This window comes from Engraulis encrasicolus, chromosome 4 (assembly GCF_034702125.1).
Source record: "Engraulis encrasicolus isolate BLACKSEA-1 chromosome 4, IST_EnEncr_1.0, whole genome shotgun sequence".
Lineage (NCBI taxonomy): Eukaryota > Metazoa > Chordata > Actinopteri > Clupeiformes > Engraulidae > Engraulis > Engraulis encrasicolus.
In genome coordinates, this window is record NC_085860.1 from 13040995 (window position 1) to 13113083 (window position 72089).

Here is a 72089-nt window from a genome sequence, read left to right on the forward strand (position 1 = left end):
TGTGTGTGTGTGTGTGTGTGTGTGTGTGTGTGTGTGTGTGTGTGTGTGTGTGTGTGTGTGTGTGTGTGTGTGTGTGTGTGTGTGTGTGTGTGTGTGTGCGCATGTGTGTGGTGTGTGTGTGTGTGTGTGTGTGTGTGTGTGTGTGTGTGTGTGTGTGTGTGTGTGTGTGTGTGTGTGTGTGTGTGTGTGTGTGTCTGTAAGGGGGTGGTTCGTAGTGATGGCAGTGTAAAAGAAAGTGTGTGCGTGTGTGTGTGTGTGTGTGTTAGGGGGGAGGTAAAGACATCCAACTGTTGCTACTGTGCTTTGAGTAGAAAGCCCCTTGGCTGGCATAAAGACGCTGCAATCACGGCTAAACGGCTGGGCCCCCTGCGCGCCTCCGGGTGGTTGACTTTTAAGTGCATCCTAAACAGAATCACTCTGAGGGGGGTTCGGCTAATGCTTTCCCCTTGTGAGAATGTGTAATGGTGTCTGTGATATATCCCTTGACCTCTAATTAAATAAATGTACAGCTGGCAGGCTGCTCCATGGCCATTGACGCGGGCCAGGCTCCATTTATACTGTGCCCAGCCCAACCAAGCCCAGACAGGCCCGGCCTGGCCCGGCTCAACCCAACCCAACACAACACAACACAACCCAACACAACACAACACAACACAACACAACACAACACAACACAACTATAGCACAACACAGAGGATCAGCCCTGTACAACACAGCAACAGAGCAACAACTCAGCCCACGAGTCATTAACATTTTTTAGTAGTCAGGTGGTATAACCACAGCTGTGCCACAGCTCGTATTGATTAAATGAAATAATTAATAATTGTAAATCTTAGATAAAGTATTTAAAAAATGTGTTTTTAGCTGTGGGTGCACTACCCTGACATCTGCTTGCAACAATGTCAACCCAGGCTACAACACAGCAAAGAACAGCACAACACACAGCACAACACAACACAGCACAGCACAGCACAACACAGCACAACACAGCACAGCACAGCACAGCACAGTGCTGCGCAGCGCAGCATAGCGCAGCGCAGCACAGCTCTGTAGTGCAACAACACAGCACAACTCTACAACACATCACAGCACAACTCTGTACAGCACAGCACCCCTTACAAAAACCTACCATGTTTTTATGTAGTAACCATGGTTCTACCATGTTATGTCATGGTTACTCTAAGTACTCTGAACCAACTATAGTATTACTATGGCTTATCCATTGTTTTTTGGGTATGAAAACCGTGGTTCCTGGCTGATTTAACATCTTTTTACCATGAAAACTAAACATGGATCATGGTTTTGATGGGTTTTTTAGAATGGTTTGTGATGGTTTAACCATGAAAACGTGAAACCATTAATAACTACCTATGGGCAGCCAAGGTGTAATGGTTAGGGAATTGGCCTGAAGATCACAGAGTTGCAGGTTCAGATCCCACCCTCACCTCTCCCTACACCTCCATCCATGGCGGAAGCGCCCTTGAGCAAGGCTCCCAACCCAAAATTGCTTCAAGGACTTTCACCAGTACCTGCTTTGGATAAAAAAAAGGCTCAGCTAACTGTCATTTAACGAATAACTATAAACCCTAGTTAAAAAAAACATGGTTAATTTTCGGAATGGTTAAACTATAGTCAAACAATGATTGAACCATAGTCACAAACCATGCTAAAAAAAAACATGAAAACCATGATTTACCGTGGATAATTTCCGTAAAGGACAACACAACACTCCACCATCACTACAGAGTAGCAGCAGGTATACACATGCCTGACTGCGTGAGGTAAAAGACAAATGGAGAGCAAAGGAGAGAGAGAGAGAGAGAGAGAGAGAGAGAGAGAGAGAGAGAGAGAGAGAGAGAGAGAGAGAGAGAGAGAGAGAGAGAGAGAGAGAGAGAGAGAGAGCCTCAGACTGGGCTCTTGGCACATGACAGTTCAGCCCACTTGTCAGAGGAGCCTCCATGGTTCATACACACCATCACACCATCCTATTAGCCTGGCTGCTGTGCTGGAGGAAAACGATGAGTCACCCTACACAATCTTTCTCTCTCTCTCTCTCTCTCTCTCTCTCTCTCTCTCTCTCTCTCTCTCTCTCTCTCTCTCTCTCTCTCTCTCCATTCAACATCTTCCACTCTTCCATTCTAACTCTCTTACTCTCTTTCTAGTCATACACCATCTTTCTCTCTCTCTCTCTTCCACTCTTACTGCCCCCCCCCTCTCTCAGCCTCTCTCCCCTTGTTCTATCTGTCTCCATCCAGCTATCTCTGACAGTCTCTCTCTCTCTCTCTCTCTCTCTCTCTCTCTCTCTCTCTCTCTCTCTCTCTCTCTTTCTCTCTCTCTCTCTCTCTCCCTCTCTGCCCGCTCTCTCCCTCCCTGGCAAGAGCACTCTGTGTCGGGGTGGTGTGATGGCAGTGGATCAGGCGGGGACCACGAGGGAGGAAGGCAGACATCATATATGTATTAGCTCCGGCTTTTCCCAGCAGTCAGAGAGCAGAGTGCAAGCGGCCGCACTGATGGCTAGTGACAGCTGCCCACTCCAGCTCCTCAGGAGAAGGCCCCCACCACCACCACCCCCCATCAGCACCACAACCACCACCCCCTCCTCCCATCAGCACCGGTGGCACGCTCTCAACCCCAACCACCACCTTCACCTCCCATCCACACCCATCAGCACCGGCACGCTCTCAACACCCCCCCCCCCACACACACACACACACATCAGTACCAAACCCCCCCCCCCGCCCCCATGAAGAACCATCAACACAGGCTCTCTGTCCCCTCCTCCTCGCCACCACCACCACCACCATCAGTACCGGCTCTCTGGCTGCTCTCTGGCTCCTTAACCCCCCCCCATCACCACAGGCTCTCTGCCACCCATAACACCCACCACCTCAACACTTCCTTAATCTCACCTCACCCCACCCCAACACTTCTGTAACCTCACCTCTCCTCTCCCCTCCCCCCCAACACTTCCATAACCCCACCTCGGCCCCCGCCGCCCAACACTTACGTAACTCCCCACCTCTTTATCTCTGCCATGCCATGTGAACACACGCCCCCCCTCGTCCTCTTCGGGATGTACATCAGATTGAAGTCAAGAGATGTGCCCACACGCCCCCCTCGCCCCCTTCACCCCCTTCGCCATGCACATCAGATGGATGTCAGGGGACGCGCCGCAGCCTTTTTCCAGGAAAAGGCCACAAGTCACGCTAACACAACACATCACAACACAACACATCACAACATAGCGGTTTACACTGTGAGATAGCCTAACACAACACAAGATAGCCTACCGATAGCTGTGGGTGTTCTTCACCTCAGGACACCTTGGGTTTCTGTTGAGGTAGCTTCAAAGCAACTCTTGAGATAAGATGACTCATATGATCCCTGAATACACAACACAGAGGAATTGGGAAGACCAGCCATACTATACTATACTACATACAGTAGCCTATAGGCTATATACATTCTGGACAGCATGCATTTGTACTGTGCTGTCAACAGCTGTTTGGTATGCCTTCCGTGTTCATGCGCAAACAACCAGTACAGCCGGCAACAGCAAAACAATATTAAAAGCACAACCTACACACACACACACACACACATACATTAGACACACACACGATGCACGCACGCACACACACACACACACTTACATTACACACACACACACACACACACACACACTTACATTACACACACACACACACACACACACACGCACGAGGGAGGTCGTTAACAAGGCAGGTTGTTCCGCCTCACTGTTCCGTCTTTGGTGCATGTAGTGCTGTATGTAAGCTATAGAACTACCAGGGATATATCACTCCTGCCTCTCTGTACACTGTATGTACGGCATGACGGCTGTCCTGATTAACAAGCACCCTGTGAAGGCTTGTGCCTGTGGAAAGACAAAGGTGATCTGGCACACTAAGGAGGTCCTATAGATTAAATATATAATTTATTTAATTATATATTTATATACTAATAACTAATATATAATAATTTATTTATTTCCTTCCACAAGGGCTTGAAATGTCACTGGAATAAAAACATATATAGGTAATATAATTAAATATTATATAAATTGTGTATACATTATATAAATATAATAAATATTAATGGGAGCTTCTCAAGATCTTTCTACGGTCTAAACCTGTTTATGATTCTGCACCCAGTTTTCACACTTGGATGTGCATGGTTGAACTGTATGTCGCGTGACTTTTTGAGGATTAGGAGAGGATTAGTCCAGTGACATGCTGCCCTTCTCGTGCCATCCGTGCCAGGCCTGACAAAAAGGGGAGCGTGAGTGGAGGACAGCCAGGGCCGCCCAGATTGCAGAGCTGCCTGTGGAGAGTAGAGAGTGGAGAGTGGAGAGAGGAGAGAGGGCTGGACTGGCCATCTGGCATAGCGGGCATTTCCCGGTGGGCCCCGCACCCTCATGGGCCCCTATTTTCTTTTTTTCTTTTTTTTACATTTCTGAAAATAGGGTGCGGGGCCCACCGGGTAATGCCCACTATGCCAGATGGCCAGTAGCGGGCATCTGGCATTTTTTTTACTTTTTATTTTTTTACATTTCTGAAAATAGGGGCCCATGAGGGTGCAGGGCCCACCAGTGAGACAGTTCTGCGCCGCTAATTACAATGAGGGGGCCCTTTGCCGAAAGTGCACGGCCCCTATTTCTCCCCCAGTCCAGGCCTGAGTAGAGCCAGGGAGGCTTCCGATCCTATTCATCACCCCGCGTGTTAGAGCCCATTCACTTCACTTAAGCGCCCTGCCCTTCCCTCTCTCTCTCTCTCTCTCTCTCTCTCTCTCTCTCTCTCTCTCTCTCTCTCTCTCTCTCTTTCTCTCTCTCCCTTTGCCGGCAAAATGAAGTCATCCCTTTCCTCCTCCTCCTCCTCCTCCTCTCCTCCACCTCTCCTCGGCGGACTACCACTACTACTTCTCTTCCAATTAAACCTGTCAGAGTGTAGCAGCCATGTTCATCTGTAGAGCACATGCTCAGTGTAGGAGTACAGGGCTGCAGCTGCACATGCTCACTGTAGGAGAACAGGGCTGCTGTTGCTGCATTTTCGTTCCGTTTCGTGTGATGTGTCCTTCAGGAGAGAAGAGGGCTTGGGAGGAAAGGGGAGGAGAGGGGTGGAGATAGGAGGCGAAGGGTGGCGAGGAGTGAAGAGGGGAGGAGATGGGAGAGGAGAGGAGGGCTTGGGCAGGGGTGCAGAATGGTTGAAGGTGGAGAAGGAGATGGAGTGCTTGGGAGGAAAGAGGAGGAGAGGGGAGGAGAAGGGAGGAGTGGGGAGGAGAGAGAAGGGCTTGGGCAGGGGTGCACAATGGTTGAAGGTGAAGAAGGAGATGGAGGGCTTGGAAGGAGATGGGAGGAGAGGGGAGGAGAGGAGAGGAGAGGGGAGGAGAGGGGTGGAGAGGGGAGGAGAGGAGAGGGGAGGAGAGGGGAGGAGAGGAGAGGGGAGGAGAGGGGAGGTGAGGGGAGGGGAGGGGAGGCGAGGGATGGAGAGGAGATAGAAGGAGAGGAGAGGAGATGGAAGGACATGCAGAATGGTTGAAGGTGGAGGTGGGGGGTATGCGTTCAGTGGTGGTGTGGTGGAAGGGTGCTGCCAGAGAGAATAGAGAGAGATTCCATTGGCCCATTGTTTCCGGGTTCTACAATTGCAAGGGGGAGGGGGTGGGGGGAATCCCCCTTTAGGCAGACGGAGACGGAAACAAGTTTTTTTTATTATTAGGTTATGTTGGCCTTACCTGATTCTTACCATCTGATATGCTCTCGTTGGCCACCTACAAAAATAATTATTTGGTTAATCCACAAACTACTTATATACCTCTTTTGCAATAACAGGACCGACTCAAGGCAACTGCAAGCAAACCTAGAACTACTACCGGTAATAGGCCTATGCCTCATTTGCACGAGACTTTCTGGACTCAACTGCAACCTTCTTGTAAAGATCTTGTCCAGATAAAGTTGCATCGGTTGCAGGGTAGGCATATTATGCAATATGCTGATAGATAGTACATTGCATTTGACCAAATATGGACACGTTGGCCACCTACAAAAATAGGCTACTGTAATAATTTTGCTTAATTCACAAACTGCTTCTAATAGGCCTACGCCTCGTTTGCAATAACGGGACCTTGACTCAAAGCAACCATGAGACAATTTCCAAACTTAGAGCGCTGATGCGTCTAATATGCCAGCAATAAAGGACCTTCTGGACACAAAGCAACTGCGAGCTTCTTGTAAAGATCTTAGAAGTTGCATCGGTCTAGGCGGGTATGCAATTTTTTATTATTAGGTTACATGTTACAAAAATAATCATTAAGGTTAATTCACGATTCAAGGCAACTGAATCTTACTTGAATGTGTTGTTAAAATAACTTAAAGGTCAATTAGTTAATTTGATGTGTAGCCTACTACATCAACTGAAAACACGGCTGAATCTCAAATGGTGCACTTGTGCACTTCAGTGTTCATGTTTCAGTGCGTCTGCCCGTAGGTAGGTAGTTAGGTCGGTAGGTAGGTAGCATTGAAACATAGTGCATGAAGTGCACAAGTGCGCCATTTGTTTTTCTGCACCGTGGGGCAGCTGTCACTCTGAATGACGTAAGGCGCAAGTGCAGCCCTCTCTGGGCGACACGGCGTCAAACTAGTGAGTCCCCCCAGGCAGACCTAGGCAGACCTGGGACCGTTCCATTGAAATGAATGGGACATTTTCGTTTGCCCATGAAATCGGTCATTGTAGGCCAGGGGTGTCAAACTCTAGCCTGGTTCACACCAGACGGTGTGTGTGTAGCTTTGGCGCCCCCTGGCGGAGCAGAGCTACACACACACTACCGTCTGGTACACAGCCATAGAGCACGCTCCGTCTCCAACCAGAAAATAGGCTGAGAATTTATTTCTTAAATATAAACGGTAACTCACATTGAGGAGTCATAAAACAGATTAGAGACTATATTGACAGGAAGGTTTAACAGGAAGGTTTTTGAAGGAGTTGGTTGGTGAGGAGGCCATGCAGAAGCAATAAATTCTCAGCCTATTTTCTGGTTGGAGACGGAGCGTGCTCTATGGCTGTGTACCAGACGGTAGTGTGTGTAGCTCTGCTCCGCCAGGGGGCGTCAAAGCTACACACACACACCGTCTGGTGTGAACCAGGCTAGTCAAACTCAGGCCCGGGGGGCAAATTTGGCCCGCGGAGCCCTTTTATTCGGCCCGCGAGATCATTTCAAAGTTGTCACACATACACCATTAATGTATAGAGTAACAAAATTTGAACATGAAATTTGCTGTGTCACAGTATGTGCAGACACATTTGAACTGACAAATATGATGGGAAAGAATGTGAAATTTAACTATGAGTATGAGGTGCATCCATGCACAATTTTAGTCCATTTTTTAAAATTAACTGTTGAGTTTGGCCCGCGACTTCGTTCCAGATTTTGATTTTGGCCCTCAGTCAATTTGAGTTTGACACCCCTGTTGTAGGCTAACTTTCTGAGGTTGTTGAGGGTCTGGACAAAGTTAAATCTATGACCAAGAGCCCAATGTTATAACTTATGGGCTAGCCTAGGCCTACTGTTTGAAATTTGAAGGCAAAAAAATAAATAAATAAATAAATAAATAAATAAATAAATAAATAAATAAATAAAAATTCAGGTCAAGGAGCACTCATCTAGGCCTACAGCGCTTAATATTGAAACAGAGTTATGCGCTCCCGTTCAGTGCGACAGTGCTGCGTGGTAGCCTAAATCACAACTGCCAATAGCATACAAGCTGTTGTTAATGTTACATTTCGCTTGTGACAAAAGATGTGAAATAAAAACAATGTTTCTGAATCAGAGATTCTATTGTTTTCTTTTTTGTATCAACTGTGATTTTATGCTTTTTATTTTTCTTTACTAATTCTCTAACATTTATTGTTCTAACCTACTTTGCTATTGTTAATATTATTATTATTATTATTACTTCTGTAATTTTTTATTTGCAAGGACTATCTTTATGACCTGTGAAGCACATTGAGTTGCCTTGTTGTATGAAATGGGCTATACAAATAAACTGCCTTGCCTTGCCTTAAGTAGGCCTATATAGATATGCCAACATAATAGCAGGGGGTGTTCACTCACGGAACTAGCTAGCCACAACTGGCTAACCCTAATCCTACCTAAGTGCAAAATGAATAGGTGTCAATGGAGTTTTCTACCATTATATGTGATTTTTTTTTATCATTTTTTGTCCTGAAATATTAATATTGAGTTCGAAGCTAGAAATAATAAGACCCCATTTGAGTAGCGTTTCGATTATTTTGCGCCATTAGATTATTATATACTGGGTCACAAAGCTCAATTTTTATGGGGCCAAACCCATAAACATTAGCGGGATGCTAGCGAGTAGGCCAACAGGTTGAAATCTTCTAACCTGCTGTAAAACTACACACCTGAACGATTTATCAATACAGCCTATTGTGAAACAACAGTCATAGTGCTTACCAGGAATGTTTTGTTGATGATATTTTTGACTGGAAATCGCAGTAGCAGTGTATTTAGCATATGGGTTCCCCTTTCCATTCCATACATTTTCCCACATGACGGACTTACCAATGCTCGCCAACTAGTGGACACTCCATAGTTACTGCAGTAGGCCTATGCATGCAAAGCTAACTGGCTACAATGGGAACCAATCAGTGTGAACGTTCTCCCTGTTAGAGATTCTCTGATAATATGTTGCTACAGTGGGTGTTCACTCACGGAACTAGCTACTAGACACAACTGGCTAACCCTAATCCTACCTAAGTGCAAAATGAATGGGTGTCAATGGAGTTTTCTACCATGATCATTTTTGTGATTTTTTATTTGTTTTTGTCCTGAAATATTAATAGGTAGGGTGGGGTAAAACGCCCCCACGGGGCAATATGCCCCCCACCTGTTTTCCCTAAATAACCACTAGAGGGCTTAAATATACATTTTCACTGTTTCTATGCATTACGTTGACAACGGGGATATACAAATTATCCAGAGAAAACGGCTGAAACAAAGTATGTTTTGAAGGGAAACGATTTACATGGTATTGATATAATTTTCAGATGTGAGTAAACACGTGTTTATAAAAATGTAGTTAAGCATTATATTGCAGTATTATATGATAGAAGAAGAGTGAAGTCTGTAGTTTCAGAGCATATAGGCTGTTTATAATGAATACAATTATATTTTAATATTTGACCTTTTTTTGAAAAAACAGCTTGTGGGGTAAAACGCCCCCTATGCAGAGGGGCAAAACGCCCCCAGGGGACTATCACAATATTAGGCTATAATAACATTATTATAAACATTACTTTGTAAAAAAACATGTTTTATATTTCATGGTTTAAACAGATGTTAAAGTCTGAATATTTGAACAAAACCTAAAATATTTAGGCTAAGTTACCTAAGCTATTTAAATATGCTAGCAGAGTTAGCACAGTTAGCTAAGGGGGGCATTTTACCCCATCTCAGGGGGCGTTTTGCCCCACTGGTGGGGTAAAACGCCCCCCTCACACCCAGTTTTGTTTTTGTTAAAATATGAATAAACTATTAATTTGTAACAATTTCCGTGATGGATTATTAATCATTGCCACCAAAAACTGTGACAAAAACTAAATCATCTGGCTTACTTCTGCTTAGAGAAAAGTTACACTTTCCTTAAGGGGGGCGTTTTACCCCACCCTACCCCCTAGTAAGTTCGAAGCTAGAAATAATAAGACCCCATTTGAGTAGCGTTTCGATTATTTTGTGTCATTAGATTATTATATACTGGGTCACAAAGCTCAATTTTTATGGGGCCAAACCCATAAACATTAGTGGGATGCTAGCGAGTACATGTTGAAATCTTCTAACCTGCTGTAAAAAAAAAAACTACACACCTGAACGATTTGTCAATACAGCCTATTGTTAAACAACAGTGATAGTGCTTGCCAGGAATGTTTTGTTGATAATATTTGTGACTGGAAATCGCAGTAGCAATGTATTTAGCATATGGGTTCCCTTTCCATTCCATACATTTTCCCACATGAAGGACTGACCTACGCTCGCCAACTAGTGGACACTCCATAGTTACTGCAGTATGCATGCAAAGCTAACTGGCTACAATGGGAACCAATCAGACTGAACGTTCTCCCTGTTAGAGATTCTCTGGTTGCTATGGGCACCTAACATGACCAGGTTCCGGTCTGCCTAAAGGGGCGTGCCATAATACTCCTAGCATTGTCCTTAGGTCTGCCTAAAGGGGGATTCCCCCTCTCCCCCTTGCAATAATAGAACCCGGAAACAATGGGCCAACTGAACCTCTCTCTCTACTGCTGTGTGTGCATGCTGTGGAATGTTAAAAGAATTCAAAGTTGTTCTACTCCAACTGACAAATTAGCGATCTATGACTATTTCGCCGTAGCGTTATTTTTGTTGCACCTAGGTACACAATAATGCCAAAACTTTGTTCTGCATTTGGATGCAACAACAGGCAAACGCCTTCGAAGTCCATTTTCAAATTCCCAAAAGACCCTGATAGGTAAGTGTAAACGTGTCCGGTTTACTAAAGAGAAAATACCGAGTGGATCATCGATCCATGTTAAATGAATGACCAACGCAACGTCCGATAGGCTATGTTATCGGCTTCATTGTAACATGACACCCCATAGCTTGATAGTCTGTATGCTGTTGCCCTACTGTCGTCTTTTGAGCCGCTCCGGTGTGCACATTGAGAGTAAATAGAACTAGTTCTATTTACTCTCAATGGGTGTGCAGCTATTCTGGACTTTACGGTCCCATTCACTTCAATTCATTTTTTTGGAGTTTTACAGATTTCGGACCGTGCCGACGCCGCTGTTGTCGTGCGAGGAAAACAAACATAGTCTCGGGTGCTAAACATGGTCATGGAACGGCTTGCTTAACAAGAATGATATGTGTTGTGTCATTTCGAGGATAATTAAAGAAAGTCTTATTCAATGGGATTTCTCATAGGCATGGTTTTGCATGTCTCTTATCTCTTTTCATGTTGACTGTGCATCACCGTTACAAGTTTACAAGGTGCACAGCGCACAGATGTAGGGCTATGCATACAAAAAGGAAGAATATTCACTGTGTAATTTTGAAAATAATTCACTTCACAGTTAAGTGTTATTACATAGGCACCATGGTCATCAATATGTGTGTAAGAACAAGTGAAACAACAAATCGGTCAGTTTGTCAAAGAGGAGACGGTAGATAGGCCTATGCACCATAATACACAGTATTCATCGAAATATGCTCCTGAATGATGCTGAAGAAATACTGTAGGCACAAATATCTACCGTGTTTACTGAATTAGCCTAACCATGGCCTATCAGAAGTGAGGTAACATAAAAAGTTGTAAAAGTTGTCCATTGAGAGGCTTTGATTCCACAACCTGTGGAATGGCAGGCATGACTCCATCCACTAAGCTACCACAGTTTCAGTCAAATTTGTTTGACTAGAAAACTTGTTGTGCACATTATCACAGCATTATAAATCATATAGGCCTACAATCATTGCTTTATCATACTTCAGACAATGAGGTAATGGTGCAGGGGTAATATATTTTATATGATTTATTGTGTTACAATGCACAACGACCACATATTTGTCTGGTCGTAACAATTCTTATGAAACTGTGGTAGCTTAGTGGATGAAGTCATGCCGTCCATACCATAGGTTGTGGGTTCAAGGCCACTCAGCATTCAACTTTTACTCACGTGTATGTTACCTCACTCCTGATATAGGCCTACATTATAAGGCTTATTGGGTAAATAAATATTTGTGCCTTCAGTATGTCTTCAGCATATCATTCAGGAGCATATTGCGACACATACTGTGTATTATGCTACATATCATCCACAGTGTCTGCTTTGAGAAATTAATCATTTTCCATTTGCTCTACTTATTACATGTGTGGTATGATCTGTTAACTTCAGAGTTACTTATTTTCAGAATTACAGAAAGTTCTGATCATTCTGCACATTGTAAAGATGAAATGGTGATGACGCAGTGAACATGCAAAGAGATTGGAGACCTGTCCAATTATGCAAATGACATCCCACTGTAATAAGATATTATTCAATTTTCTTCAAAACAACACAACACATTGCAGAAATTCTTGTAGCCATCATGTAGGCCTATAGGATGTAATGAAAGCATTTTCACATCGTCAGCAGCGCAAGCACCCTTTTCTCACAGACCCTTGTTGTGCTCTACAGACAGACTTGAAGCATATGGGCACCTGTAAAACATGCAGTACAATGTTAAGATTTTGTTTGTCAATTCTTAACCTACAAACATGAAAAAGACAGATGAGATGGAAGACATTGGAAACTTCTTGAATGTAGCAATCCCATTACAATAGCCAATTAATGACTATATGTGGTAACCTAGCCTATAATGCAATTTGTTATCAAGACAAGTTGTCAAGTCAAGTTGGTTTTATTGTCAATTTCTTTACATGCACTGGTCATACAAAGAATTTGAAATTACGTTTCTTGCTTTCCCATGCAGACATAGACTAATCTAGGTAAGGACATAGACAGTATAGACATAGACAGTACTCATACATGGACATAAGACGGTATGGACATAGACAGTGCTCATACAGACATTTAAAGTGCAAGACTGGACAACAGAAGACTTGTAGAGAACATACATTAAGAGGAGGTATTTGTTGTGCTTTTTCTAAAAGTCCTTTATAGCGTTCTGACATAGTAATAGTAGCATTTTGAAGAAAAATAAATATTAAAATAGGTCTATCAAGTACACCAGCAGCTCTGTGTGTGTGTGTGTGTGTGTGTGTGTGTGTGTGTGTGTGTGTGTGTGTGTGTGTGTGTGTGTGTGTGTGTGTGTGTGTGTGTGTGTGTGTGTGTGTGTGTTTAGTGCAGGTAGAAAGTGCGGTGTGTGTGTGTGTGTTGTGTGTTGTGTGTCAGTGTGTGTATGTTTGGGTTTAGTGCAGAAAGTGCAGTGTGTGTGTGTGTGTGTGTGTGTGTGTGTGTGTGTGTGTGTGTGTGTGTGTGTGTGTGTGTGTGTGTGTGTGTGTGTGTGTGTGTGTGCATGTTTTGAGTTAGTGCAGGTTGAAAGTTCAGTCACAAATATAGTAGTGCAGGTGGAATGTTCAGTCGCAGATATGGTGGTGGGGATGGGGGGGGGGGTTGTCAGTGGCCTAGCTGGCTAGAGGCTGACAGTGGAGGGAGAGACTCAGTATCTCAACAGTGGGTTGAGTGTTCAGTATTTTGATTGCTTGGTGCATGGAGCTGCTTGCAAGCCTGGTGGTACGGGAACGGAGGCGCCTGTACCTCTTTCCAGAGGGCAGGAGGCTGAACAGTTTGTGTGCAGGGTGGCTTGTGTCTTTGATGATCATCAGTGCTTTCCGGGTGAGGCGTGTGGTGTAAATGTCCTGCAGGGAGGGGAGTGGTACTCCAATGATCTTCTTCGCTGTGTTCACAACACGCTGGAGTGTCTTCCTGTTTTTCTCCGTGCAGCTTCCTCCCCACACTGTGATGCAGCTGGACACGACGCTCTCTATGGTTCCTCTGTAGAATGTTGTCATGATGGAGGGTGTAGCACTTGCCTTCTTTAGTTTGCGCAAGAAGTAGAGACGATGATGGGCCTTCTTCGCCAGTGATGTAGTGTTGGATGTAGTGTCCAAGGAACTTGGTGCTGCTCACTCTCTCCACAGCATCACCGTCGATGGTCAGTGGTGGCAGTTGTTTTTGGACCCTCTGAAAGTTGACAACAATCTCCTTGGTCTTGTTGACATAAAGCAGGAGGCTGTTGTCTTTGCACCATCTGACCAGCAGGTCTACTTCTTCTCTGTAGCCCACCAGTGTTGCATCATCCGCAAACTTCACTAGATGGTTAGTGCTGTGGGTCGTTGTGCAGTCATGTGTCAGCAGCGTGAACAGCAGGGGGCTGAGAACACAACCTTGCGGAGCCCCCGTGCTCAGGGTCAGGGTGCTTGAGGTGCTATTCCCTACCCGTACTGCTTGTGGTCTCTGCATCAGGAAGTCCAGCAGCGAGTTGCAGAGGGAGGTGGTGAAACCTAGTTTGTCCAGTTTGCTGATGAGTTGTTGTGGTATTATGGTATTGAATGCTGAACTGAAGTCAATGAACAGCATTCTCACATATGTATCTCACATATCTCACATATTCTCACTTTATTGTCCAAGTGGGTTAGGGGTGGATGGAGGGCAGAGCAAATTGCATCCTCCGTGGATCGCTTGGCTCAGTATGCGAACTGGTAGGGGTCCAGGGTGGGGGGTAGGGTGGCTTTGATGTGTGACAGGACTAGCCGTTCGAAGCACTTCATGATTATGATTATGGGTGGGAGACGTGACGCCTTGTTTTTTCGTAACATTGGTTAAAAACCTACAAAACTGTTACTTTTCCTTTAAAAAACAAATGTCAATGAAAGAAGATGTGGTACATTATGTTTCATATTAGTCTTAGATGAGAAGAAACATTTTTGTTAAGATTTATGTAAAGGTTTATATGTCAAATATCCTGCGGTGTGACTGTAACATTAATGAAACCTGGAATATAATATATATATAAATTAACCAACAACATTTTGAATAATGTATGAAGCATTTGGCATGATTGCATAAATATTAACTTTATATTAAGATATGTGAATGTGAAAAAAACTCAAGACAGTAATATTAAATACAAGTTCAATTTCATAACACAAATTGCGTCCTGTGGGGTGACATGTATGTCAATGTTTGTGAATGAGCAGCTGCAAGGCCAACTACAAGGGTCTTAAAGACTGGCTCCTAACCAGTCAGTGCCTCAGTTATTGGAGAGTGCTGTGGAAGTTTAAGGTGACTCTTAACCTCTTAATATGTCTTCATATTGCAATCTTTCTGTCACGCAATGCTTAGGTTCATTTTATGGTGTCCTGTGGTGTGACTGCTGCTCTTATAGGAGGAAAAAAAGTTTTTTTATGAATGAAGACACATATTAAGATTAAACACAATATCATTATCAATTTAGCATGAGCTCAGATGTCAGTCATGTATACAAAAGTATTAAAATGGCCATAATGCAGTGAATTCCCTGTGGTGTGACTCCATTTTCCCGCGGTGTGACATGCCTATGCAATGTGTTGATGCAGGACACATTTTCCCAAAAATGCCAACAATAAGGTGAAATTCCATAGACCACTAAGTGCTTTATTTTTTTCTATTATTTTCCAATTTTTATCCATCATTTTTTTCAGGAATTTGAAAAACTTTTTTTTTTTTGCGTTACACCCTTAAACGTCAACCACCCTTATATAGCCTAATAGTGGGTTAAATTGAATCAGAATGTCCCAGCGTGCCCTACAATGTCACCCCCTGTGGCCACATTAGCTAATAAAGATAATGTTGCTTGAGTGATATGTGGCATGCGCATTATTGAGGAAAGAGACGAAGGCTATGTGCCGTCCGTATTTTCCCTTCATATCATTCAGAAGCATGGTGTGATGCATACTTTGCACTATGGTGCGCATATCTACCATCTCCTCTTTCACACACTGACCGATTTGTTGTTTCACTTGTTCTTACACACATATTGATGACCATGGTGCCGATGTAATAACACTTCACTTTGAAGTGAATAATTTTCAGAATTACACCGTGAAATGTATTCTTCCTTTTTGTATGCATACATCTGTGCGCTGTGCACCTTGTAAACTTGTAACGGTGATAGCACAGTCAACATGAAAAGAGATAAGAGACATGCAAAACCATGCCTATGAGAAATCCCATTGTAATAAGATTTTCTTTAATTATCTTCGAAATGACACAACATATCATTCTTGTTTAGCAAGCCGTTCCATGACCATGTTTAGCACCCGAGACAATTGTTGTTTTCCTCGCACGACGACAGCGGCGTCGGCACGGTCCGAAATCTGTAAAACTCAAAAAAAAATGAATTGAAGTGAATGGGACCGTAAAGTCCAGAATAACTGCACACCGGAGCGACTCAAAAGACGGCAGTTGTTGCCCTTGAATACTACCTTGTCTTGTTTTAATATGGCTCACTGTACACTTACAGAAGGAAGACATGGCTAAGCAACATCAACAGGGATGATCTGAACTCTAAGATGCCAGATCAATTGCTGTCTGGGGGATATGGAGTTTGTGAGGACCATTTTGCTGCCCACATGATTATTCAAATGGTAGGCTATGTCAACATTCCCTAACGACGTGTAGTGACTTGATTAGGTGTGCAATTTGGGTTTGGAGATGACTCACTTCAGCCATGCTAAAAACACAGAACCATCCTCACTGGTGCAGGATGTGAACCTGACCCCAAATAACATCAACCACTTGAAATCAGAGAAGCCAAAACCTTCCTTTCGGCTGAAAACAATATTTAAATATTTCAGACATTTCAATGCTGTTTAAGTACCGGTATTGATTCTTCTAACACCACAAACCCAAAGTACAATGACTACAAATAATCTTGTGCCATCTCTGAACAGAATAAGAGAAAACGGCCTACCGCTGAAGCAGTGCCATATCACTACAATGACACAAACATGTGTGCAACACCTGTGGGTGGGTTTCATGTTTTATTACAATAGTATTTTTTAATAATAGCAGTAACAACACAGGCAATTAAGTGAAGTACGAAAATGATGACTGAAGCTGTGTTGTATTTCAAGGAGGAGGACCATCTGTGGCTCCGCCAGTGGTGACAAGAGCAGGAGTAGATGGAGAGGACACCAAGGTAGGCCTACTCCCACTGAAGGGTCTGCAAAAAACCCAAACAAACAAGCAAACAAGCAAACACAACAACACCAGTTAAAAACATGAATATAAACTGTGTACATGAACTTTCACATTTATTAAACACTGACCATAACAAAAAAAAAAAAAAAAAACATGCAGTCTGGCTGAGGTGCAGTGGTCAGGGTGTGATCATACAAGCCTAGTTCTGTAGTAGGCCTACATGGAATTAATTAAGACCAGTTAACTGACCTTGACTGCATGTGCTGTTCAATGTTTTCAGAGGTTGCAAATGCTAGAAGAACAACTCCAGCTGAAAGAAAATCAAAAGAATGTCTCGCTTTGCAACTCAGGAATATGGTGCTTGAGAATAGGCGCCTCAGTAAGAGGATCAAAAGCCTATGTCAAGCACGGACCCGTGTACGGCAAAGACATCTGAAAAATATAAGGGTCCTTAAAACAAAGTAAGCAATGAGTCATAGGGGAGAGTGGGGTAAAACACACACACACACACACACACACACACACACACACACAATATTATTAGCCCCTCATCCTGAACTCAAACAAGTCTCGCATGTCACTGTTGTGTGGCTCAGTGACATTCCTACCCTGAAACACCTGTGAATAAGTCTCAAATATAAATATTATATAAATTTATAATTTATATTTATTCAAATATAAATAATTTCTTATAGTGTTCAAACGTGATCATTATAAGCAGATTCCACTGTATAAGAGAAACAAATGAGAGAAAACGCATTTTCATCTATTTCAATCTGCCCAAGGTACATTATGCTTACATGTAATTGCATGTGGTTTGTCGCCACCTGCTGACCCAAAATTGACCTGAATTGACCTATATACTTAGAGAATCTCTGGTGCTGCTCTGGAGATGGAGGTATGAGTTTGATGGTGGTGGGGGGTGAGGGGTGAGGGGCGCGATGCTCTAGAGATGGAGGTATCAGTTTGATGGTGGTGGTGGTGTTGAGGGGTGCTGCTCTGCTCTACTGTTTCTCTTCACTGCTGGGTATTCTCTAAGACACTGAAATACGCAAGTCTGTTTGCTACTCACATCATGCACATTTATCCGACCATTTACAATACCCTTAAGTCCAACTGTTTTTTTTTCCCAATAAAGCGCTTTTGCGAGGAGAGGAGTGTAGGAGAGAGACAGTGAGAGAGTGAGAGTGAGAGTGAGAGAGAGAGAGAGAGAGAGAGAGAGAGAGAGAGAGAGAGAGAGAGAGTCAGAGTGAAAGAGAGAGAGAGATGGGGCGTGCGTGCGGGAATGAAGGTTGTGGGTTGCTTGGAGAGGTGTGATTGGCTTGGTAGGAGGATGTTTGTTTCTGAAGACATCATTAAAATGTTCCCTCAGACCACATGCATTAATTACAGACTTTCCCATGCCCTCGCAGACAGCCGTCCGCGCTCTGACATAATGAAGTAGAAAAGCAATTATGGCAGGTTGCACGGCACTGAACCTGAGCACTATTCCTCCCTCCCCGCTCTGTCTGTCTCTGACTTGTGCAGGGCTGGCCTGGCCCTCTGGCATACCGAGCATTTCCCGGTGGGCCGTGCACCCTTGTAGGCCCCTATTTTCAGAAATGTTTTTTTTTTTTAATCTAAAAATAGAGGCCCACGAGGGTGCAGGGCCCATCGGTGGGCCAGTTCTGCACCGTTAATTATAAGGGGGCCCTTTAAGACAAAAGTGCCCGGGCCCCATTTCTCGTCCAGTCCGGCCCTGGTGAGCAGTATTCCTCCATCTCTGTCTGTCTCTGAGCTGTGCGTGCCTCAGCAGCCGCGAGTATCTCTCCACCAATATGCATTTGTTTTGCATGAAATTATACAACCATAGAGTGTCTCTTTTCTCAATTCATTGCGCACAAATGTAAAACAGTCACAAAAATAATAAAAAATTGTCTTGTTTGCAATTCCACTGAATTTGTCAGGGGCGTAAGTGAAATTAGAGCCAGTAGCAATAACTTGCAGATTATCGGAGTGGAAACTCTTCTCCCTGCATGCATGAGGTAGCTCATGGAGTAGTTGGATGGCAGGTCAATCTTTCCTAATGTGATGAGAGTTTTTTTTCCTTCCCTGAAGTGCTAGTCTTGTCAACTAACCAGGGCTATCTGTTATTGTACAGGCTGCGTTTTGTGATAAATCCACAAACTGCTCATGCTCAAAATAGAGTATACTGGAGGTATCTTGGGAAGTAAGATTAATACACAGTGGCAGAACAACTGCACACAGAGCCCCATGGTAAAACACAGGGATAGGGACCCCCATGGCCTCCTGAGGTCATAAGAGGTCCCCGGGGCAAATAATTGCGTTCAGACTGGTTGACTGCAGGACAATGCAGCTGTGATGTCACCATGCTAAGCAACCACTCACAGATTCAATTTTCAATTCAATTTTGCTACACAGATAGAGCATTGTAATTGGAGGGCAGCTTTCATGATCTATCACTAATTTTCCCTAAAGTCAGGCATAGATTTGCTGTGCTGTTAGGTGGTATTGGGCTCTCTTTTCCACTGCACGTTTTCTACCGGGTGCAGCAGGACTCGGCCGCCACTTTTTGCTTTTCGATTGAGCACGACACAGCTCAACTCGCGAAAACCTTCCGGCTGGCTAAAGTAAGCTGCAGTTCGTCCTCACCGGTGAGTCAAAAAATCATCATGGTGGCCAACAGATCAACTGTCTTGGAATGCTCTTTAGTTAGCCACTATATTACTGTGATATGAAAATCAAAGGTAAAAATCAACATTGTAGTATCCAAATATGCTGCTGAAACTATTTATAGCCTACTTTAATAGCGGAGATATCAGCCTTACGTTTAGTAAACTAAAGTAATGCTACCTGACAACACCAAAAACGTCCAAAAAAAGTCCAAAAAAAGTCCAACCATACTCCGGGTAACACGGTTTGTAATGGAAACACAAACCGGACTGGTTTGACAGCACCACTCAGCTCGACACGACACGGCACTGCACAGCCGGGTTGCATGTGGAAAACGCCTTTTGTTTCCTGCAGTGGTTTTCAAAGTGGGGGCGGGAAGGACACGCTAGGGGGCCGCGGCAGGTTAAGTACAGCACTACAAAAATACATAATATAAATATAAATAAACTAAATAACAGTTAAAAAAGTAAACCAAAAAAAATGTTAAACAATATTCCCAATAGCATTATAATAACCTATTGTATCAGTGAACATTATACTATTATCATTTTTATTTCCTATACAGTGGGATACAGAAAAAAATAGTGTGGCTCGGTCCTTGTAAGGAGGGCTATAGTATAGGTGTTTATCTATCTGGACCCAATTAATGTGCCAATTAACCAATGAAGCCCCACTGAAAGTGGCTCCTTTTTACTTCCATCATGATTTTCTGGTTAACCAGCATTGATGAAGTTCTCAAAGATCATCTTCAAATGAACACTTCTGTTTAAGTCTCCTGCTTCTTTTTGATGGGCGTGTGTGCAGGGGCGCCGCCAGAAATTTTGGGCCTCATGAAAGATTCGAATTTTGGGGCCCTTTATGGGCCCCTGTCAGTGCTGTCAGTGCTTGGGCCCTTAGAATCTGTAACACCTTTCCCTGCCTAGCGGCACCCATGGGTGTGGAATCAAAGCATACATTAATCAAGCCAAAATCCCCTGGGAGAATTAGAGAACGTTTAACTTACCACATTTTTGGTGAAATACAATGGGGTTTCATTTATATGGGGTCTGTGTCATCCCTGACTCCGTTAGAAAAAAATATATGATTCAGTGGATGATCACGGAATATAATTGAAACAGGAAGAGCTATTATATCTGAGCTGCAATAAAATTATTCTTTGGGAATTGGGACTGTATGACTAAAAGAAACGGAGCGATAGAGAATGTCAAATCTCAAGTGAAGTACCTCATTCGCTCCCCTTAAAAACGAAAAAGCACACATCTTAAGGACTCCCAAAAATACTTCCCTTTCAGCTGCAGAGGGCCAGCACTAATGTGAACTTAAACATTGATATGAAAGTTTTGGATTATTTTTACATGTCCAGTGTGACTAATAACCCACATTAACATTAGCTTTTTACATAGTGAAGAGAACCATCTTGCAGGCTAAATTAGGGCTTCTCTTGCACAATGTCGAACAAGGTCAGCACACCATATCCTGTCCATTTGACAATATTATAATATTTTTTCTTCTCCTTTTCCTTCTCTTCCCTATTTTGTTTCTTCTATGTGTTGTTCTCCACTGGTAAGAGTCACTGTTGAAAGTTGGGCTGACTGCCTTTCATATGTGCATGATGGGTGATGCCTGCGGACTCACATAGTTCTGGAAGAAATGACCTGAGGACAGGGCCGCTGACAGCTTTGGCCGGGCCCAGGACAAAGTCATCTGAAAGGGCCCCGCAACCTAAGACATAGGCCTACAATGTGATGAGAAACCAATTATGGGGCCCCTCTCCCTGGGCCCGGGACAACTGTCCCCTTTATCCTCCCCCTGTTGGCACCCCTGCCTGAGGAAGAGACTCAGACGGGCTTCCTGCCCCAGCATCCATCCAGTGTTATCATACCCACATCGATAGCAACAGTGGCAGCCGTAGCATTGGCAGAGGATGGGTGGTGTTGTGATGGGGTCATGGGGATGGGAAGAGGAAGGGGAGGCGGGGAGGGGGTTGGGGGAGAGGAAGAGGCAGGCTGCGGGGGAGGGGGGGAACAAGATGACAGGGCAGAAGGGAGGATTAGAGAGGGAGGTTGGGAACGAGAGAATTATCAGGAGAGAGAGAGGAGACAGCGAATGAGGAGAAGTAAGGAAGAATGGAAGGAAGCAAGAAGAGGCGGAGGAGGAGGGGGAAGAGGAGGAGGAGGGGAAAGAAATCAGTTTAATGTGATGAAGATAACATCTTGGGTGTCAGGCCAGACACGCAGACAAAATTGTTTTTTGAAGGGCACGGCACAGCGCCACTCATGTTGTGCAGAAAAACTGTGCTGTCGTTCGGGAGGAGAAGCAAAGGGAACAGGGGATGAGGGGAGATATACGACGTGTCTTCTTGCCCGCGAGGAAGAAGGTGCTAAATCATTTGTAGGCCTCGCCTCGCCGCCAAACTCTCCCACAAGCAGGCTGGCTATGTGGAAGAAACAGCTCAGCCTTGACATACACAGCACCAAAATAAGGAAGGGAGAGAGAGAGAGAGACAGACAGAGAGAGAGAGAGAGAGAGATGCTGAAGTATTTATTTCTTTGGGTTGTGTGTTGTGGTGGTTTATGTTCTGTACAAATAACCTGTTAAAGAGGAACAGCGGCGAGCCAGAGGCAAATGTGACAGACAAACCTTCATCAACATCCAAACTGCCGCAAGTGCATTATTTCATAAAGCTGAGACGTTACGGCCAACCTGAAGCGATTCTGCTCAGTGCTCAGCACACCATTCAATTACGGCTTTGCCTTTTTTTCCTGATTTAAAGTCCTTCCGTGTGATGCGATTCCGCTGCTCGCCGCCAGCTGTTCTCGGAAAACACACCGCTCATTTGGCGGCACACAAACTCATTCACTTCCTGTTTCTCACTTCATTCATGTACTGTACAGGGAAGCCGACAAGGGGGTGGGGCAAAGAGGTCAGTTGTCCCGGGCTCAGGGAAAGAGAGGGCCCAAAATTTAGTCCACGTTACATTGTATGTATTGGTTAGGGGGCCCTTTCAAATGACTTTGTCCTAGGCCTGGTAAAAGCTGTCAGCGGCCCTGTTCATGTATGCGCTGTAGGTGTTCTGTTTTTTTTTTGTAATATGGACCTGACCTTCAAACAATGGATCCTGATGGCGTGATTCCCTTTCTCTCGCTATAGTCACACCGTGTGTGCGTGTTTTTTTTTCTGCAAAAGAGAGAGAGAGAGAGGTCTCGCCATTAAAAGATCCGTGTCAACCACCAGGGAAACAAACAGGCTTGGCTTCCAGGTACACACGCCAAGCACACGACGGGTCAAGGCAGCTCTATTCCACGATCCTGACCTTCTTAACCTACTGCACACATACAAATAACACACACAAACACAGGAGCAAAAAGTGGAACATTGCATGCACACACACACACACATTATTCATTCTCTCAGTCAGACACACACACACACACACACACACACACACACACACACACACACACACACACACACACACACACACACACACACACACATATACACGCAAGGACAAATGGAAAATGGAAAATAAAATATGACATGCACATACACGAACACGTACAGTCTATGACTTCCGCATGTACTCACATACACATTTTGTGCTGAAAAGGACAGGAAATGGGGTCAGGGACAGACAACAAAAGTGTGTGTGTGTGTGTGTGTGTGTGTGTGTGTGTGTGTGTGTGTGTGTGTGTGTGTGTGTGTGTGTGTGTGTGTGTGTGTGTGTGTGTGTGTGTGTGTGTGTGTGTGTGTGTGCAGCACACTAAGGCGAAGAAAAAAAAGCCTTCCATACTGTTAACCATTCCGGACAGGGCCAGGCCAGTGCTACTCAGTAGCTCCTAGTTTTAAATTCCCACAGACACGCGTAGGTGTACCAAATAAAGACAAAGGCCTGCTTCACACAAATGTCTTGTGTCAGTTCCACAGTGGACAGGACACCACCACCTGCCCACCCCCACCTCTCTCCTCTCTCCTCCTAATGAAAGGCCCTCCTGCAGGGCGGGACTGGAGGAGAGATAGGGCCCGGGCACTTTTGGCTTAAAGGGGCCCCTCATAATTAGCCGCGCAGAACTGACTCACCGGTGGGCCCCGCACCCTCGTGGACCCCTATTTTCAGAAATGTAAAATATATATTGTATATATATAATATATATACTGTATTTTACATTTCTGAAAATAGGGGCCCACGAGGGTGCAGGGCCCACCTGGAAATGCCCGTTTTGCCAGATGGCCAGTCCAGCCCTGTCCATAAGGGTCCATGTGGGTGCAGGTCCCACCTGGAAATGCCCGTTATGCCAGATGGCCAGTCCAGCCCTGTGCCTCCTGAAGCATCAAGCAGCTCAATCTTCAAAGCCATAGCCGGGCCAGTGCACCTCGCTCTCGCTACGGGAGACATGATGTCACACACACACAACGCCCACCACCATGCTTGACCTATGTGTGTGACCTGTGTAAAACATTAACTTGGTGTGATGTAACACCACCCTGACAGACCATCAGTAGCCTTGATCTCATTAGCCGCGCTTCAGCTGCCGGCCCCGGGCCATTTTTTGCCTGATCGGACTCATAGCCGACCCCAGGCACATTCAGGTACACGCCTTGTTTGTGAAACGTCAGTCGGGCACAGCCCACTTTCGCCCCAAATCACAGAAGGACAACAACAGAACAACGACAAAGAAGGAGAAGAAAATGGAGCAAACTCTGCTGGAGCAGGTCGCCGTTTGGCTCGTAGCCTACGGACAAAGACGACAAGAACTGCAAAGAAAATGGCTTGCCTTTCAAGAACAGTTTTATTACATGGCAAAGTTGTCGATTCAGAAGCTGTATGGGACGCAGCGCATGTTAAGAAGACAAAGACGCATGAAAATACGAGCAGCTCGACAACTGAGAGAGTGAACAGAAGGAGACGTGCGAACATGCCCAGTTAATCCCCCCAATAGCGCACAGAAGCATGAGCCCCGGACATAGCGAGACATGAATGTGCAGGTAATTGAATAAGTTACCATGTGAAAGGAGACCAAATCCCAGAGACATAGCACCTTCATCAGTTGCTATAGAAAATTATGAGCCCCGGACATAGCGACACACCCCCTCGTTGCGGCGTGCCACCTGTCTATTCATGGTGAATGTGCAGGTAATTGAATAAGTTACCATGTGAAAAGAGACCAAATCCCGGAGACATAGCATCTTCATCAGCTGCTATAGAAAATGATGAGCCAGGGGAATAGCGACTATTTATTAAAGTAGCCACGGAAGTAGCGTAGCCTACAAGTCGTTCAATCTGCATAACATCGGTGTGTGTCCTGCAGGGAATTCTAAGTGTGCGCACTATGGCACATGTCTGCAAAACGTATGCCTATGGTTTAGTATGTCTGCAAAACATGAGACACTAGGGCAGCAGAGTGAGGATGATTTTAAATAGGCCTAAGTCAATAACAGCTGTGCTTTACTGTGTAATAATGTGGCTGCATGGGGGACTTATCGCTAAATTCTGGGCAAATTATTAGTTTGGGGTGTTTGGCTTTCTTATGGCATAATTTCATAAGATGCAACTTTGGCACTTCTGTTTGTGTTTTTAAAGTTATTTAGCCAACATAACTTTTTTGTTGTTATCAGGGCATCATGGGCACCACTACACTTAAACTTGGGATGTCATAGCTAAGTCATGTCGGCTTTTTTCTGCTTTTAGCCGCCAACTCTTGTGCCATTATCGTGATTTGGCATGCTTTCCACTGGACACCAATAAAAAGTGTCTCACAAATACTCACACATGACATTTATGTTGGCTTATTTAGCTTTTGCGCTATTATCGCCGAAGGTCTGGTAGGCTATATCGCACGTGGGCTATATCGCCCGAGGTTGACCCCGCCTCCGAGCCTCGGCGGTGCTTGCTGGCTCATCGAATTCGACGGGCCAGGGAAAGCGGCCCTTAGCCCCACAACCTGGCCCGGCGGCCATCTTTAGCACCTAGCCCCCTTTTGATGAGATCACCGTCAGCCCCCTTTTGTCCGGGCCAGCCCGGGGCTGGCCCTGCAGTGAGACTAAGGCTAGTGTGTGTGTGTGTGTGTGTTTGTGTTTTGTGAAAAGGGGGAGGGCTTGATGCTCACCCGTATTTTTCCAACAGCTTTAAAACAATGTGCAGGGAGAAAATCAGCCTAGCAAGTGCAGAAAAACAACCCAGAAACCACTTTCCACAGTGAATCTGCAGTGTCCACATACAGGTACATCTGCCATTCAGGAGTGAAGTCTGGAGCGAGCGATTTAAGTATGCGTGCATGTTGCCCCCTGAGAAGTGCCAAGAGAGCCATAAGAGGCGATTTGAGCGATTTGAGAATTACCACGTCACTCTGTAACATGACTACTCCTCTACTCTTCTTCAAATGCTCTTAGCGTGAGTGTCCGTTCCTATACACCCATTACCTTGCCACCAGCCTCTGATGCCTTGAAGCAGTGGTTCCCAACCAGGGGTACGTGTACCACTAGGGGTACGTGAGCACACTGCAAGGGGTGCATGGAAAAACGCAATAATAACAAATGTATGACCATAGTAACATTAGGATAGAGGAAAAGTTCAAGAGCATGAGTGACTGGGGTTCTTGCGGTATGACAAAAAGGCTTTGGGGGGTACGCAATACAAAAAAGTTGGGAAACACTGCCTTAAACTACTGTTTCTAAACGGGGGTGCTACAGCCCCCCAAGGGGCATTGGGGATCCCTAAGGGGGCGTTGTGAAGGATACAGCTGAGAGAGGGGGCTGTGCTTAGTTGTCATTGGGGGGCATTAGTATATTTTATTTTTTAATACTATGGGGGGTGTCGGAAGATGAGGTCCAGAGGACATTGGGAAGCTTATGATAAGGCCCAGGGGGCGTTTAATCAAAAAAGGTTGAGAACCACTGCCTTAAATGCATCAAGAAGCGGTAGGAGCACAAACTTCTCGCTCTCGTGGACAAAAGGTACTGCACATGGCTGCCATTGCTCAGACATCTAAAGCCCTCACAGCAAACCGGTAATTTGAGTATTTTGCTTGTGGCTTTTTCTTGAAGGGTTTTAAGTGGCACACTGGATAATGTGTTGCTGCTGCTGCTGATGCTGATGATGCTGCTGCTGTTGCTGATGCTGCTGCTGTGGCATTTCATTTAAATTTTCCTCCCCATTTCAGCAGAGCAGCCTCCACAGCTTTTAGTCCCAATGCTTTAAGAAGACGCCCACTATACTATACATACTGTAGTATATGGGCCACTCAGTAAAACGCAATATGTTGCGGCTCAATCTCCTGTCATACATCACTGAAAGCACAGCTGGGCCAATCTGGCATGAGCCTGCTAAAGTCTCGCATGAAACTGGCGCATGATTGATTAAGGCACTCAAACCGTTTTTTCCCCCCACCCCCAACTCTCGCTGTCATACAGTTCACATCATCAGGGTTAGGAAAGGCCTGTATCAAAACATTGCCATCATTCACCTGTCGACTAGAATATTACACCACATATTAGTTTTTCAATTAGATGACATGTTCAGTGAGGGATTGCCTACTGAGATATTGATTGGAAGCCGTGCAGGCATGTGTCTTGTTTGTCATTTTTTCCAGAGATATAAATGGCTAGCCATTCAACATAAAGCATGAGTGATAGAAAGGGTTAATTTCCTGGTGGTGGTGTGTATGTGGGTGGTGGTGGTGGGAAGGGGCATACTTGAAGCAGCATCAGTATCCAGCTGTGTGGCACGTATGAGATGCTCCGCATGGCTTCATCACAGCTCCCTCTCAATCACTGCTTCTCTGGCTCCACCTAACCACAAGAGGGCACCAAAGTGCAAATTAGAACAAACAACAAAATAAGCAGCACACACATTATTAACAACGCATTACAAAAACTAGGAATTTTAACGAACAAATAAATGAAGAAAGAAAGAAAACAATGCATAAAATATACGTATTCTGCTATAAGTAAACCACTGCTGCTAAATTAGTGTAGTACCATGGTGCTCCAAATCACCATTTTTGTATAGGCCTACAGGAAATTATAACTACTAATGATTATTAATACAATTTTAATGATGAATTATAAAAAAGCCTATATATACATATATATGCTAATACACATTGGAGATTAAAGGCAATGGACCTCTATTTTAGGTGAACAGAGCCAAATAGAGCAGATGAAATGTGTTAGATGTGGTTATGACATCAGCTGCAATTGATCATGATAGAATCTAGTAGTGACTCATGTGTGGAGAAGGGATGCAGAGACGGGGTTAGTGTGCATTTGACTGACTGCTAAATTATAGTGTGGCTTTAATCCAACAGTTCCCATATGCAATATACCTCAGTTCAGTTCAGTTCAGTTTACTTTATTGGTACTCGTAGGCAAACTGGTTTTGCAGTTTAAAAGAAAGATGGGTGTCTTACATATAAGGACAAGGACAAGCAACATACTTTATATCAAGAAACAGAACCGCAGTGGAGTGACCATGATGCTTCGTGCAGTTATTGTAGAGCTATGGCAGAAGTGACATTACATTCTTGATGCAATGAAAGTGCAAGAACATTCTTAGTCTTACAAATAAATAAGTTCATTAATTAATGAATAACCCTCAAACACCTATAAGGTAAGATCTGCCACGTTTCTCTAGCAGAGGCCTTGTGGGTCGCTCTCCATAGAGGCATCCGTGGGTCATGGCTTTACATTGCAGTTTGTTTTGCTCTCATTACGTGTTTGTTTCCCTCGGTTGCCACTTAAGGAAGTGGTGTAGCAGTTGCAACTTCTACCTATGGTGTCTGTAGGTAGCCAACACAACACAACACAGCACAACATCCCACAGAGACAGGGGGAGGATGCTGCTTAAGTCAGTGTATACAAGCTATTCTCAGTCCAGGTAATCACCACCAAAGACCAACCCCCTGCTGTTACTCACGCTGTGTGTAAGAAAAAGGTAAAAGCAGTGTCTGTGGATCCTTGGTGTGGAAATAATGGGTTCATTAAACCAACTCAGCACTGTATTCTGCACTGAGACAAAGGATGGTTGGGTATACTGAAAACTTCTGCATCACGTGTGATTCCACAAATACCTGTCACAGGCTGGAACACAGCTTTCAATTATACACATGCTGTTAAACATATTTAGGCCTACTGACTTTCTTTAACTTATGAATGTTCTGTAGTAATAGTAGTTGTGCAGTGAGAAAAACTACGGAATACATTGTGCCTTATATGATAACCTATTTTTTACAGTGTGATGTGAATGGATTTCTTTATAATTGGTGACCTCTAGGGGACAAGAGATTCTAGCCATAAATTCCTCGCCCCTGTAGAATCTTAGCCTGAGGCCGTATTTATTAACATTCTAGAACTCTGGCTGTGAAAACCAATGGCAACCAATCTCAAATAAATACAATGATAACAACACCCAGATAACAGACAGTATGTCCATACAGCAGAAAGCATTCTGCTTTATAAAAAGTCTGTTTGTTTTGAACAGTATGGACAAGGTGGGTGCCAAGATGCTTAAATGCCAAAATGCTTAAGATGGATTTTTTTTCTTTCTTTATACCTGACATCATTCTGTTAATATGTGTTTTTTACATGATTGTGTGGCCAAATATAGGCTATATATGCCAATATGGTTAAGATGGGATTTTTTTCTTCATACCTAACCTGACATAATTCTGTTAATATGTGTTTTTTACAGGATTGTGTGGCGCCTGATGGTCACAACAGAAATGGACAACCTGAAAGTGTCACTGGCAGCTGGGAGGATGGAAAACAGTGCTCCGGCAATGAGTATCTTGAGACTGAGAGGAATACAGACCAGCTGCTCAAAGTAATGGCTGCTGTTATGGCCTTTTCTAGACACATCTTTTAAATTGCTCATCAAGCTTGACTGCCTATCAGCGTCTACTCTGTGATATAAAACCATTTCCATTCAATCTTGACAATCACTAAAACAACTGAAAGGTACCTCAGGTGTTTTTGCTTACTTGAGCGCATCATTTTAATTTTTTTTTATTTTTTTTTAAGGAAACAGTGAGCAGATGGGTCAATGTTTTAAAATATCCTGCACATTTAGCCAAAAGTGTGTCAAAGCGTTGACATCAATACTACTTTTAAACACAGCATATCACACTGATCATGATTCCTTCAAGATGAATAGCCATAGACTTTTAATTTTGAATCTTACAGACTGTAAAGAGTAAAGAGGCAAGAACTCCCAACTTAATTGCCATAACTCCTGCCATTCCCCAGGTTTCCCCAGCTCTCCAACCGCCTCCAACAAATGCTGCAGTGAATACTTCAGAGCTCCCTGTCCCGGCTGAACAAGCATGCCAGCAGCTCGAGAGGAAAAGGCGGAGGAAGATGACAACCCCTCGCAAGGTGTGCACTCAGGAGGAACTTGATGAGGGTGACCTGAACATTTTTCAAAGACCCCTGTTCCCATGTTTGAAGCCTCCAGCTTCACACAAGCGCACCGCACCCTCCAGGAGGATCAAGAAGGCCAGGCTCTCCGCTGTGTGCCATGGGCAAACCACCTCTTCCAAAAGAAAGGATAAAATATTAGGTTGTTTGGAGACCAAACAAGTGACACCCAGCTCTGTGCAGGCAACGCCAAAGAATCATACTCCCATCATCCCTCAGCCACAATCCTCCAAGAAACATCATCCTACGGTACAGTTATTTTACATTTATAATGTTTCAATTAGCAAATTCAATAAATGCTTAACAAATCATGAATTCTGCCAGCACATTAATACACGGGGTAGCCCCTTAATGCACGGCATATCTCCAGTGGCATGCTGTAATAATCACTGAACAGTTAAGTACCATAGTACTACACTACTATGGAATAACACAGGGCCTTTAGTAATGCACTATGACTTGGCCATTGCCATTCTGGTAACAGCAAATTCATAACGCTATGTCTCAACGGGTTAAAAGAATATGAGTTGAAGTGTGAAACAAACAGGTAGGGCAATAATTTTGCACTTGTTTCCCCTTTTGTCCAGATTTTATGGAGAAAGAAGAGTGGAAGTACACCACTGCTGAGAGATGATAGATCCAGCAAGATCACAGCCGCCGCTCACCTCCCATCAGGACCAGCTCACTTCCAAGCCTCCTCTCCTCAGAGTACCCGAGGCCCCAGCACAGCAGAGCGGCCAGCGGACACCTCCGAGTCCCCCCTCAGGATGCACGGCCTCAGTGTGGAGGACTACAGGAGAGTTTATCACTCTGTGGTGGACCCCATGCTCTGCACGGCGTCCGGCAACCCGCAGAGGCCCAACCTGGAGCTGGGTCGGGTCATCAAGCAGCGCCTGTGGGAGCGGCTCTTCTGCCCCCAGCTGCACGAGGAAGTGGGGCCTGACGGCAGGGTCACGATAACGGAGACCTTCAACCACCCGCCGTACTACACGCACGCGCCTCATGTGGAGCTGGATATGTCTACATACCCGAATACACAGACAGGAGGCGAAAAGGAAAAGCACACAAAACAAGAGACTAGTGATTGAATGGATACCATGTCTGATGAGGATTCATTTTGTTAATACATATGAAAAATACATTTTACATGATTATGAACAAGCTTTTTTGATATAAATAAATAAACTGTGTGAAATCAAATACAGAAATTACATTTTATCCATTCTCCTTTTTTTTTATTATTTAAATGCTAAATTGGAACACACACACACACACACACACACACACACACACACACACACCTTTACATGGGTTTGCTTTAGCTGGAGCTGAACCAAGGAGCATAGAGATTTTTTTGAAGCATGTGGAAATTGATAGGCCTACAGCGGCGATTTCACAGTAATATACCACCTTACCAGATATTTGGTTACACTTTTTTGTTCTTGAAAATTCACTGGGATTTCGTCTAAAGCTAAATTATTCGGATTTTGACCGTTCTTCCTTTACATTTCACACGTAACACAGTGCCCAAAATGTATTTTTATCAGAGAAAGTGATTGGCTACGCATTTTGATTTCATCCAATGCCATGCTGAAACGACATAGTTGCGACGGAAGTTTATCTTTTGAGCTCCGCCCACAGCGTGGAAGGAACCGAACAGACTTCCCCACGTGAATGCCAGCATGGTTATGTGTCTTTAGTAAGGTAATCAACAATGTTCACAAGTTATCTACTGTATCAAACAGACCCTAACAGCAATACGGAAGCTTTTACACTGTGCAGTAATGTATTAGTCTACCAACAACAATGATTGCTACTGATAGCGACTGAATTTATGTTGCTCAACACAAGTGGCTGGGTTATGTTGATGTCCTGTCTGTGAATGAATGAACTAGCTGATACTCGGAAACGTTTGCTCATACAATTTTCTGAAAACGTTTTACAGATACTGGTACAGAGTAAGATCGAATGCAGTAAGAGTTAAGTCATCATGGCCACGTTTCGGAAAAAGGTGGATAATCGCATCCGAGTCCAGATTGAAAATGGAGTTCTCGAAAAGCATCGTACCATGTTTGTCATTGTTGGCGATCATGGCAGAGACCAGGTAAATACAAGTTATTGTTGATATATAGCCACAATGCGCATTCTATGTCGTCCAGTACTACCCCAGTGCAAGATGAGTGCAATGTAACATCCCCATGTCATCTGCATCTAGGTTGTCATTCTGCATCACATGTTGTCAAAAGCCACTGTGCGAGCAAGACCTTCGGTGTTGTGGTGTTACAAGAAAGAACTTGGATTCAGCAGGTGAGTTGTTGAATTTTAATGTTGTCACTCTTGACATTGGCATTTCAGATCACATTTATGGCAATGGGACTGACTTGTGGCGTTGTGTGGCATGTGCATTACTTGGTCAGACATTCTTGTGTGCAAAGGAGTAAGGTTAGCTTTGCCTTGGAAAGTGGTGGGGACATCACCATGGTAAATTGTCTGGGTGTGTTATTTTTGCATTATATTTGTGAAAAAGATGTCGGGACATAGTAGGTTAATCTCAAAAGTGGTATAGACATGTCCCCACCATCCACACCTAATTACACCTATGCTTGTGTGTGATGATTTCAGTAACCGGAAGAAGCGTATGAGACAGTTGCAGAAGAAGATCAAAACAGGGACACTGAACCTGAACCAGGACGACCCATTTGAGCTTTTTGTTGCGGCAACCAACATCCGGTATTGCTACTACAACGAGACGCACAAGATTTTGGGAAACACCTACGGCATGTGTGTCCTGCAGGTGACTATTTGTTTCTATAAAGGCTATTCAGTATGCCACCATGTGACAGTTCACCATGGTGTCATGTGTGTGGTTTGTGCATCGTCTCCACACACATTTGTTATTGTTTGGGAAAATCAGAATCAGAAAAGTGTCTCTATTATACAACTTTGTACCACTACTCCTTTCCTCACAGGACTTTGAGGCCCTTACACCTAATCTGTTGGCACGGACCATTGAGACAGTGGAGGGTGGTGGCATCGTGGTCATTCTACTCAGGACGATGAACTCTCTGAAGCAGCTGTACACCATGACGATGGATGTCCACTCTCGCTACAGGACGGAGGCCCATCAGGATGTGGTCGGGAGATTCAATGAGAGGTAGGTGCCATGCTGTTGCACTCTGAGCTTTATCCGAGGTGTTGTCATAGCCTAGACTACATTTGATATTTTTTTGGTAACACTTAACTTGACACTTGGCATCATAGGTATGACATGAGTGTCATAAGAGTGTCGTAATGCAGTCATGGATGTGTGTGTGTGTCCATGGCATGAACATTTTATAACTGTTGCCATTAAGTTACATTCGGTTGTGGTAAACTCAACCCCTAACAATGTCATCTTTTCATGTCCATAAACATTTCTGACATTGATATAAAGTGTATGACTCGTCCATGACTGTGTTTTGACGCTATTATGACACTGTTATGTCATGCCTATGACCCCGACGTCCAGTAAAATATCGTTATAACTTTGTCTATCTAATTATTCAACATCCTCATTAGTTTGCATTTGGAAAAACAGTGTTATTGAGCAGGCAAAGGAAAAGGGAAAATGCTTGTGTCTGACAGTGCTGTAGGCCTAAAAGAAAAACAACTTGTTGACTCAAGCTGACTTCAGTGTTTCAAAAATATTTGTATGTGGTGATGTCTCATTCATATTCTCCATGCAGGTTTATATTGTCACTGTCATCGTGTAAGACGTGTGTGGCCATTGATGACCAACTCAACATCTTGCCCATCTCCAGCCACATTGCCAACATTAAAGCAGTCCCTCCAAAGACACAGGTGAGCTCACACTAGACTTAAGCAATATGTGCGGTCCAAACAGCATTTTGTAAATCTGTACTACGTATACCCTGAGCTTAACTCACTGGATGCAGACATTGTGATAGGAGGTCTTTGATGTGTTGGGCAGTAATGCATTGCAAAATAAATGAATTACTGCGTTGCATTACTTTTTGCTGTAATGCAGTAATGCAAGTGTAATTCAGTGTGGTGGGTCAGAAAGAAGCTAATCCCAAACATGGTAGTTTTTAGTCTGCATGCTGCCAAAAACACCTCCTGGATGGAGGTGAAAAAGTCATGACTCATGAGCTTGATTTACACTGTAATACATTGCCAGGTCCATATTTAGGCTTACAGTTCTTTTGGCGAAAGTAACTAAAGTAATGCAACAGTAGTGTAATGCCTTACATTTTAAATATAGTAATATTGTAGTGTAAGGGATTATTTTGAAAAGGCAGTAACATGTAATCAGTAATGCATTACAGTTTTTGAGTAACTTGCCCAACACTGTTAATGACATGGGCCTATTCTACATGTTGTGCTTGACTACACGGTTGCCGTGATTAAGTGCCATCTCAGAGATTGTTTGCGCTCTAATTGTGATTACAATGAGCATGTCTCATTGCCATGGCAGTCACTATGCGCATCATATCCCTCAGAGATCCAAGTTTGAAGCTTATCTCATCTACATTAAGCCCCAAGTCATTAGTTTTCTTTTTGTATAAGTATGCACATCCCACCTCTTTGAGGCCAGGTGCAGGACAAAGACGTAGAAAGAGTAGAAGTCCACACACTGCAGCTCCGCTTTGAAGGTTTATTCAAGTCATACGCAACCGTTGTCCTATCAGCGGTCATTCTCAGCATTGACAAGGTATGAATCCGGACATTTAGGGCGAAAGAATCATCCTCGCAGATCAATTGTGGACGCTTCAAAACTATTGAATGGTATATAATAGAAGCACGCTGTCCATGTACATACGTCAGTGCTTCAGCCAAGGAGGTAATGTTTTCAGTTGCGTTGGTTTGTCTGTCTGTCTGTCTGTCTGTTTGTCTGTCTGTCTGTTTGTCAGCAGGATAACTCAAAAACTTGTGAACGGATTTGGCTGAAACTTTGTGGAGTTGTTGGTAATGACCCAAGGAACAAGTGATTAAAATTCTTTATGTTCTGTCTCTGCACAGGATGATCCACCGTCACCAAGGGAACAGGAGCTGAAAGACCTGAAGGAGTCTCTCCAGGACACCCAGCCCGTGGGAGTTCTGGTGGACTGCTGTAAGACCATGGACCAGGTCAGCCGTCACACGCACCATCACAAACGCATGCTTTGTTTTCACCACCCCGACCTCCCTTTTTATCCTGTAGTCTTTTTTGCGACCCGATGCTGAAAAGGGCATTAATTATAATTGCCATTCATTTTCACTTCAGACAGGAACTTCTTATAGCTTCCTCATTATATGGACAATACAAATAATAGTTGTCCTAGATTTGAAGATAAAAAAATGTGAAGACTCCCTTAACTGATATGAAACAGTGAGGTCATAGGTCATGTCATGAAGATGTGTGTTCTTTGTAGGCCAAGGCTGTGCTGAAGTTCATCGAGGCCATCTCTGAGAAGACCCTGCGCAGCACTGTGGCTCTGACGGCGGCTCGTGGGCGAGGAAAGTCGGCCGCTTTAGGACTGGCTGTGGCAGGAGCCGTAGCTTTTGGGTAAGATTCAACGCCAAAGGCCATCTCTGTTCATAATCAGATGTAGTACAAATTTTTTATAATTATAGCATTGCAGAATTAGACTTTTCTCTATATTTGTTACACAATCTAGAGTATTAGTGTATGAAATATAAGCCAAAAGTCACAGGAAGACCCAAAGTGTAGAGGGGTTCGTTAATACCTGCAACAAAACATTCCCAAAACCGTGTGTGTTGACCAGATCCTTCATTGTCAGACCCACTCAATGACCCATGCTGGTAAACAAATACTAAGGAAGCAGTCACCTCGCCCCTCTGGATGGGGGTAGGAACGCAATGTAAAAAAGCAACTATGACCTGTGAGACGGCAGAAATTGTTGAAAAGAGAAAAAAATGGTTGAATGGAATGGCCGTTATTAAAATTTGCAGTGCTGCTCACACCTGAGTTGTCTGTTTCTAAAATTACATTTTTTTACTTCGCACATTTTACACGCTCTGCCTAATGATAAGTAGAGCAGACAAGAGTAGTATTAATTTGTCACACACACAGTGCTGGAGGCTACAGCCTGCAGTAGAATGAGTCTGGCCAATTTTATAACGTGCAGAAAGAATTGCGATAAATACTGCTAATATAAAACACAGTCTAGACAATTATTATTCGAACAGTATAAAAGCAAAGACCACTCAAAATGAATGTTAATGGTCTATAGCATAGCAGAGAGACGTAGAGGTAGAGACAGACAGCTGTTGCCGTGGTCTCCAGGGAAAGGTAGTCGAGACCGATGCGGCGCCATGGTAACCATGGACCCTATGCTCCACTTGGGGGAGTTCTGTGTCTGCCTAGCACTGCTATTTAAGTTTCCCTGTATACTGAAAAGACCTCATTAAAGTTATATTAACATGCACAGTATACACACACCATCCAACGCACCTTAACAGCTTGAACTGGCACATTCACCGAAAAGGTGGTTTTACACTCTGTATACAGTGCCCTCCATAATTATTGGCACCCCTGGTTGAGATGTGTTTTTTAGCTTCCAATTATTTTATTTTTTTTCTAAATAATATGGGACCCTAATGGAAAAAAAGAGAAAAATCTAACCTTCAATACAAGTGCATGTATTCAGTGGGGAAAAAATCCCACATAAAGAAATAATTATTTGACATCAAATAATGTGTGTCACAATTATTAGCACCCCTGGTGTTAATATTTTGTACAACCCCCTTTTGCCAACAAAACAGCACCTAATCTTCTCCTATAATGTTTCACAAGATGGGAAAAGACAGAAAGAGGGATCTTCAGCCATTCCTCTTTGCAGAATCTCTCTAAATCATCCAGAGACCTGGGTCCTCTCCTCTGTACTCTCCTCTTCAGCTCACCCCACAGGTTCTCAATGGGGTTGAGGTCAGGGGACTGAGATGGTCATGGGAGGAGCTTGATTTTGTGTCTGGTGAACCATTTCTGTGTAGATTTGGCCATATGTTTAGGGTCATTGTCTTGCTGAAAGACCCAGTGACGACCCAGCTTCAGCTTTCGGGCAGAGGGCAACAGATTTTGATTTAAAATGTCCTGGTATTTGAAAGCATTCATGATGCCATGCACCCTAACAAGGTTCCCAGGGCCTTTGGAAGCGAAACGAAACAGCCCCACAGCATCACTGACCCACCCCCATACTTCACAGTGGGTATGAGGTGCTTTTCAGCATGCGCATCTTTCGTGGTACGCCAGACCCACTTAGAGTGTTTGTTGCCAAAAAGCTCAATCTTGGTCTCATCTGACCAAAGCACACGGTCCCAGTTGAAGCCCCAATACCGCTTGGCGAACTCCAGACGCTTGCGTTTATGATTGTGAGTGAGGAAAGGTTTTCTCCGTGCATGCCTCCCAAACAGCTTGTTGGCGTGTAGACAGCGCCTGATGGTTGATTTGGAGACTTTGTGACCCCAGGATGCTAACATTTGGTGTAATTCTGTAACAGTGCGCTTTGGAGATCTTTTGATTTCTCTTACCATCCTCCTCACTGTGCGTGGTGGCAAAATAAACTTGGGTCCTCGTCCAGGCTTGTTTACCACTGTTCCAGTTGTTTTGAACTTCTTAATTATTCCTCTCACAGTGGATATGGGCAGCTGCAGTTGAGTGGCAATCTTCTTGTAGCCTCTGCCTGACCTGTGAAGGTTGACGCACATCTGCCTCACTTGTATGCTGTGTTCCTTTGTCTTTCCCATGTTTAAGAGTGGATAAGAGAAATGGCCTCGGTGTCACGTCATATTTATACCCCAGGGAAACAGGAAGTGATGAATTACTAATTAAATGTTCCTACATACTCTGGTAAACTTTGTAAACTACTGTAGAAATGACAGAAATGCTTCAATTATATTTATTTCCTGGGAATTGTTAAGGGTGCCAATAATTGTGGAACAGGTGATTTAATGAAAAATAATAATTTTTTAGTCAGGGATTTTTTTATTTTCTTACAATTCATTTGAGTTGAAGGCTACATTTTCCTACAATTTTCAGTGTGACAGTATTCTTCTGCAATAAACACTGAATTTATTTTAAGGCTTTTAACACATCTCAACCAGGGGTGCCAATAATTATGGAGGGCACTGTATATTATAAGCGGTTGAAAATAACCTTTTCTGTTTTCCCCAGATACTCCAATCTTTTTGTGACCTCTCCCAGTCCTGACAACCTGCACACCCTCTTTGAGTTTATCTTCAAGGGCTTTGATGCTCTTCAGTATCAGGTAACCTTTGAGGATGTCTTTTTTTCAGAATTGAAAAAAACAAAAATATTTTTTAACCTCATGGCTAAGCACTGTGTTGCACAACATGACCTTCCACATGTTCTCCTTCACTTCACAGGAACACTTGGATTATGAAATCATTCAGTCCCTCAACCCAGAGTTTAACAAAGCTGTGGTCCGAGTCAACATTTTCAAGGAGCACAGGCAAACAATTCAGGTAAAGTTGGCCATTGTTGTTGTTGTCTAGTTTACTCTGCTGTAAGAGAATGACCTCTTCTGCTTCAGTATGTGATCTGGTTTTGAACACCTTTTCTTGACTTGTCATATCACTCACTATATTCAGATGAAACCAGTTGTTGCTTGTAGCTATGACACTAGGCAAGAATTAACTTATAAAGCAGGTTCTTTCTCATCTTAAACAAACGCTTAGCCAAAAAAAGAGAGAGAGAAAAAGGACGGGTTAAATTTTATCAAATACTTTATGGTTGCACACCTTGTTGGACATATTCAACTGAAGTAAGTTTTGCAGAATAGTATTCAATCCTCATGTGTTGGCAAGTCAGAAAGGGTGACTTCCCCTTTTCTCTATTCTCCTTTTAGAAAGTCAGCCATTTCCCAGAGTGCCGGATCAGCTTTCTTCTGTGCATGTCTGATTTGCTTCCTACAATTAGTCCGCACACACAGCGTTCCCAAATTATCTGGCAGGAGAGAGTGTGGCGCTGATACACCACTATGGTCTGTGGTGGTACAAAAGAAGAAGATTCTTGGTTAAAAATTAGTGAAGATGATGGAAGGCCCGAAAGCACTCTGCTGAAAAATAACATTATCCCAGTTAGAAAATTAGTAGAGAAATTCAGATGTACAATGTGGTTGATTCATGAAGAACAATTACAAAGATGGCTTGAGCTTGAAAGCCTGGTTTTCCATCATTTGAAAGTGTGCTCAAACTAATTGCCACCCACAAACACTGTTGTCGATTGGCTTTTCTACAGTCACCACCATGTCTGTGTTTTCAGCTCTGTTCCCTAGAGCAGTGGTTTTCAAAGTGGTGGCCGGGGACCCCTGTGGGGCGCGAGGGGATGCCAGGGGGCCGCGGCAAGTTGGCAGGAAAGATATAGTGATACAAAATGAATAATTTAATATATTGAATAACTTAAGTAGCCAAAATAGACCAAAATAAGCTAAACGATCCCAGTGGAATCATTTTCTTCTCTACAATGTTTAGATATTGTATTGTGCTTTCTGTAGTAGCCTACTTGAATGGGTTTGGGAATGCACCAAATTCATTGAGTTGTGAAGACAGGTGCACAGAAAGCTCATGTCAGGGGGGCCTTGGTTGGAATCTACTGGTGTATGGGGGGCCTTGTCATGGTTACGTTTGGGAACCCCTGCCCTGGAGTGATGAGTCGTGTTAGGAGTAGTGTATTCACACCGCTGAGCACCATCTTCATTTGTCAAGAGAGGAAGAATCCTTCCCAGAGGGCAGCTTGCGAAAATGGAAAATGGAAATGGAAGAGGCCATTCAGTCAGCAATGGTGAGGGGAACATAGGGATTAATTCATTAATCGTTAGTTGATTGCCTTATTGATCGACTTTCGATTAATCCATAAGCTGCGATTTTGCCCAGAAATCTAAATTTGTCTTGAAAAAAACCTACTAAATCCAAAAAAATCTAATTGAAAATTGAGATAAAATGCTATGTTTAAATGAGTTCTATTTCAATTCTTCAATCCAAAGGTGATTTAAATATTGCCACTATTCACACCCCTCTTCACACACACTCTTCACATGCCCATTTCACCTGGGTCTCTTGTCAATTGAATTGGCGATTAATTGCAATTAATGTTTTTTTAATCAATTTACGCATTAATCAATTAAAGTCGATTAATCGTTTGCATCCCTAGAGGAAAAAACATTCTTATGGAAGCATAAATCAACAAAGTCATGGTGGAAATAGTGTTGGTTGATTCTGAGGTTTTAGTTTGGCAATCTCCAGATCTTAACTCAATAGAAAACTGTTGCATTGTGTTGTTTTGGTGTTCCCTTTACTTTTAAGCAGTCAGTGTATTATGCATGCATAGCAATACTGAAACTTGCTAGCAGAAAACAGAGACACACTAACCAGCTGTGAGCAGCAGTCTGACTTAAATGGAAAACTATGCAGCAGAGAGATTTCTCTAAACACCGTGGTAAACCCCTCCCAGAGCACCATGAATACATTTGATGAGTGTGTTCAATATGTATGGCAGTTCCTTAAATGAAAAGGTGATTTTAGAAATGGTAATAGATTCTACCTTGTTTACCCCATATTCACACATATTCCCATTGGTATGGTGCACAACACTAGCACTTCTGGAAACGATTCCAGCGCACAGCTCTCCCACACCTGTGATTGGAGCTGTCATTTGCGGAACTGCGCAGGTGTGGCAAGAGTCAGGCGAACTAATTATGGCTTGCATGATCTAAAATCCGGTCCTCTTCAGAGGGAAGATACTGCAAACTCTTGTCCAATGCTGAATGTATTTAGCCTCGCGAGCCATCCTACGTACTTCCGCCAAAGGATTGGCTCCACTACTGTAGTCTGGCCGTGCTTCTCTGTGGAGTGCTTGCAGCAGTAGAATTTTGATTGCAACGCCCCCCCAGAAAACAGCCAATAATCGAATACGCCCCCCACGTGGGGAAGAAAGGGGGAGAACGCTCGTGACAATGACGTACACATCTGCGCCAGAGCCATTGGTCTGCACTATGTTGTTGTTGAGTAACTGCCAGCAATTGGATGAGAGGTGTCCAATAATTTCAAACTATAACTGAGTGCAAACTTCCTGCTTTCTACAATCGCTTCAGAGCAAACAAATGCCAGACCATAAATACGAAATTAAATGGTAGTATTATGGGATGGTCAGGACCAGGCTAGAATGTATTTAAACAAACAACGTTTCGGCCAGTGTGGCCTTCTAGAAACATTGATTGTTTCAATACATTCAGCAATGGATGGACAAGAGCGTGCGGTATCTTCCCTCTAAAGTGAACAAGCACCCGCTACCTGCACCTCAAAACCTCTGGTGTGCGTTGGCTTGCTCCTCCTAAAATCGGTCCCGTCACCCCACCCCCCAGTACATCCACCCGGCGGACGTCATGTAATAATGTAATGTAGCGATCTAAAATCCAGTCCTTGTCACCCCACAGTACATCCACCCGGCGGATGTAATATAATATATAATGTAATAATCTTAAACCTGTCCTGTCACCCACCCCCACCCCCACAGTACATCCACCCGGCAGACGTAATGTAATAATGTAATGTAATAATGTAATGTAATAGTCTAAAATGGGTCCTTGTCACCCCACCCCCACCCCCACAGTACATCCACCCGGCAGACGTAATGTAATAATGTAATGTAATAATGTAATGTAATAGTCTAAAATGGGTCCTTGTCACCCCACCCCCACCCCCACAGTACATCCACCCGGCGGACGCGGTGAAGCTGGGCCAGGCGGAGCTGCTGGTGATTGACGAGGCGGCCGCCATCCCCCTGCCACTGGTCAAGAAGCTACTGGGCCCGTACCTGGTCTTCATGGCCTCCACCATCAACGGGTCAGTAGTACAAATAATGATACTTTAAAAAAAAAAAAACATTTGTAATACAAGGGAAACGAGAAGAATCACTTGTGGATTTACTTGGGCACAATCCCTGGTGCTCAACAAAGAAAGTTACTTCTTTTAAGTTTTTTTTTCTTTTTATTCATTCACTGGCATGATTTTGTTTTCAAAACAAAACAAACTGAGGACTGCACTTCACCAGCACCTGGAAACCGGCTGTGCACAGGAGTTTCTGATCTTTGAAAAAAGACATTTATTTATCTTATCTCTTTTGTAATGCCCATGTTACCTCCACCATGTTTGTGTGTTAGTTGGTTGGTTTGCAAATTAGCTTGCCAGTGCATGAACATCTTTCAGAAATATTGCTGATGAAGTAGTGAAGGGTCACCGCTCCGCTGTTGACAAGCTACAGGATTTAGTGGAGACTTTGAAGCAAGAAAAATCTGCCTGATGAAGGTCTCACAGACCGAAAGCTTCAGTAAGGCTATTTTGAACAGCCCTAAAGTGTGTGGATTTTTTGTTTTTGAGATATTGATGGTACCTGGTCTTCATGGCCTCCACCATCAACAGGTCAGTAGACACCAGGGGTGGACGTACATCCCGCTTTCCAAAAGTAAAAACCAAAAAGCCACATTTGCTTCTGCCAAATCAATGAACCATCTGTGGCAGGCCTTAACTTTCTCAACTTTCTCAACTTTCTCAATCTCAATCCTGAGTAGACACACTGCTAAAAAAAAAGCAGTTATTTATCTGTTTTTAATGAATGGAAGAATTCAAGGGCACTGTGAAATTCTACATTTTTTATTTATTATACTTACAAAGAGTGCCGTCCTTGAGTTATTCCATTCATCTGTGATTTTTGTGGAATTCAGCACCCAGCTAAAAAGTTTGACAAAAAATCATGAATGAAACACACTATTTTGGAAAAAGCTCTAGTCACTAGTAAGTTTGTGCGTTGGTTTGCAAAATAGCTTGCCAATGTATGAACATTGCTCTGAAAATGTGACAGTATGTTGGCACAGTGTGTACCATGGCTTTTTTTTTTTTTTTTCTTTTCTTTTTTTGGATCTGCGCTAGCTTGGCGATGCTGTAAAAAAAATCCTTTTATTTATCTCTCTTGTGGTGAATGGAAGAAGTCAAGGGCAGCACAGATTTGTGTTGGATAAAGAGTGCCGTCCTTCACTTCTTTCATTCATCTGTGGTTTATGTGGGACTCCGCAGCCAATTAAATAGTTTGAAGAAAAATCCTCAGGTGATAGTGTGAGTGGGTCTCTTGGTTGGTTGGCTGGTTGGTTGTTTTTGCAAGATAGCTTGCCAATGCATGGAAGTTGTTCTGAAATGTTGACAGTATGTTGACTGTTTGCACTGTGGTCCTTTTTTGGGGGATGATTTGAGCTTGGCGGAGGCCTGCACGGCCTGATGTTTCTGTAAAGCATCTTTGTATACCATGAAAAGCTATACAAGATAATAATTATTATATTATTATTATTATTATCATTATTATTACTGTTATTATTCTTATTAATCAGTCATGTCCTGTGCTCCGTAGATATGAAGGCACGGGTCGTTCTCTCTCCCTGAAGCTCATCCAGCAGTTGAGACAGCAGAGTGCCGACAGTCAGCTGAACCTCTCAGCAGAGAACAGGACCACCAACACGGCCAGACTGGCAGCAGGTAACTTAACCCAGTGGTAGTGGTAGACCGCCGCTTCAATCATCCTCAGCAGGTATCTTAACCCAGGTACTTGGTAAAGCGAGGTTGACAAAACCTGGCTACTTTGACTAGTGGTAATCCCAGGGTTGAAAGTAGGCCGGTGCGCACCAATGCGAATTTGAAAAATATTAAGATGTGGTATTTGAGTAGAAAACGCATACAACCACAATATGCCATTTTAGACAAACTTTTGTCTTATGAAGAGAATAGCTCAAAGTTACCCTAAATAGTAATGCAGTGATCTAGAATCTGTGGTGCACATGTCTTTTTTTGTGCTCTTTCTGATGTTTGGCATTGGAAGGTCTTTGAAAAAGGGAATTTGAAAAACTATCCCATAATGACTTCAGTGAATTCAATACCCTTGGTGTATGTCAAGGAAAACAGTGAGAAGGGAGAGCATAATAGAACAGGTTGTATTATGAAGTAATTGACCAAGCAACTGTATTCTTTGCCCTTTTTTTGTGATTGATTGATTGATTGATTGATTGATTGATTGATTGATTGATTGATTGGGGGGATGCGGATTAGCACCAGTAAGACATGAACACTACTTTCACCCCTGGGCAACCGGTACTACAACACTGATTAAGTTCATTTATCTAACCCGAGGAGTTCCTGCACCTTCCCGTGGCAGGTTAACTGCAGCCAATCCAAGAGAGGTTATGAGATGAATCATTTGTGCAGCACATTAATCCGGGAATGCTGGGAAATTAAATGAAATAAAAAATCAGTGCATGATAGGCTATTTGTTAAACGTTCACTTGTGGAAAAAACTGCTCAACGTCCCAACAGTTTATGATCATAACTTTAAAAAACATTACAAAAAAGACTTCAGATACCAAGTATAATTTTAGCAGACACATGCTCTCAAACTGTTTTGGAAAGCCTAATGAGTGGTTGTTGTTGTTGTTGTTGTTGTTGTTGTTGTTGTTGTTGTTGTTGTTGTTGTTGTTGTTGTTGTTGTTGTTGTTGACGTTGGCTTGGAATGGCTTTTTGTTTTTGTTGACATGACTCAAAAGCATTGCATTGCACTCAGGCTCTCAAAATATCAGCTAGCAGAATGAGTGGTTGTTGTTTTTGGCATGGGTTTTGTGTTGTGATTTTAGGGAAAAAATGAGAAACACACATTTCTATATTTTGTATCATCTATCTTTGTGGTTGACTGAACAGTTGGATCCAGAGATGGATATTTTATTCTGTATTCAGAGCATGCATTAAGCTATCCTACTTGTATAAAGTGTTTGCCAATAAATGGTCGCCTTCTTAAGCATTGCAATTTCTGCTATTACTGAGTGTGGTTAACAAGTATGTAGTCTGAATCCACTTCATGTCCATTTAAAGGCTTACAATTTGCACACAATCCATTTAAGATTGCAAACAGGCAGATTGCATAGAGCTGATCTATATATTCTTACATTTCAAAGCATCTTGAGAAGCGTATAGCTGATTTGCTCTCTGTGTGGGGGCGTTTCTTTTTTTTCTTTACCCTGATTTTGGTACTTATGAGTCGTTTCCCGCAGCGCGCTCGCTGCATGAGGTCTCGTTGCAGGAGTCCATTCGTTACGCGCCGGGAGACGCCGTAGAGAAGTGGCTGAACGACCTGCTGTGCCTGGACTGCCTGGCCATCCCGCGCATCATCTCTGGCTGCCCGCTCCCTCAGACCTGCGATCTGTATCCTTCACGAATCACGCAAGACCCTGCCCTGAATAGCCTTTGGAGCCAATCAATACTCTCTATAAATACCCTGCCTTGCCTATGTGCATTAATACGAAGCCTGGCAGCCTGGCCTCTATGCTGCATCAGCAGCACTTCTAGCTTTATGGGGGCTGTAGCCAAGAGATGTAGATATAGGGCCCTCCTCAGCTATGTATTGCTTGTATTTACCATGGGATGGTTGACTGTTGGGGGTGCTGCAAAGGGCATATTGTAGTAGTTTTTGGGCTATAACATTCAAGACCTCAAAAAGCACCCACATTTTCTTCTGTACATTCTTCCCATTATTCTATGAATGAGATCTAAAGCATCCACTTACTGTATTTCCTAGCTGTTTTGGGCAGATAGAGGTCCATTGTGCAGTCACATCTAAGGCCTCAAATCTGCAGTGAAAGTTAAAGTATCTTCTGTTCTATGCTATTGTTTCCTTTGACTGGTGTTGTCTGCAGCTACTATGTGAACAGAGACACGTTATTCTGCTACCATAAAGCATCAGAGGCCTTCCTGCAGAGGCTCATGGCCCTCTATGTGGCATCCCACTATAAGGTGAGTGGAGAATTATGCTGTTTTAATTCATTATTCAATATTGGTTTTCTTTGTTTTTTGTTTTGCTTTTCTTTCTTTCTTTATTTTCCATCTAAAATGTTATCCATTATTTTGCTCTGAGGAGAGGAGGAAGGAATTAGGAATTTAGGTGGAAGTGCAGCTAAATTACTAACCACCAGGAAGTGTGTCATGTGATGACTGTATATGGGTCATACATGGGGGAACATAGTTCATGTGTGTGGTCCAATGGTTAGGGAATTGGAGCCGTAGAGGTCGCAGGTTCAAACCCCAGGCCACCAGAGGAATAAGGGCTGGGGAATAAAGCAGTAAGTGCTCTGCTCCTCCTCCACCTCCTACTCCTTCATACGTGCTGTATAGGGATGAAGTGCACTTGGACAAGGTGTTTAACCCCACGATGCCCCCAAGGGGAACTGGTGTGCTTGTATTGAAAACTACTCGCCTTGTTCTGGACTCGAGCATCAGCCGTAATGTGATGTCATGTTAAAGGGAAGGGATAACGCAGTCAATACAGCAGAAGGCACCGCAGGGCTATCATACAGGGCCCTGACACAAAGCCAATATTACACCACTATCCACCTGAGAAATCGATGCTTTGACAACAAGTGATCGATCAAAATTATGAAGAAAGAATATTATGGTGTCTGCGAAAAACATGTCACATGTCCATCCTCAGGTGTTGTGTAATGGTCTTTTAAGACATTAAAGCAACAATGTTACACAGAAATGTATTCGACAATCTATTTAGTTAGTAAACCAGTTCTTGATGACCAAGTGTCTGTAATGCTACACCGTTTCTGTTAAAGCACTCCATAGATATGAACAATTAGATGACACATTGACCACTCCATAGACATGAACACTAGATACTGTGTTGACCACTCCATAGATATGAACACTTAGATTTTCACCGGCATTGGTGACGAGACGATACGCACGTTATCCTGTAGGTGGCAGTAGGACTGCAAAATTAATCAAAAATAATCGAAAATCGTGATGAAATCATGAAATCGAAGTCGTGATTTAATCGTGGCAATAGTGACCTACCTTTTGAGAGCGTCATTGAAGCTAGAACATACTGACAGGCTGGTGTTTCTGGACAGAAATCTGTCCACCTAAGTTTCATGCTATTGCCTTAACATAACTATTACAATTCATTTTATTTTGCTCATCCTGTATAGAATTCATTCTTGGTTGTATTTCATCTGCAAAAAAATCTATAATCGTGATTAATAATCGTGATTGACTTTTTCCATAATCGTTTAGCCCTAGGTGGCAGAGACATCTATGAAAAGCACTGTGTGTGTGGCCCAAGACTGTTTTATCTTGATTTGATGTTGTTTTTACTGCTATGCCTTTTAACTTTATTGTTGACCTTTGTTTCTTTCTACTGTTTTACCACTTATTTATTTCTATGGTTTTACTACTTATCTTACTACTGTTTTAACATGTTGCATATTTTAACATTTTGTATTGTGAATAACAGCAGTGCTACAAATAAAATGTATTGTTATTCTTAAGACAGCGGTGCCCAGGGTTTGGCCTCACCAAATAGCTAAACACCACATCAAGTCTTCACATCTGCAGCTCCTATGAAGGCACACATTAACTCTGCTTTAATCCTTCCAACTCTTCCAAACGCTCTAGAATTCCCCCAACGATCTCCAGATGCTGTCTGATGCGCCGGCCCACCACCTCTTCTGCCTGCTGCCCCCCGTGCCCCCTACCCAGAATTCCCTGCCAGAGGTGCTGGCCGTGGTGCAGGTGAGTGCCCTCATCCTGGCTCCCCAGCCATTAAAAAAGTCAATACTTAGAGATTTGATTCAACATCTTCCAGAGTGCATTTGGTCCCAGACTACTCTCTAATTGTTGAATTAACACTAGCGTTTTCAACTGTGCCCCTTGTGTTCTGGCCCCCCATTAGCCGAGCCACTGGAGCTCCACTGACTAAACCCCCCAATCTGCCCTGTCCTGCCATGTCCTGTTCCCCATTGGCTGCAGGTGTGTCTGGAGGGGGAGATATCCAAGCAGTCCATCCTCAACAGCCTCTCCCGCGGCAAGAAGGCCTCTGGGGACCTCATCCCCTGGACCGTGTCAGAGCAGGTAATTCAACTCAGCTCCTCTCCTCTCCTCTCCACTCTGCAGACTCGCTCTGCACCATGCTGCACACTGCAAGGCAGGGAACATCTCTCAGCTTAGAAAAGTCTGTGCTGAAGACAAGGCACATTAATTATATAATGGAAAAAGGAGTGCAATATTGGAAATGTATGTGCTATTTAAGTTTTTTTTTTTTTTTTAAAGCATTTTTGTTTGTATTATAATGCTTAATTACGGTAAATAATTGGCCTTCTTGCAGGATGTAACTGACACTATTGTGATAAGGGCAGTATATATGACCAAAAAATGAAGGCAAACATTTGTTAAAATGTATTGTGTTTTCTCTTTTTTTAAGTTCCAAGACCCCGAGTTTGGCAGTCTATCAGGAGGGCGAGTGGTGCGGATAGCTGTGAATCCAGACTACCAGGGGGTAGGTATCTTCTCATGGGCAGCCGCATCGCACAGGGGGCCAGCCCCCACCACTGCTTCCGTTAACACACTGTGTCTGTGCCTAGACTACTGAGCAGGGTCCACTCTCCTGATCAGCTGTGTGTGTGTGTGTGTGTGTACGTGTGCGTGTGTGTTTAGATGGGCTACGGGTCGCGAGCTCTGCAGCTGCTGCAGCAGTATTATGAGGGACAGTTCCCTCTGCTGGACGAAAAGGAGAACACCAACAGTGGAATCACCTCAGTCAGCAGCGAGGTAAGAAGTGGAACTCTCTCTCTCTCTCTCTCTCTCTCTCTCTCTCTCTCTCTCTCTCTCTCTCTCTCTCTCTCTCTCTCTCTCTCTCTCTCTCTCTCTCTCTCTCTCTCTCTCTCTCTGAGACTGGTTTTGTGAATGAAAGCTGATGCAATGTGCATCTCCCCTCTCCTCCCAGGCTGTCAGTCTCCTGGAGGAGGTGGTGTCTCCGCGTAAGAACTTGCCGCCGCTGCTACTGAAGCTGAGTGAGAGGAGAGCAGAGCGGCTGGACTACCTGGGGGTCTCCTACGGCCTCACCTCACAGCTCCTCAAGTGAGTCACTGACCCACCGCTCTGTGTCGACACCAAATGGAAATAATTAGCAATTTTGCTATTATCTGGCACATTTACATGTATATGTTCATCAATGTGCAATATCCTGAAAAATAAAGTTCAGTAAAGTGTCATTGGGATGCATGCCATGGATCAAGGCCCATATAAACTCTACTTAGGAGTGTATTATACTCAAAAGTTTGCTCATTTATGTTTTTTTTTATTGTAGCCTTGTTCCATGACAGCTTTTTTCAAAGATCTCTCCTTTTCCTCTCAGATTCTGGAAGAAGGCAGGATTTGTGCCAGTTTATTTGAGGCAAACTCCGGTAAGCTTTCAAATACAATAATACAGCAGTTGATGCTTAACCTGCGCATAGTGGAAAACTAGCTTTTGAGTCATTGAGATGTACAGTGACAAAAAAAAAATCTTTCTTTCTTTCTTTCTTTCTTTGTTGTCATTCCCAGAATGACCTGACGGGGGAGCACTCGTGCGTGATGCTGAAGGAGCTGAACTCTGAGGAGTCTCCGGAGCAGGGCCAGTGGCTCTCAGCCTTCTGGAAAGGTGCGTTTACCACCATGACTACTGTTGCCACCACTTTATGCCACCATGACTACTGTTGCTAATGCCACCATGACTACTGTTGCTAATGCCAACATGACTACTGTTACTACCACTTAATGCCACCATGACTACTGTTGCTAACACTTAATGCCACCATGACTACTAGGGTGGCCATCGGTCCGTTTTTACGATCTGTTTACGACGTCCGTGTGTCTAGGGCTGAGTACCGATCAGAATTTTTCGGTTTCGGTTCCGGTTCCAGAACCTACGTTTCAATGCCGGTTCCTGACGGTGCCATTTTCGGTTCCTAATTTATAAACACTGAACGAAATGTTTAAAAATCTCAAACGACCACCGAGCCTACCTCATTATCCAGTTGAAGTTCCCGGGAATTTATTTTAAATTGAGAACTACAATCTAAATCCAACCCTATCCATTTCGTGGGTGTGCATCTTTGCATCGGAGCATCAGGTCATAGTCATACAGTCGATGTTCATGGCAATCGCACAGACAATCGTGCGAATTTACCTGATTACAAACTGAACCAGCATGAAGTTTTGCATCAGCCCCAGACAACTTCAGCGGCAAAACAACAAGGAGAAACTCATATTTCATTTTTTACGCTGCACACGCTCCTTTTAAAACATGCCCTGTGTGAGGGACGCGCGCAGGGACTGTTAAATGGAAAAGCATGGTGTACTGTCTGACCTGTCACTGCCGTCCCGTTGACTGTCAGGATTTGGCCTGTTGAAACTTTTCCAACTTTTGTCTTAAAATCAGGCAATTTTGCAGTTTTTTGTAGCTAACAGGTATGCTGTTCTTGCAAACACTTTTAAAACAAGTAAGGTCGCCAAATTCCGCCCACTTCACTGATCACTTCACTGTGAACGTGATAATGTCACTATTTCAAATACTATTTGATTATGCTATCGTATATTTTTGGATAGCGGCAACTGTGTAGATGAGGTAATGAGCAATATTAGCTTACATTGGTGGCCCTTTCTATCGTAATTTGAAGATAACGTCCAGCATGTCCAAAATCTAGTTTCAGCACAATTCGCCGGCGAAAGGCTCCCAATTCCGCCCGCTTGATTTCAGGTCACGTCGGTATTTCCGTTAGCCTACTGTTATTCCTTCATGCTGTTTTGCTTATTTCGTTCACACTTGTAGTCCTAAAGCGAAACAGGGAAGCAGCCAGGGCGAGTTTTTAGCCAGAATGTCGTCGTGAAATTAAAGTTCCACCTTCATGCTGCCGTTACGACACCCTTCATTACAATGCTGTTTATGGCCGTTGACTCAGTTTTAAATGTCATCACCGTTTCAAATTGTATGCATACAACCTCCGTATCATGTCGATATCCATTCCTGACTTAAACAGTGGATAATTAACTATCATCACTTATATAGGCGGGCGGATTTGGGGAACGGGCGGAGGCGACTTGGCTATAGCTTGTTACGCACGCAGACGCAGTGAAGCACTGGGCGCGCTCTGTTTCGAGTTCTTTGCATGGTCCGTAATTATAGGCTACCAAACGGAAAAAAAATATCCACATAGAAGAAATCAATTCTTCAGTTTCAATAATCCACGTTACTGCGTTCCCTGGCACAAAGAAAGTCTCTCGCGGCCAAAAGTGACTGAGCTCACCTGATGCTTCTGATATGAGTTTACATTTTATTGACATGAAATTTAAACTTTGCAATGATTCACGGTGTAATCCAAAAAGTCAGAGAATGCGCGCACCCACCACTAAAGGGAAAAGGTCCCCAACACTGTTTGATGATTCATGGTGGAGTGAACAGTGTTGCCGACTTTTACTTTCCTCATACGCCGATGTAACCATCTGCTTGAGAATGATGGAATGCTTCGTTTGCACACCTCTTGCTGTTTCTTGGCTCGCAGTGGCTGTGTCGAAGACAAAGTTTGAATTCTTTGCCGTCTACAAACGCTAGAAATAGGCTACTCTTCTCGGTAAACCTACACAAATTAAAGATGGGCTGATGGTAGTTTCTCTCGTAACAGCGTTAGTATCCATAGATGATTTGACGACCTGTTTAAAAGGGGGCTGTAGCCTGCCAGCAGTCTCTGCAAGCCCGAATGATCACAATTAATGTTGCCAGATATTTTGCCAGAAGCGACTGCCGTTCTGACTGCGTTAACGTTCTGGGGTTATAAATGCGAAATGATAACTGACGTGATGGACATCTAGGAACCGAAATGTGGAACCGACAGCCAAGGCACGTTTCGATGCCAAGTAGAACCTTAGCCTTTCATTCAATTCCATTAAGGAACCGAATTTCGGTACCCAGTCCTACGTGTGTCCCTCTCTTTGTCTTCCCTCTCCTCCTCTCCTTGTGCTTATGGCCTCGAGATGGGAGGCAACGTCATTGACACAAACTAGACGTACAGTCGCTCGTGTTTCCGATATCTGTGGCCGCGATGTTACTCCAGATTTGACTCCAGACTTCGCACAGTAAATGAACTGTATTGCTGTACTGGCAACGCATAGTGCTAGCAAGTTTGTCCGCTAAATGCAGTTACAACGAGGGCTCTCACAACTTTGCAACCAGGAAAGAAAGCGCCTTTCTGCACTGGCAGTCTGTCTGTATTTTGAGCTCGTGTTGTTGCTATGGTTATCCAAGCGTCTGTAGGGGAAAAAATGCTGACAGAAGCTGAGATTCACTAGTTTGACGCCCTCTCGTGATTTCACATGGTAATCAAACATTTCAAACAAGCGATTTAAGGTTAGGGTTAGGTTTAGGGTTAAGGTTAGGGTTAGGGTTAAGGTTAGGGTTAGGTTTAGGGTTAGGTTTAGGGTTAAGGTTAGGGTTAGGGTTAGGTTTAGGGTCGTATGACGTAAGCGGTAAGTACCGAAAGGGCGTCGAACTAGTGAGTCCCGACAGAAGCGGCCGCCTCTCGTTTGAAAACACCTCTGATAAACACACTCCTGACCTTACTTTGAGTAAAGTACATCAAATAAATTGTAGGCTATTATACGCATGCATGCATGACTTCCCAATTATAGCCTACATGTAAAAAAAATATTGATGAAATAAATACAGACTACAACGGCAGGATTGTCTGACGGTAACCTCTACCGTCTCTGATAGTACTGATGACTCCTTTATCGGAGTGAGGAGGTAGGTGTAATGACGTGCGAAAATCCTTCCCAAAACATCTTGTTATACAACTAAAACTGTTTTTGGCAGCTGAGTTAGTCGAGGTAAGATGGCAGCGCAGCTTCCTGATTTCCGCCTACTATTTAGAATGACACGAAGTCGGGGAGTGACACAAAGGCGGAGAGTCCGCGAGTTGAAGCCACGGGTACTGCGTGAGGATGGTAGGTTAGATAGTTAAGGGGCGGGGTTGTCCAGCCGAAGTCCGGACAGCTGGTCACCCTAATGACTGCTGTTGCTAATGCCACCATGACTACTGTTGCTAACACTTAATGCCACCATAACTGCTGTTGCTAATGCCACCATGACTGCTGTTGCTAACACTTAATGTCACCATAACTACTGTTGCTAATGCCACCATGACTACTGTTGCTAACACTTAATGCCACCATGACTACTGTTGCTAATGCCACCATGACTACTGTTGCTAATTCCACCATGACTACTGCTGCCACCACTTTATGCCACCATGACTACTGTTGCTACCACTTAGTGCCACCTTGGCTACTGTTGCTAACACTTCATGCGCACGCAATGACACACACTGCTGACTCCCTAATAAGATCATGACATCTCATCTCCTCTTATCTTATCTTTTGTTTTTCCCAGACTTCCGAAAGCGTTTTTTGTCCCTAATGTCTTACCAGTTCCGGACCTTCCCACCCAGCCTGGCCCTCAACATCCTGCAAAATAAGAACGCCATAGAGAGTGGCCAGTCAGGTCTGTGTCTGTGTCTGTGTCTGTGTCTGTGTCTGTGTCTGTGTCTCTGTGCGTGCGTGCGTGTATGTGTGTGCACACGAGCGCACTTTACTTAAGGGGTGTAACACAGAAATCTGTTTTAATCAATTACCCGAGTATGTCCTCTTCAAAGAAAGTGGAAAATTTGGATAAAACAGAATATCCCTGTGGCTTTTTTTAATTGGTTAATGAACATGTACAACGTTTCAAAGAGTCCTCCTTGCCTCGGTTTCTCATTTTCTCGCTGCCTGGTTGGAAATACCCTCCCTGATCACTCAGAGACTTCGTTCTGACTAGGAAGGAGAGTCACCAGAGCATCTCAAATGTGGAAGATTATTTTGTGCTTTTATTTAGAGCAGTGCCAAATGAACGTTTCAACGTTACCACGTCTTCATCAGTCAAAAAGATGTTAAAAAGACTTCCCAATAGTGAAGATTAGAAGCACAGAGAGGATACCTTACTTTTCGTGCAGTTGGTTACCAGTGACACATTCTGAAGATTGGACGGGTGTAAGATCCAGGCTCAAAAAAACATTGGATGTCCTAAGTGCTAACCCACTGCCCCTGTTCCATTAAGAGCACTTGACTATTCTCTATAACTATTCTCTCTCTGGGGACTAGCTTAAGTCCACTTGACTAACTCTTCTCCCTCCACTAGGCCTCACGGGTGCTGAGCTGAGCGCCCTGTTCAGCCCGTACGACCTGAAGCGTTTGGAGATGTACTCCCAGAGCATGGTGGACTACCACCTCATCATGGACCTCATCCCCACCATCGCACGCATCTTCTTCCTCAAACAGCTGGGGGACGTCTCCCTCTCGGCCGCCCAGTGTGTAAGTCTCGACAGCTTAGAAAGAAGTACAGCTGTTATGGGTCAAATTAATTTAAAGAGAGAGTTGTTTGTGGTTGAGATTGTGTGTAAGTCAAGGATGGAAATATGTATCTATTTCAGTTAGAATATGAAGTTTTAATTGGTGTGTGTGTGCGTGTGCGTGTGCGTGTGCGTGTGCGTGTGCGTGTGCGTGTGTGTGTGTGTGTGTGTGTGTGTGTGTGTGTGTGTGTGTGTTCAGGCCCTCCTGCTGGGTCTGGGCCTGCAGCACAAGACTGTGGATGACCTGGAGAAGGAGATCGAGCTGCCAGGTTCTCAGCTCTTGGGTCTCTTCAATCGTCTCATTCGTAAAGTGGTGCAGGTGAGCGCAGGAGCACCAATTCATCTTTCTTTGCAGTCGTTACATTGAAAGAGTGTCACATCCTCCACCCTGGAGGGTCTACCTCAGTTACTTCCTTGCTTGACTCAAGAAGACCCAGCTGGGTTGAATTGTTCCTGTCTATCTATCTATCTATTATCTATTATCTATTAAAAGAGCGTCATATCTTCATTTCACCGAGGAAGACAAAACGGGGTCGAAATGTTTTTGCTTTTTATTATTGGAATACTGTATGTGAAACACTGTGCCTTTTCTGAAGCCTACGGCCCTTAAACCTCCCCTCTTCTTTCCCCAATTCTTTAGCCCCATCTCCTTCTTGTAAAGATACTTTGGGTTCCATTAAAGACAATATATAAAATATGTTATTATTATTATTATTATTATTATTATTATTATTATTATTATCATATACTGAGCCAGTGTTTGAATGTGTTCCCCATAACAGTTCTGCAGAGGCCTCCAGGAGAAGGCTGTTGAAGCAGATATGGTCGCCACAAAGGACATTGAGATGGAACCAACCACCCGGTCATTGAACGAAGACTTGGTAAGACGTCCTGACAAGATTGGGGTGCATTTCTCGAAACCATAGTTGCCAACTATGTTAGCTACTTTGTTTTGTTTTTTTGCAATGCATTTCCCCATTGGCAACTACCCAATTTGCTACCTGGCTAACAACTACATTTTCGAGAAGCGCCCCCCTGTTTAAATATGAATAACGAATATGGTACAAATGTATGGATTTAATTAAAATATAACTAACTTGTGGCTTCATGTGGTGAATACAGCTTGGTGTAGTGATTCCACCTCATTTTAAAGGTCTTTAACTCTGGGTTTCCCATTAGGATGAGGCAGCAAAAGAGTTTCAGGAGAGGCGTCAACAAGATCTGGAGAAAATAAAGGACATGGATCTCTCACAGTAAGTGAAGGAAATGGGACAAAAAATGTAATTTCAGACCCCAACGATTATCACCAGTGCCACTAGTGCTTGTGTTATTTTCCTCTGCCTTCCGCCCCCCAAAAAAATACAACTTTCAAAGCAACAATGTTCAAACTCATTCCCTAGGTATATGATCCGTGGGGAAGACGAAGAATGGGACCAGGTGCTGAAGAAGGCTGGCAAAACGGCTATCGTCAGCATCAAAAGGTATGAAGCCGACAGCACAGCTCATAGCCTCGCTAGTAATGTGAGAAATTGACAACGGCAGCAGCTCATGTCTGTTTCTCTGAGGACGAGGATGTAGGCTCAGCGGAGATGTGTGTTTATTCTGTCAGCTTTAAAGTCTACATCGTGTCTTGATGTTTGTTTGTTTGTTTCTCCCCCATCCAGTGACAAGAAAAGGAAGTTTGAAGGTGGATATCAGAAAGAGGACTCGCAAGGAAAGAAGATAAAGAAGAACTTCAACAAATCAAAGTTTGAGAAAAAGGGTAAATTCGGGAAGAAAGTCTAGCCCCCAGCTGACAGGTCATTAGCGGACTTCATGACTGTCAGTCGAAAAACAAATTCCTCCTACACATTGTTTTGCGTGTGAGGATTCCAAGTCATCAAGACATGTACTTTTTTGGCCTGGTCCTCACTCTGCCTTCAGCAGACATTTTCCTGTGATGACCGAACTGATATTTTTTTCAATGCTGTATTGTAATTATTGTGCCGCTTTTTTATTTAGTTTTGAGTTGATTTCTGCTGACAATACAATTTAAGTATACAACACAAACATTGTTCAAATGTTGGAGAAGAAATCTATGAAATAACTACAAACAATGTAGTGTGTTAAAATTCAGTGTTCTGCTGAATGGGTATACATACATTTTAAAGCACTGACATATTGGGCTATTATGTAACATAACACACAGGCAGGACTTCTATTTATCAAGACAAGCAGGTTAAAAAAATCCATGTTCAAAGCAGGTAAAGGTATGTTTGCCATTTCTATTTTATACATTGCCAAAATTGTGGTATTGTTAAATAAAAATCAACCAATGTAATTGTTCATGGGTGGGTCTATTCTGGATGGAGTTGTCATGCTCACTGTGTTGTAGCATGGCTAACCCAATGGATAAGAAGGGGGAAAGCGCATGTATGCTTGGATTTTTCAAGAGCTCCCGTTAAGACCTTAGCCTGATTAATGGCAATAGAAAAGCTCCACTATGCTGGGCATGTATACTTCTCATTCAATGCATTTTGTTATTTTCGTGGCTATTTACAGTACGTTGTACATTTTCATTGAGGGCATCAAAACTGTGCCTAAACACATGTAGAATTATATACCCTTAAAACTTTGCTACGACCCAATTTGGCACACTGTCCACTCTCCATGCGCAAAAGACACAACGTCGGAAGGGATTCGGTTACTGACAGACAAGAGGTAGGCCTACGAAGTGGATATGCTATGTAGGCCTGGAGAAAGAGGTTCACTCAGTTAAAAACCACCGTCAGGTTGTGCTTCGGAAGCATATCGGGTTTTTTTTTTTTCGACAAAAACGAAGCGCCATAAAGTCACAGTCAAGTTTCTAGGCTATAGGCCAGCACAGCAGCGTTAATAAACTCCAAAAAAGTAATGTGACATACCCTAATAATGACAATCTTACTGTGCAAACGAAGTGTGGGGGATTGGGGCAATAAAAACAGTCGGTGGTGGTGGTAGTGCGCGATAGCTCTGTGATGGGGACGGGGATTCTTTTGGCTACATCTACCCAACTCAGGACTCTGGATCCAACCGATAATCTCCACAATGAGGGAAACACATCGAAAATATAAAATTAAATATGATATATGCACAAATAGAGTGTATATCAATCAGACTATTAGGTTAACAATGTTATTTGTGCCACATAGCCTAATAACGGTCTGACACACCCTCATGGCGCTGCTGCAGCGCATTGACATGGAGGAAACCTACAAAAAAAATATTATTATTTTAAATAATAAAATGGTTCAGACGGTATCTGGTGGATACTGCCACTGTTTAAGGCCATTTAAACTTGTTGAAATTTAGCCTATAGGTCTGGAAAGGTGTTACAATATTATAATCTGGCCTATTCTCTGCGGTGCTTAGTATGTCTGTAGAACGCGGCGACTCCCTCTATCTACGTCGGATTCTAAATGTTTGTTTAAAAGAAGCCGCCGTTATTTTTGCCAACATTTTCTGAAAATGTTGTTTATGCAATAATTCGGTATTTTGACATATATCACATCTAAATTTATGTATTGAGGTTCTTAAAATGAGATTTAGTGGTGTTTAACCTGCAAGTTACACTTTAACAATAAATACATTCTGGGAGTCGTCCAAAAGCGATGTCAGCTGTCTATCCATCTGATGTCAACACAGAACTGATGGCCCCACACATTTCAACTGTTTTTTTTTCTATTTTCAATAAAAACATGCAGTCAGTCAAGTCAATCTTAACGGAACACAAAAGTCATCCAATAACTTGTTAGAATTGTAGAACTAGAACTTTAAGGCGTGTAAACCTTGTTTTAGGTATTTGCCAATATAAGCAAGATTTTCTTGATTTGATAAGGGGTCACTTGGTTATCTAGGTGAAACAGTGGTTTAAAAAGTAAAAGCGGAAGTAAAAAAAAAAAAAACCTGCCACAGATTTCCTCCAACATAGGTGACTTCTCCAAGTAACTGACTAAAGATCAAGAAAATGCTTGTATTCAGGGCCGCTGGCAGCTCTGGCCAGGCCCAGGACAAAGTCGCCTGAAAGGCCTCCCAGCCCAATACATGGAATGTAATGAGGAATTCATTCTGGGGCCCCTCTCTCCCTGGGCCCGGGACAACTATCCCCTTTCTCCCTCTGTCGGCACCCCTAATTGTATTAGAAAGTGCCTAAAACTAGGTTCAAAACAATTTTAGAGTGTTCAATTAATTGTGTTCAATTAAGATTGACTTGACTGACTTGGTGTTTTTATTTGAAGATGGGGAAAAAAATAAACTGGTTGAAACCTGTGGGACCACCAGTTGTCCCGTGTTGATGTCAGGTGGATAGACAGCTGACATCACTGCTAGAAAACTGCTACAATTGATATTCTTGTTAATAAAGGGAGTGTTACAGACTTAATTGGTTCTCACTAGAATCGATAAGAGAATCGTTAGATTTACTGCCAAAGGATTCCATGGAATCGAAACACACCTAACCGGTTCTCAACAAGAGACGATTTCTGATTCTCATCTCTAATCCCTGATCGAATAGTTTCTTTCAGTTCCACAAGCAATTGTCTTGGGCAAGTTTGACCAATATTATCCTCATGCTGCATCCAGGGAAGGGGTCATTTGTCCTGGGCCCAGGTAGAGAGGGGGCCCAAAATTGGGTTTCCATTACATATGTATTGGACTGAGGACCCTTTCTGGTGACTTTGTCCTGGGCCCAGCAAAAGCTGTCAGCTGCCCTGGCTGCATCAGGCAATTGGAATAAAAATAGAAAAAGAAATGAGTCGTGGAGATTGCACTAGGATATAATTATTAACATCAATACAAGTCATAGGCCTTAAAGGGTGTTCAACAGGCTGTATCAGCCAATCCCTGTGCTGTAATGCTGAGGCATCTCACAGTGTGACGGCATTTTCTATCAATGTGCAGCTCTGGCGAAGGATAAAAAAGAATTTGTTTGGGAAACTTTTCTCACTGCAAGCCTGGAGGACTGCTTGTGCTTGGCTGTTGCTGGTCTGTTGAAGTCTGGATATTGTGGCTGGTCTACTGAAAAGCATTGCATTGCCATGTTTTAATGTTATTCACCAGCACAAGAATAAGGGGGGTTGGGGTGAGGGAGGGGGGGGGTTGGGATTAGGCCTGGGCCCCTAATTATTTTGGCTTTAGTTCTGGATTAACCCTCTGTACTGTCGACTTCAATTCACACTAGCCATTTGATGAAATGTGAACTGACATAAATTCCGTGGCTCACTTTCAATCCGATTATGCAGTTAATTCATCCCCATTCTAACCCCGGCATAGGACGCTGGCAGTTCCCCTTTCTGCCACTCCTCCCAACAACCCCGAGCCCCTCCCCAGAACACAGGCACCCACGCTACCTCTCCACAAACCCACGCTGCACCCTTCACCCGGCCTCAATGGGCCCTATTGAGGAAGGTGACGCTCACCCTGCACCGTCTCAACCTAAATATTGTTTTTATAACTAGCAAATAGGTGGCTGTTGCGGTGCTGAAAAGAAGCCGAGTTGAGTCCCGCAATCCCCCCTGTTCTGCTGGAATTCGCACAAGCGCTCCCAGGCTACGGAGAGAATGGAGCCCTGGCACAATGCTACAATGGCTAGTCTTGTGTTCCACTCATTTAAAATGATATAATTGGACGGCTAACAAGAGGGACTTTGAGAAGGGAGGGAAATGGTGAGAGAGAGCTTTGCAGACTTAAAATGCATTTAGCTGTAATGTGTGTCAGCTTCCAGCATACAATAGCTGTTCAGGGGAATAAAGTGTTCAACTGACACTTTAGTGTTGAAAAAGCTTTTTTTTTCTCTGCCATTCAACATGGGGTTTTTTTTGTCAGAGCTTCACAGTGCATATTGTGAAGACAAATATTTTGTCAACTTTGGGAGAAGAGGAAAAAAAGCTAAAATAGTGAATATGCATAATCTGAAATGCGGCAAACTGTGCACACGCGCACACACTTTTCATTTTTAAAGGTTTTATGTGCTTTTGTACCTCTGTTGTGGTTAGTACAGTGAAGATCACGACAGGAGTGACCGAGGCCCCCTACAGTAATATGTTCAGCACTTTTTTTTTGAATAGATATAGTATACTTATTGTCCTTTGTCACCATTTCCATTTGAAGATTTCCCAACTCAAACCTCTGATCGAAATGTCAAACCATTGCACCCCTGCATGCACAGACCTTGTGTACAGTACCCCATAAGTATATGTAGTTTTTTTGTTAATAAATGTTAAATATCTATGGATATACAGTATATACGGACATTTTCCTCAGGAATAATAATAAAAAATGTACTGCACTAGCCTTTTTCTAAAAGGAGACAGTGGGAAACAATTACCCAATGGGAGAATAGGTATGGGGAAAGAAAGGAAAGAGTGACCAGTAAATCCAAAAACAACTCAAAATTCAGCAAAGAGAAATGATGCTACTTTGCTTTGTGATTTTGTGACTACTACTTTGTTTTACAGTATAACACTCCCTTATTTTTCCTACTGGTCTCCACACATCTTGATTGAAAGTGTTATAGCGCATTTTGAAGTGTGTGTGAAATTATAATGTTTGAGATGTGGTATGGAGTAAATTTCTAATTTTGAAAAAGACCCCAGTTATAAGTTTATTTCCCAGAGTGGCAATGTCAAAGGCGTAATATGTTAGTAAGGACTAAAGGGGAATGTGGTAGTAGTGTAGTAGCCTAGTATTATGGTAGTAACGGGTTTTCAAGGAACAGTAAATCATTCCACTGGTGTAGTGTTTCTTAACGGGGGCGTTGGGGCGCCCTTGTGGGGCTTTGGGAAGGATATAGTTGAGAGGGGGCGGTGCTTAGTTGTAATCGGGGGCATTAGTCCATTTCTTTTTTTAATAGTAAGGGGGGCGTTGTCAGGCTTGTGATGATGTCAATGGGGCGTTGGGAGGCTTGGGATGAGGTTTAGGGTGCGTTTGTTCAAAAAAGGTTGACAACCACTGCACTGGTGGAATGTTGAGTAGACCTCACAAACTCTCATTCCATAACCTGACACTAGAGGGCAGCCTCAGGCCTGTACAAGCGCGAGATGACACTGTGAATCTGATGTGGAAGATGGTAATGCAAAACACTTTATGGATTTGTTCCCTCTTATTTTAGATAATTATTTCTCCATAGGTCCATGTCGATCTAACTGTGTGTGTACATTGTCTCAGTAGTGAACCGTCCTTATTACCTGAGGATTCCAAATACATTCCAAATACATCCACAGCATCTCACATTGCATTTCTGATTTTTTTTTCCTAGTGTATAACCGAAGAATATCATTTCTCTTCATACACACAAACCTCTGTTAACAAATTTGCACTTGTGTTTTGCACTCACAAATCTCTTGTGGTACCAGCGAGTGATGTGCTGACTTTCATGATGTTGGGACAAAAACACTTAATTTGAATATCTGTGCCAGACGTATGTGCATGCACTGCAGTTGTTGCAACAGCCAACATTGTTGTACATTCCATTCTGTCCTTCTACACTGTGTGCAGAATTGTTAGACAAACAAGTTTTTTGACCCTATCATCCATTTTTATGCATGTTGACATTCCAGGTCATGCACATTTGTGTGTAAAAAGAGAGGGTGTGATCTAAGGAGACCAATACCCAATAGCAGGTCTGCATAACCTGGAATACTTACAGTAAATCCAATAGGATTCCATGTTCATACAGTTTGATATGGGAAATTTTATATAAAATGGATAAGGTCAAAAAAACTTGTTTGCCTAATAATTCTGCACACCCTGTATTCCATCTGCTACTGTAGGGAAATGTCAATACATTTTTTGGTAACACTTTACTTAAAGCACATATCTGTAGCGCATTGTAAGCGCATTTATAACAAATTATAATGTACTTTATAATTAATTACACGTATTATGACTACACTCATAATGCTTCATGATGCTTTATATTAACAGTTATGAATAACCACGAATCTAGCTTATAATCCTTTATAAATCCAAGCGTGTCATGAGTGCTCATGACTGGCTATAAACTACAGGTTGCCTGATGGGGCTTATAGAACAAGATTACCTATACCCCTCTATGCACAGACGACCTGGATGATAAACTGTCATAAGGGCTCATAAGATGCTATAATGTTCCATGGCAGATCATAACTCGTCAATGTGTGCTCTAAAGTGAAGTTCATATGCATCTTTAATGTACTGTATTATGCACATCTATAATGCATCATAATGTACTAGCCCCATCAGGCAGCCTGTAGTTTATATCCAGTCATGAGCACTCATATACCCTTGGATTTATAAAGCATCATAAGCTAGATTCATTGCTATTCTTTACTGTAAACATAAAACAACATGAAACATCATGGGTGTAGTCATAATGCGTTGTAAGTAATAGTCTAGACACATTTTTCATATTTGTGAATGTTAGAAGCATTTTTTAGTAAAAGTTGGGAACCTATGTACTTAACATAATTTAAGTGTGCTGAATTCAACTAGACTGGTTCCCAAGCTGAATTTTGAGGTTTTGACAGTTAAATTTGAAAAACAAAATGGCTGCCAAAATACGCTATTTTTGACAGAGCATTTTTACCAAGTATTGCTTTACTTGGAAATAAATGCTCTTTTCTAACATTTTGTTTCCCATTAATGTTTGTTGATGAATGTATCTACTATAGAGAATTTTAAAAAGTACAAAATAGCTTCTAGAATGCTAATAATGCTAATATTGTAGGCTAGGTGTTAGCCTAAACGTTTTAAATATTTAGCTTTTCTAATAAGATATTTGTAGCCTATGTGTGTTTATATGGTTAAGAAAATTGATGTAAGTATTTTAGAAATACTTTGCATAATGTGAAGTATTTAGTGTTTCCAAAAAATCACTGAACGTTGCTATTGGCTCTCTGAAAACTGTCCAGAAATCGCTAGATGACACCATGATATTACATATAACGTAAATTTTGAAAAATGTTCAGACATATTTTACATATTCTATCAGATACTATTGCATACATTCCAGATAGTCTATACATGCTACTCAACCTGGTTGTTAGTGGCCAGACATTGAAGATGATGGAATTGGTGGCAAGGAAAAACTTCCTCAAAGAAGAGTTCTGAATGAGGCTAAAGTCCTTGTTTATTGTGTCAGTGATGGCAAAAAATGGACTCCGAAACATGTCAGTCTTGCTTGTACTCTTCATCAAGCTATTGGGTAAAAGACCTAATATGACTATTCAATCAGGCAGGTCATTGTCTGAGTTACGACCAGGTCCTCCAAGTCCAGATCCTCCTTAGCTGAGAGCACTCTAAAACACTGAACCAAGAGAGTGGTGCCATTATTCCAACAAACATTGTGGCAGATAAATTCATCCACTACACATGTGATAACATTGATATCCTGGATGAAACACTTGACGAGAAGAATACTTCCCATGCAACACAAATGGCAGCATGGCAGAGAGGCCAACCAATTGATGATTCTGTTAAAGATATAGAGGTGTCTACTAGGCATACATTAAATGTGCCAAATGCCCTGATGGTGCTACATCCTCTCTGAATTACTCATAGGACATTCAAGCCAACTTTTTCAGCACCCATTGCTTAATCATGCTTTGGAAAATCTGGAGAGGAGCACAAGTATGCTAGACAAGCAAAGGCTACGGATCTAGCTTTCTTCTTGTACTGTCAAAACTTAGACATGAAGACTTCTTGGTCAGTGTTCAATCAGTCACTGTCATCAAAGGAACAACAGACTGCTGCGGGGTATTTGCCAATAGTCCTCGCTACTGCACACGTTTTGATACTTTGAATACAAATGCATTGTCATATCTTAACATTTTGGACAGGAACAGTTATCACAGTTGACCAAGCATTGTACTGCAGACTTAAAGAGTTAAAGTGGGCAATTTCAGAATAGAACAACAGATGAATACCTCGCCTAGGAGGACTTAACTTGTCAATCAACTTCCTTAAGGCCATAGGAGAACATATGAATGGATCTGGGCTGACCAATGTATGGATGGTGGATTGCTTGGATAAGGCCCTGTTGAACTTGTTCTGGCAGGAAAGGCATCCAACAAAGCCATGGCACACAAGTTTACTCTGCAATCCCTTTAGGGTCTTCTCATGCCAAGTCTTCTCTACCTGTCTTGCTAGGATGGCTAATGGTGATGATCCTCAGACATTAGTGAACTGATTTCATTCCAGTATCAGGAAAGGGACAGAAATCTTCTGCATGATATTGCTGAGAGTCAATCTGATGATGTGAACTGGTGGCAGTATATGGATATGGTTACTGTTCTGCCGCAATACACAAGAGAACAATGTGAAGCTACCTGGGATCTGAATTTTCACTCTTTCAGCCTAATGTTGCCCTACTTTAAGCGGTATGGCCATCTTAATTATGCACAATGGGGCCCAGTGTATCTACTTGATGAGTCAGCTTCCAGAACCATTTTGTCTGGATTCCAAAAAGGCCACTTTGTGGTCAAGAGATTGTCTCACAAGTTTAGCCAGATTCTGATCAGGCTATGAAGTGGGTAAATGTCACAGGCAATAAAAGAGCATAATTGTGATCACAGAGACAGCCCCAGCTTTGTGTAGGTGGACACTCTCTTTTAACCTGAGATCACACATTGTAGATCAAACATATGAAATGTACAGTGTCCTCCCCATGGCAGCAAGAAACTTCACAATGACGGAATCTACTCACGGCAGATTAGAAACAATACAGAGTAAAAGTTCTTTACAAACATTTGTGCGTACCCGGTTCCTTGGACTCACGTCTCCTGACTGAGGTCACGAGTACCCTGAAGGACACGAGTTACGAGAGCTTGACTAGTTCTAGCCTGCTTTGTCCCTTTGTTCTCTTGACTACGGTCGACTGCTGGCAAAGAATTTCAGTGGAGCCAGACTCTGACTCCCCCCTGGCAAAGTGCTTCGATCTCCCGCCTAAGGTGGACGACTCTTTATCCCAACTCCCTGCCACCACAGAGAATCTCATACTGTACTGACCACCACCCTCGTGGCTGATGTGGCTTCTCCAGCTCGAGCAGCTGCCTTGGAGCCCCTTGGGCATCACCGCAGGCCACTGCGCTTGGCACAAAAGCGCACCCTGTCACCAGGCATGGCGCGCTCCAAAAGTCCTGCATAATGCACCACGAGCGCCTTCGCCTGACGCCTCTCTTTTTCCCCTCCTGCAAGGAAGCGAGATTTCTCAGGGTTTGTCCCCCCTTAGCCCACGGGGCTCAGGGGCCTCAGCTGAGAGCATAGGGGCTTCAGCCCCTCCTGCTACTTTCCCCTCTCCTGCAGGTTCAAGTCTGGCAACGGACCAGGAGGAGGACATACCCCAGCCCAGGGGCCACCTGCCCCTATGGGTCTGGCAAGGGAACATTTGAACCTAACCGCTTTTCTGGATAGGACAATTTAAGGGGCCAGGGCCCAATCTACTTTGACACTGTATAACCTGAAGTGGTCTGTCTTCCAACGCTAGTGTGACCAACGCGAAAGTGTTTAGTACCAATGGTGTTGTCCTTCCTACAAGACTTATTGGGGGAGACAAGGCTTTACCATTTAAGTCTATTTTGCAGCGATTTCATCGTGCCATGTAGGATTCGGTTCCAACACGCTGAGTGCCCATCCACTAGATACTTACGCCCCGTGCTACATCAGATGATACCCTCCTGGGATATCTCTCTAGTACTGGAGGCTGTGTGGGGCCCCTTTCGAGCCCCTCCAAGAGGGGCCTCTCCAAACTGCTTTTGCACACCACCTTTCAGATCCGTGGAAGAGAGGTGACACCACAACTTGTGCCCTGTGCACGTTTTACACATCTACATGAACAGGACTCACTCTTTTAGGAACACTGAGCAGCTGTTTGTGTGCTTCATCAAGCCCTCTACAAGGCTCACAGTTTTGAAATAGAGGTCTCCAAATGGTTGGTTCAAACCATTGCCCTGGCATATGAGTCCAAGGGTCGCCAACCCCCGGCTCAGATTAGGGCTCACTTTACCAGTGCAGGGGCCTCATGTACAAAGAAGTGCGTGGATTTCCCACCAAGAAAGTGCGGGCGCGAAAATCTTGAAAGTTACTTACGGACAAAAATATCCGGATGTATCAATAAGTGCGTAACCAGGTTTTGCCGTGAAATCTTGCGCACATGCACGAGCACAAGCGGGCCCAAGTCTCCGCCTTGCCTCCTCCCTTAAATATTCTATATGAATATTCTAATTAGTATGAACAGACCCATTCATGTGCATTCATTGGTTGAAAGAATTGGAAAGGGAACGCGGGAAGGGGAACGCGGGAAATCATGATGTGAGGTGAAGGCGCTGTTTCGGAGGTAGCCAATTTAAAAGGAAAAAGGCTGCGCGCAATAGCCTAACAAAATTACTTTGGCGTGTATAAAACCAGGCATTGGTAATACTTAATGTGAGGACTGCAGAAAAAAAACTGTCATGTTATACTGCAGTAGCCTACAATGCAGGTTTCCCAACAATTGATATTTAAAAGGCATTACATCAAAACAAATTGCGATGAGGCAGTCGCCAAGGCTTCCGAGAAATAAACATGTATGTCGGTTATAACTCTGAAAGATGACACATGTAGGCCTACACATAGGCTACTCCACATGTATGAATAACTTGCAGCCAACTCAGTTAGCCTATAAAAATCACCTGTCAATTGATGGACTAATTTTACAGTAGCCTTATTAAAAGAGAAAGACAAGCACTGCGGTGAGGACGTTCCCAACAAATGCGAGAAGACGCATCGTAGATCCAGAAAATAGGCTATTCAATGTTTAATAGTTGCCAAATAATGCTGTTGATGGGCATCCAATTTCGTTGTAATTCCAGGATAGTTGCATGAGTCCGCTTCATTTTAACCAGCTGCCTCAACAATAATATGGTTGAGGTGGTTTTCTTCATCTTCTTTTTTAAATCACGCGCCTCAACATTAAAATCCACGTTTAACTGTCTGCATCTCTGCAATATTTCCGACTGCGTACAGCACATGTAGTTGTGCTGCATGCCTCTGTGTGCCGCCAAAAAGACGCAATGCACCACTTACGGCAACTTCTACGCTTACGGAAACTTCCACAGCAGCCCTGAAATTCGCGTGGAGATCCGCAGTTCTCCACGTCTAGTCTGTTTTAGTACATCTGACCGTGGCCGTGGAAAACAACTTAAGTAACTTTTTTGTCCGTAAGTGAGCTTCGTACATGAGGCCCCAGGTCTCTACATCTTGACCTCTCTTCAAGGGTGCAGCAGTTTCAGAGGTGTGCAGAGCGGTTAGTTGGGCCAACCCCGCCACCTTTGTCCGGTTCTACCGGCTAGATGTGACCACGTTGCCACAGGAACATAGGGTTCTGGGCAGGACCACTGATTGTCTGTAAGGTGATAGGAACGCTATCCTTACAGGATGCTCTTGGAGTTCTGCCTAGTTTGGACCAGCAATCGGGAGTGATTGTAACTCTCCCATAGATATGCGAACGATTCGACTGAAAGAGACCATTAGGACATGAATATGTCCCCGTTCTCTGAAGGAGATGAGTGAGCCATCTCTCAAGACAACCTTATTGCCGACAGCCGAAGAGATGTTTGGCATCAAAGTGGCTCATTTGCGCGCAACCATTCGGTTTTGACAAAGTGAACCTTCTACCCACACTGTTGATTGGACCTTTGGCGTGATTGCAAAGATCTTCAGCTAATCGTACAGCTGAGAGTGCGCTCCCATAGAGATAGCTCACTTATCTCCTTCAAAGAACAGGGGACATATTCATGTCCCAATATTTAGTCTTTTAGATAATACTATCTTCTTTGCCTCTCTTTTTCTTTCCAAATCTTATTGAATGACAATTTTGTATGATAATGTGCTTCATGGAGGCTATTGCTATTGAATGCCAGTTTACGAGAATATCTTATTATTAGAATGGCATAATTATAGTATTTTTTTATCTTTTTGCCATGACAATTTGCCTTTGTGTAAGTGTAGGAATACATGATAAATGCAAATATGTGAGCATTGCACATTTATTTCCATGGAGAAGTGGTACTTTCTACGTATTCTGCCCAAAATCAAGAATTTCGGCGGCCATTTTGTTTTTTGCCCATTTCATGGTCAAAAACTCAAAATTCAGCTTGGGAACCAGGCTAGCTGAATTCAGGGTACTCTAATTGTCTTAGAAAACTAGGTTCCCAACTTTTACTAAAAAATGCTTCTAACACCCTTATAAAGGGCCTTTTTCTGGAAATGCTTCTAGTCTATAATTATTATATGGGCTTCATAGAAAGTGTTACCCATTTTTTGAATACATTTTAATACACCTCGAAGAACCTTTATGGAAAATGTTGGTTAGCAAAGTAATATAATCGCATTAGAGATCTATAGCCTAAAGAGGGCTCCACCATGCAACCCAAGTATAATATGATATGGTAGGATAGGACTTAATTGTCAGTTTTCACTGAAATTCATTTTGTATCCCTGAGCAAGCTCATTTGAAGACAGGACATACAAGCGGATTCCAAAAAAGTTGGGACACTTTGTATTTTGTGAATAAAATCAAAATGCTGGCATTTTAAAAACATCTAATATGTTAATAAGGTAGAGCATTATGTACAGACAACATATCAGCTGTTAAACTCGAGCAGAATTATTGTTTTGAGGTAATTATGTGATCATTTAAAATTTGACCCATGCAACAAATCTCAAAAAAGTTGGGACAGGGGAAAACATGTTGTAATAGTTGGATAATTCTAAAAATTACACAAGGAAGAATATTTGAAAAGGATTCGGAACTATTAGGCCTATTGACTGCCAACATGAATGCACAAATAAAATACCATCACATAGAGGCTGTGGCACTCAGCAGAGAAGATTTTGAGGGAAATCTTCTCTGCTGAGTGCCACAGCCTCTATGTGATGGTATTTTATTTGCACCCTCCAGGTTATATAGAAAATGAATACTTCAGCTTGATTTAGTGGTCAGTCTGAAAGACAGCATATATGATGGTAAGGGGGTGCAGGGGTGACTTGGTTAGGGTCTTCTTACTCACGTAGAGCATTAAAATGAATGTTGAATAATACATAGGGGCCTACAGTGTTTAAACAGCAAACATAGCTACCAAGGCATTATATTTTGGAGCACCGCCTTTAGATATTGCCCCATAATGGTGGCAAATTTCAATCTACTATGTTCCAACAGTGTGGTTCCGTCATAAGAGCAAACAGGTCACAAAATTGTTTTCTTGCAGTCAGGATATGCCACATATTCAGCATAACAAAAAGGTAAACAAGTTGAAGAACATACCTATCAGTTGAGCTGCTGAAATCATGTCTCGCACATCAAAATATAAAATTTTTGAATAAAATTATGCCATCAGTCAAAGTATTTAACTGTTCATTATCATCCCTTGTGTTGTGTTTAGTCTTATCCAATATAAAAAGCATTTTATTGGCCCAGTCCCAACTTTTTTGGGATTTGTTGCAAGGGTGAAATTTTAAACGATCTAATAATTACCTCAAAATAATAATTCTGCTTGACTTTAACAACTGATTTGTTGTCTGTACATAATGTTCTACCTTGTTAACATATTGAATGTTTTGAAAATGCCAGCGTTTTGATTTTATTCACAAAATACAAAGTGTCCCAACTTTTTTGGAATGCGCTTTTTGTACATTTAATTATCAAGAGACTACTGCACATGAGCCATGCATGCAAAGCATAAAGCATCATCAGACAAAAGCAAAACATTGAACATGGGACCATAGCACCCCACTCTCACAGATAAAGGCAGGGCAGAAGACACAGGCGTACTGGGATGTACAGACATAAAACTTGCATAACTTGAGATTACATTTCCCTCATGCAATACAATACAATAATACAACATGTTATAAAGCGGCCCAGTATCATAGCTATCAAAGCGCTTTCAAAATACACACACACACACACATACACATTCACACATTCACACATCAGCTCTGGAGACGGCCGTACAACGCCTATTGTCCGGGGTTCATGTGAGAAAGTGCACACACATACACACGCACAAACACAGAGTAATAATACTTCTTTAAAAAAGCTTAAGTTGGAAGTGATCATAACTAGGGCTGGGTAAAATAATCGTTGTAATCGATAATCGATATCGAATCCAAATTCACATAAACGATTCACAGGGCACAAAATCGATTTTTTGGTTCTTTTTCTTTTTGTTCTTTTTGTTTAATTTAGGTCTATGGAAAATACCCAGTAGGTATTAGTCAATTAGGCCTAGGCCTACTTATTACAAATTAGCAATCTGTTAACACTGTCAAGCCACAGCCCTTTGACATTTTTATATAAAAATAGGCTACAGCATCTTTTGGGGGAAATCCTGGCACCAAGAAGGGAATGGATTGAATCGATTAGGAATGAATCGAATCGAATTGTGATTAATCGATTCAAAGCCCTAAGAATCGAAATCGAATCGATACAGGAACATGGTTGCGATACCCAGCCCTAATCATAACATAGCCTAATTTCATAACATCAAGACTTAGCCTACTAGCACAGTAAGACTCGTTCTACTTATCTGACCATTATCATTATCATGATAATGGAGTAATTGCACTAGGCTATATACAGTCTTAAGAGTGTATGTATGTTTAAGTGTGTTGTGGTTGAAGAAGGGAATGGAGGAAGGGCATAATGTTGAGGAAAGGCCTCTCTTTCAATTCAAATCTTCCAATAGGACCTACGGTATATGCAGTCTACACAGTAGATAATCCAATGTTTGTATGTGTGCAGACCCGCCCAACTCCTTGGTAGAAAACAAAGCGTTTCTGATATGAATCCCCCCTCTCCGCATGACCAATGCAGCTGTGATGAGAGGAGCCATTGAATCCAAATCCTTGTCATCACTTGCTGGGCTTTGGGATGCAGGCTGACTAGAATCAATAATTCATTTTTTATTAGGATGGCATCCCCTGCAGTAGGGACAACAGGACAGGGTTTCTCTACAGTACAGATGGAGAACAGCACTGATCCTTGTCATTTTTGAGGGGCACATAAAGGAAGAGAATCAAGAAATTACTGTTGTCATGTACTGTACTGCCGTACCATTTCAGAACACAGTATCTTAATTTTTCAACAAAAAAAAGTCATGAGAATTTAGTTTTTTGTGTGCGTGTGTGTTTTTTCTTGTGTGCATAAATTTCCACCATAAAAAAGTATTATATGAAAGTGTCATCACCACTTTACCTCCAGCACAGTTGCCTGTCCAGAAAGGAAACTTTAAAGCCTTTTTTTCTCAGTTCACCAGTAAGGAGAGATAGGCCTACTGCGTTCTGAAATTGTAGGGCAGTGTAGTGGGCTATTTCATTTGAAAAACATACTGAGGTGAAAGAATCTCAGAGGAAATGTATGCCACATCTGCACTGTCATTATATTGCACTGCTTTATAGATGCTACCAAAGCAGTTTACGAACAAGGCCATACACAAACAGTGGCGGAACTAGACATTTATTCTTGGGGGGGGCAATGTGGTAGCCAAGTGTATTTCAGGGGGGCATGCGCTTACACAAAGAAAAAAAAACCCTCAAACACTATAGAATAGATATAGAGAATGATTTTTGGGTTCTTATGGCAAACCCGTCAGTGTTACCAGATTGAGCGGTTTCAGATAGTCATCTTCGGGTTAAAAAGGACTTTGGGCAGGTTATCTGTAGATTTGTGGTCATAGAAATCACAGGCTTTTGTTAAATTCTGGCGAGATTTAGTGCCTGAAGGCAGTTTTTGAGCATTTTTGGGTTGGTAATCATTGGTCACATACAAATATTGTATCAAGTCAAACAATGCAGGGGAGTTTTTGATTAAATGACCTTAGAGTTGTCTTCCACACATCGCGCTCCTCCGTCTTTGTTGCGTCTCTGAAGTAATCAAGTGTTAAGGAATAGATCACACTCATTTTTTTCTTCTTTC

At 43.1% G+C, this 72089-nt stretch overlaps 2 protein-coding genes across 3 annotated transcripts; both read left to right on the forward strand.

The window, feature by feature from the left end:
• The first annotated feature begins 10282 nt into the window (after positions 1-10282).
• LOC134446713 (uncharacterized) lies at positions 10283-31045 on the forward strand. Of its 2 annotated transcripts, XM_063196022.1 has the most exons (7): positions 10283-10537; positions 16069-16192; positions 16499-16574; positions 16682-16746; positions 29110-29241; positions 29664-30083; positions 30422-31045. In XM_063196022.1, the coding sequence occupies exons 1-7, from the start codon at positions 10452-10454 to the stop codon at positions 30920-30922; spliced, it is 1404 nt and encodes a 467-aa protein (XP_063052092.1). In that variant the 5' UTR covers positions 10283-10451; the 3' UTR covers positions 30923-31045. The 2 variants fall into 2 exon arrangements, with proteins under 2 accessions (XP_063052092.1, XP_063052093.1); XM_063196023.1 differs by lacking the exons at positions 10283-10537; positions 16069-16192; positions 16499-16574; positions 16682-16746 and adding an exon at positions 28807-28909.
• A 420-nt stretch (positions 31046-31465) lies between these two features.
• nat10 (N-acetyltransferase 10) lies at positions 31466-56737 on the forward strand. The gene is made up of 28 exons (XM_063196714.1): positions 31466-31538; positions 31780-31938; positions 32050-32141; positions 32457-32628; positions 32804-32988; positions 33560-33674; positions 34854-34961; positions 35246-35379; positions 38008-38101; positions 38220-38318; positions 41560-41696; positions 43252-43376; positions 44936-45086; positions 45578-45674; positions 47340-47456; positions 47694-47795; positions 48145-48219; positions 48378-48491; positions 48667-48800; positions 49078-49126; positions 49266-49362; positions 53146-53256; positions 53932-54104; positions 54342-54461; positions 54925-55023; positions 55322-55395; positions 55543-55623; positions 55807-56737. The coding sequence occupies exons 2-28, from the start codon at positions 31825-31827 to the stop codon at positions 55925-55927; spliced, it is 3090 nt and encodes a 1029-aa protein (XP_063052784.1). The 5' UTR covers positions 31466-31538; positions 31780-31824; the 3' UTR covers positions 55928-56737.
• Positions 56738-72089: the final 15352 nt, after the last annotated feature.

Excerpts from the sequence above, each read along its gene's own strand:
- LOC134446713 (XM_063196022.1), top strand. The coding sequence starts at position 10,452 with ATGCCAAAACTTTGTTCTGCATTTGGATGCAACAACAGGCAAACGCCT. Across the intron at positions 10,538-16,068 it reads TTCCCAAAAGACCCTGATAG|AAGGAAGACATGGCTAAGCA; the intron begins GTAAGTGTAAAC and ends GTACACTTACAG. Across the intron at positions 29,242-29,663 it reads ATACAGACCAGCTGCTCAAA|GTTTCCCCAGCTCTCCAACC; the intron begins GTAATGGCTGCT and ends GCCATTCCCCAG.
- nat10 (XM_063196714.1), top strand. The coding sequence starts at position 31,825 with ATGGCCACGTTTCGGAAAAAGGTGGATAATCGCATCCGAGTCCAGATT. Across the intron at positions 38,319-41,559 it reads AGCACAGGCAAACAATTCAG|TACATCCACCCGGCGGACGC; the intron begins GTAAAGTTGGCC and ends CCACCCCCACAG. Across the intron at positions 54,105-54,341 it reads CCCTCTCGGCCGCCCAGTGT|GCCCTCCTGCTGGGTCTGGG; the intron begins GTAAGTCTCGAC and ends GTGTGTGTTCAG.